This window comes from Hydra vulgaris, chromosome 13 (genome assembly GCF_038396675.1).
Source record: "Hydra vulgaris chromosome 13, alternate assembly HydraT2T_AEP".
In the NCBI taxonomy this organism is placed as follows: domain Eukaryota; kingdom Metazoa; phylum Cnidaria; class Hydrozoa; order Anthoathecata; family Hydridae; genus Hydra; species Hydra vulgaris.
The window spans coordinates 46,646,449-46,718,537 of NC_088932.1; the positions used below are offsets into that span (position 1 = coordinate 46,646,449).

General features: G+C 27.8%; 2 protein-coding genes across 3 annotated transcripts; one reads left to right on the forward strand and one right to left on the reverse strand.

Annotated features, from left to right (window-relative positions):
• Window positions 1-3,392: 3,392 nt before the first annotated feature.
• On the reverse strand, window positions 3,393-27,430 carry LOC100208367 (zinc finger RNA-binding protein). Of its 2 annotated transcripts, XM_065816291.1 has the most exons (16): window positions 26,920-27,430; window positions 26,013-26,194; window positions 24,620-24,868; window positions 23,718-23,885; window positions 23,157-23,403; window positions 18,772-18,911; window positions 18,468-18,697; window positions 15,712-15,814; window positions 15,472-15,613; window positions 7,618-7,824; window positions 6,767-6,825; window positions 6,498-6,678; window positions 5,849-5,937; window positions 4,736-4,943; window positions 4,308-4,405; window positions 3,393-3,937 (listed from the first exon to the last, which is right to left on the reverse strand). In XM_065816291.1, the coding sequence occupies exons 1-16, from the start codon at window positions 27,206-27,208 to the stop codon at window positions 3,797-3,799; spliced, it is 2,733 nt and encodes a 910-aa protein (XP_065672363.1). In that variant the 5' UTR covers window positions 27,209-27,430; the 3' UTR covers window positions 3,393-3,796. The 2 variants fall into 2 exon arrangements, 1 of the variants encoding a protein (XP_065672363.1); XR_010643217.1 differs by lacking the exon at window positions 5,849-5,937 and having other exon boundaries at window positions 26,920-27,256.
• A 100-nt stretch (window positions 27,431-27,530) lies between these two features.
• On the forward strand, window positions 27,531-59,551 carry LOC100201348 (ubiquitin carboxyl-terminal hydrolase 3). The gene is made up of 17 exons (XM_065816292.1): window positions 27,531-27,671; window positions 27,814-28,104; window positions 28,342-28,402; window positions 31,246-31,329; window positions 44,348-44,434; window positions 44,665-44,752; window positions 48,180-48,268; window positions 48,645-48,761; window positions 48,935-49,051; window positions 49,133-49,274; window positions 50,251-50,302; window positions 53,126-53,209; window positions 54,124-54,242; window positions 54,606-54,728; window positions 57,763-57,833; window positions 57,932-57,972; window positions 59,153-59,551. The coding sequence occupies exons 2-17, from the start codon at window positions 28,011-28,013 to the stop codon at window positions 59,293-59,295; spliced, it is 1,512 nt and encodes a 503-aa protein (XP_065672364.1). The 5' UTR covers window positions 27,531-27,671; window positions 27,814-28,010; the 3' UTR covers window positions 59,296-59,551.
• Window positions 59,552-72,089: the final 12,538 nt, after the last annotated feature.

Below are 72,089 nucleotides of genomic sequence, written 5' to 3' on the forward strand. Positions count from 1 at the left end.
AAATGTTTCCAATTAAAAAAAATAAAAAAATTTTGGTTTTAGAGGTTTTGGCTAGAAAATGTCACTTTTGACCTGAAAAACGAACCTACAACAAAATTCTGGATGATTTTGTGGACATTGTGGAAAAACATGCGAGTGAACAAGGAGTAGATAAATCAGAATACTTAAAAGAAATTGTCCAAAGATGTGAAAAAAGATGGGGGAAGGTGGATAGAGTAAAACAATATCGGTTCAGGAAGCAACTGCTTTAGTCTACAACTCGGATCTATCCATAAATAAATATCAGGTAAAGTATGCAATCAAATACTGTGGTAGTTAATTGTTTTTATAATTGTACGTTTAAATTTTATATATTTCCCTAGGAGCTGAGACTTGAGCTTCTCCCAAAACTAATGTTGCCAACAAGGAATGATGTAGATACCTTTAAACGTACTTTGCTACCAAAAAAATTAAGGAGTAACGACAAGCAAACTTCATCCCCTGTGAACAATGTTATCAAAGACACTGTTGAGTCTCAACTAGATATATCCGAGTTTTGTGCAGAAAATCATTTTATACATGTAGAGGGTAAATTTGGACTTGATGGGTCTGAAAATCACAGCTATCATCATCAGTTATCCGATCCTCAAAATGCAGACTTAAAGGGAACAAATTATATGTGTTTCTTTTGGTGTCCTCTTGAAATTAAAGATTCAAAAAACAAAGTAATTTGGACTAATCCAACCCCTAACTCCATTATTTTTGCCAGGCCTGTTATTCTAGTAAAAACTAAAGAAACTAGGGAGAGTGTAAAGTATTTTAAACCAACTCTGAGTCAACTGCCTAAAAATGAAACTCAGCCTATTCTTTAAAAAAAAGGTTTACAAATATTTGTAAAAACAGAGATTAGTATGGTTGATGGCAAAATGGTAGATTTATTGGTGGGTGGTTCTGGAGTTTTTTTTATCACTACTGCAAATGTTCCAGAGTACAGTACTTGGAGAAGACTAGAAAATGGCGAAATCTCGTACAAAGATACTGAAAGACATGGACAATGCCATGAACCTATAATTGAATCAGATGTAAAATTTTTTACCATTCTACATCAAAAGCTACGTGCACTTGACCACTGTCTGAAAATTTTATATCACATTGTGGGCCAACAAACCTATACATGGTCTGAGCAGGACATAATTGTAAAAACTGCTCTGAAAACAGCAAAAAAAAAAGTTATTAAAAATGTTCATGAAAAAACAGGAGTGCTTCTTGATTCTTCTACTTCTAGTGGTGGTAACACTAACAATGGACCAATAGCAGATCGTTTTTTTAATCCAAAAGAAACAAAGTCAATCTGTTCCATAATTCTTAAAACAGAAGACCAAGATAGCTTTTCAACTTTGTTATCTAAGTTCAATATACTCCTTAGCATTAATCAGCATGTTAATGTTAGCAAAAAAGTTGATCCTGATAAAGTTAAGGAAGTTGGTTATGGATTGATGATATTCCATAAACAGACATTTCCATGGGCTATGCTTAGCCCCAGCGTGCATCAAATGTGTGCACATGCCTGGGAACTCTTTATGATTGCAGGTGGATCACCCATTGCCAAGTACCCCGAGCAGTCAAGCGAAAGTTGGAATAAATACATTAAGGTTTATAAATCAGGAACATTTTGTAAAGCCAGACAGATGTCTTTGCAAATTGATACTCATGACATTTACTGCAGACTGATAATAAGGACACATCCAATTATTGTCAGTAAAAAAAGACTTTTACAATGTGGAGCATGTGGAAAATTTAAGAATGTTTTCTGTGACCATACAAAATCAATAAGACTAATATCTGTGTATATTTGTGTTTAATATTAAGTTATTATGAACTCAAAAACATTTCATTATGAATTTCTTGAAATTAATAAAAGTCAAACATATTTCATTATGAATTGCATATGATATCCTTTTCCAAGCAAACTAGCCAGCTATTAGCTATTAGCTTGCTGGTCACGGGGATTGAGGAGCTATTCGTTATATGGGGCTGGGGGGCGGTGGAAGACAATTTTTTTGAATTTGTTTTATTTTTTAATTTATATTTTATAGTTTATTCGAAAATTTAAAAAAAGTAAGAGCATTACCCTCGGCCCCCCTCCCCCACCGTTGCCCCATTCTCTGGGTCAGAGTGCACACACGTAACATTTAACCTCACAACCAGATTCTTCAGCCCAAAAAAGTGATATACTAAAGTTTCCACAAGATTTCATTAACAAATTACGGATTTATGATTTTTTTCTTCTAAAAAACCACATTTTGGCCACACTGTGCGTAGGGTTTTACATGTCACTAAAAGTTAACTTTTTGTGACGTAAAACACAAAAAATCATAACTAGTTCTTAGTATGATGCGGACAAACAAATCAAATGATGGCGGTGAAATGCAAGATTTTGACAAGTATTTCTCTTTCTGATAATAATATTTCCAGGTTGTAAACTGTTTAGATATCCAACGGAATGCAGTATGAAAACGGTGGCTGGAGTTTCATAATTGAAATAAAAAAGTAGAGCATTAAAAGAACTTGCGTTTCAAGTCTAGCAATCAATATAAATCTGTCTATCCTAAAGTGGACGGACTTTAGGATCGGAGATTTAGAAGACCTCTTCAGCAGAGGCTGAAATATAAGCAGGGTATTTAAGGGAGGGGTTTGGCATCCTCCAAAGAAGATGATTCTCAAGTTATAGTCGGTTTAATTAAGAAATATAGTTGGCTTGTCGGGTATTTGACATATTTACTTCGGGTGAATTTTAGCATTAAGGAACCAGTCATTTTAAAGGATTTCATATCCTCATTTTATTCGTAGAATCGCTGAAAACTGGAGTTAACGCAAAATTTTTATTATTGCGCAAATAGTGTACGATTAACTAGTTGGTAAGAGTAGAATTGCCTTTCCAAAAGTTTACCGACAGGTTTTGATCTTATAGTGACCAAATTTTACTCCAAAGTTCATACTCCTCATAACAGTGTGTGATCGTCTTGCCATTCATTCTTCGCTATTAGTTTACACTGTAACCTGAAATGCTTTGCGCTGTAACTCTGTAAAATCTATTAATGGACACGCAACACTTCGTATCCCGAAATTTTGGTTTCGGCGTATTTCCTGTTTCACGCGGCCTGTATTACCTATTGAGTTAACTTGACAACAACAAAAAATGAAATAACTCGAAATCCTTAAGATCCTTTGGTATGTCGAACTTGATATGATCTTAAACCTTAACAATACTGACATTAAAGACTCCCTTTAAAATGACCTTAACTGAGATAAGAGTAAAAACCATCATCGTATAGGCATTATACAAATACTATAACAATAAGACATGAGGTTAATTTAGGTTTGACACAAATTGGAATAAAAACAAAACAAAATAGGGCAATGAAAGATTGTTATAAACTAGTAAAAACACCGGTATTTGTTCAAACCGGTTTTATAATTTACAGATAAATCTACATCACTATTCGACTATATTACAAAAACAAATTTCGCCTGAGTCGTAGGATAAGATAACTCTCTAAAAAAAATAATTCAACAGTTAATTTTGTTTATAAATTCATTAAAATGAGAGTTCATAACATTTGACTTCATTAGCTTTGTATATAATTTTCGTGCACAATTATAACAAAAGCAAAATAATAACATTTGTTCGTCATCGAGAGTTATATATGATAGTTCTAGATGATATACAAAGAGAAATTTTGCACATTTTTACTATGAAAAACACACAAAACAAACGACATCGCGTACTGCAAAGACTGTTGCTTCAACAAAAGATTTATTCTTTTTTAGGAGTCTTGTTTTCTATAACATGATTTTCGGGTTCTGGAGCAGTTCTTTTCGTCCCACGTTTTGATTTTAAAGGTTCAACTCCCAAAACTTTATAAAGTTGACAAAAAGCGACAAGTCGAAGTGCATGCTAAAACAAACAAAAAATTGCAACTTCATCTTAGGTGAAAGTAAAAACCAACGTCTATGAATTGAAAAGAAATCACAACTTGATTGTGACTGTTTTACTTTTGTACCTCGACCGAGTTCATCAAACAGTAAATTTAACTAAGTAAAATAATTTTAGCTTTATAAAAGGTATACAAAAAACTTTCTGCATACTGAATTATATTTTAGATTATTAACATTGTTGTGAAATGTTACTCATCTAAAATATAAACACCTAGATCTTATTTCTTATAAAAACTACACTACATTATTTATATTCGATATAATACAAAATTAAAATTTTCTATATTATTAGCCCACTCAATTGCTTATAGAACAAAAGTAGTTCAAACCTGAGCAGCAGCTGTTATATCTTCTCTTTCTTGTGGCTCCATATTTTGTATAGCATCTACTTTTGCTTTTTCGCAAGGATCTAGTAAACCTGGACCACCTTAAATAAGAGAAAAGACTTATAACAATACAAAGAGTTCACTCTATATATTAATCTAATATATCAATATAGTATGTACACTAAAATCGAAACATTTAAAAAACAGTTTTCCTTTAATTAGATATTTATGCGCGCGCAACATATTTCTATATACATGTATACAAGTATTAAACAACCGAATTACCAATATAAAGCTTAACTAAAATCCAGTAAACATATGTTTTCAGAAAAAGGCTAGAAAGCTTTAGCTAGAAAAATATAATTTCTTGGGGAATGTTATATAGAAAAATATAAATTTATAGATTAAGTTTGTTAAATAAAAATACGTACCAGGTAAAAAGATACCACATGCTATGACTTCCAAAACTCTTCTAAGAGCTTCTCCAGGACCAACAGGTTGAAAGTAACTAGAAATGGCTTTCTCACACAACAATTCAACTGCCCAAGAACTCAACGGTTTGAATGCCGGAACACGAGAACACACATCTTTAAGTATACGAATGACAACAACGCACGAAGCCAATTGATTTGCACGCGCCTAAAATGTGTTTTTATTTACAACTAATAATTTACGACTACTCAGCACCACAATTAAGAAACATAAGACCATAAAAACAATTATCTTTGTTCTTTTGAAAAAATAAAATTTTATTTTGTAAACACAAACAATTATTTGTTGCATCAAGAAAAAAATCAACATAGATGACATTTAAAGCTTATAAAAATACTTAAATTTAAAATGCAATTTAGAGGAGAGAACTCAATTTTAACACTTAACAATTATATTGAACTTATATAATTTTTTTAAAAGAAAAGAAAAAAAATTTACTCTAACGCTTTAAAGCTTTTAAAATAATTTGTTTAAAATTTGATATATATTTGAAAACACCAACAAACCCCAAAAAACTTAATGCAATGTCATCTGTGCATAAAATGATAGTTGGAAAGTTATTCCTAATAAAACCTCAAATATTTTTAAGCTTAACAAGCCGGCCAAATCATAAACATTAAATTAAATAAGAAAACATATTTTAACTTCTACAATATACCTATTGTCACTAGTAAAATTAACCAATAAATTTATTGTGGATTATTTCACCTCATAGGTTTACAAAGGCTTTTCTCCACATTAACAGGTTTCATTCTGAAAGTAACTTAAACAAATTTACAAAGTTTTTCTTGGTTGAATAGAAAGGAGGAACGCCTTTGTTAGCAATTGTTTTCTTTGGGCAAAACTATATTTTTTAAATGTCTCTTTTATGAACAAATTTCTTAGATTGATTGAGATGCTTTATTTAAAAAACACACTACACAACAAAATATTATAAACATATAAAAATAGCAAACAAATAAAGTATAAAGCAAAACAATTAACATCTTTATAAAAAAGAACAAATTTAGTTTTGCCAAACAATATTTGAACGAAGGAGGTGAAAATCGAACCTGAAACCATTTAGCATGCCGAAGAGCGGCTAAAGCTTGTAGACATTTCTCTCTGTCCAAAACATCTTTGGGATCTTCAGGAACAGACTCTGTTAATCAAACAAGTAGTGAGAGGATTTAACAGCATATTAAAGCACATACGCTCGGGACATATAACAAAATAAAAAAAAATCTCATTTCAGCGCAAATAGAAAATTAAAAATTTCAAAAATTTTTAAAAACTCTTTGATAAGAATATTAAAACACTTCAAAATTAAAAAGAAATGATAAAAAAATAAATGCAGTCCCATTGAGCAAAGGTGCACTGTTAGAATTTCCTCACTAAACTACTCTCTTCAGTGCATATCTTGTTCTCCCATACGAATGTGATATTCACATGAAAAAGATTACATCATTAGTTATAATTTATTTAAAGTAAATAAATAAATAAAATTCACCCTTAATGGTTGATGAAAAAAATGGGTTTAATGACTATAGTAAAAAACTTTTCGTAGTAAATAATTTACTTACAAAAAATCTTACAATCAACAATAATAATTAATCTTAAATGTAAGATGATGAGATGACACTTAGAACAATATACTTAACTTTTATCACCATAATTTTCACAATCTTCTGTTTTGACCAAATTTCAGCAACAAAGACATACCTTTTTTTTCTGCAATAACAGTGCTTGGAACTTCTTTCTTAACTTCTTCTTCTTCCTCTCTTACCATTGGAGATGTAAGCACAATTTTTACAGATGCTATAGGTTCTGTTGTTGAAGTCACTATAACTGCACAATCAGCTACACTAATAACCATATTATACTTTTCATCGGGAGAAACTTCCTAAAAATACAAAATATTTTGAGTGCCTTCCATTTAACATACAAAATATAATTTAAAAACTTTAAAATCTAAGAATTAAAATCGAAACCTTAAGTTTGTCTGGAATCATTCTTCCCACACGCTTAAGCAGTGTGACAGTAGGTTTATCTGTTTTATGAAAATAATTTTATGTAAGTAAAAATATTGTGACAAACTAAGGTGCAGTAGTAAAAATAAAATAAACAAGGCGCAAATTAAGTGACTGCGAATTGAGATATCTGGAAATGCGCCTGGTTTTTAAATTCTTATTTTTTAAAAGTCCATAAACACTTTTATCATAAAATATAATAGTTGTTGTTCAAAAATGATGAATATCAAAATTATGATAAATATTGTCATTACAAAACCACATTATTGTTATTATTTAATGCATTTTACAAACCATTAGATATAACTAGAAGAATAAAGCATACACTACAATGTAATATCAAATAAGAAAAAAATAAATAAAAAAATTACTAGTCTAATGAGTTTAGCGGTAATCAAATACTTTTAATTAAAATCAGGACTACTTATTTAAACTTTCTTTTTACTTATAATAATTGTATTAACTGGCATTTACACGAACAATATATTAAATTATGTAGGTTTTGACTGTTATTTTTGCAGTCATGAATCTATTGTCTCAATTTTTCATAAATATTTACAATATGACGAAATGACCCTTTCATTAAAACATTGATTGTGACTTAATAAGAATGATAAAAGTAAGAATTTAAAGACTAGAAATATATTTAGACATTAAGATTTGCAATCACTTAATTTACCCCTGGATAAATACAAAAACTGCTTTTTTAAAGTAAATGTTACTTACACTGTGTGTATGTGTATATATATATATAAAGTAATAAAAGTAAATAAAGATATAAAAGTAATATGAAAATGAATATAAATACTTACTTAGACACAAAACAACAAGCTCTACATTAAGTTGATTTCGAAGTAATAATCCTTTTGCAAGAGCACCAACTCTCATAACACCTTTCAATTGACGAAATTGAGTACTTTCTGATTTCATCAGTGGTTTAGGATCAGTACCAGTTGTTTCTGTTACTTCTTGTTTAACCTCAGCAACAGGTTTAGCAGCACTTTCTTTTTGATCTTCTTCTATAAGGAAGAAATAATATAAAATATTATACAAGTATTTCTTTTTTTTTTTATTAAAAATATTTGGAATACGAAATACCCTTACACAGGGTTGCATGGTTTTAACCAAATGGTTTAAACCAATTAAAAAAATGTTGGTTTAAACCAAATTAATGTTTTTTTAAAAAATGATTTGAACTTACAACAGGAAACTAAAAGAGGGTTATGTTCACAAATAAAACTAATCTTCAATATAGATGATTTTTTTTGAATCCATGAGTTTTGTTTTTGTTTTTTCATAGAATAGAGTCCTCAGTGTTATTATAGAACAAAGCAGTAATAAATTAGTAATAACACTTATTTATCTGTTTTCTTCCACAGGCAGTTTCTCCTTCAATAGGTTCATCAAGAAGCATTGCTTCCTGATGAACTTATTTCATCAGGAAGTTTTCTTAACAAAATATATATATATATATATATATATATATATATATATATATATATATATATATATATATATATATATATATATATAGATTTAAAAGTATAAGTAGTTATAACATAATTTATTGATACCACAAAAATGTCTCAAAAAACTGGGCGCAAATGTGATATGATTTGGTTAAAATATACACGAGTGACTGTTCCAGAAAGAAAGGGGTGTAGAGCAGTTTGTAATGCGTGTAGAAAAGAAATGGAAGGTCAAATTCAAAGGATGCATGAACATATAAAAAAGTGCAAGCAATCACAACCCCATGAAATTATGGATTCAATTGAAGATCAACAACTTCTTGAAGGTAATTAAATGAGTGCATTGTTATTTTAAATTTTATACTTTCCCTAAATTGTAAACATATATATTTAGAATAATTCAATAAACTGCAATTTCATTTTAAAGGTAAAATTCTGTAAGACGTAAATTTGGATGCACAGTAAAAAGCTTTGTGACTGACAATGCAGCTAATATGAAATCAATGAGACAAGAACTGTCATCTGAAAAAGATATCATAACTTATGGGTGTGCTGCTCATATGCTGAATCTTTTAGCAAATGATCTTAACATTGAAAATGTGAGCAAGCATGTTACACAAATAATAAAATATATAAGAAATAATCATCAAGCTGGAGCAATTTATAAATTAAGCGGAGGAACAAAATTGCCACTTCCTACTGAAACTCGCTGGAATTCTGTATGCGATTCACTTGAAAAATATGTCAACAACTGGAGCATCATTTTCACAATGTTTGAAAAAAATAAAGAATTGGATCCTATGATTGGTAAAAAAGTAAGTGATATACAGATAAAGCGAAACGCAGAGGATTTATTAAAAATATTAAAACCAATTGCAGTAGCTCTAGATACGTTGCAAAGTGATCAAGCAAAAATAAGTGACAGTGTTGAAATTTTTATCAAACGAAAAAAAAAAAAAAAAAATTGAATCTAGATACCATCAGACTGTCAGTGATGCTCATTTACTGGCAAACACACTAGATCCTAGATATTTTGGATCTAATCTTTCTGAAAATGAAAATGAAGCTGCCATGAATTTCGCAGATAAAGAGTTCAAGAACTTGTTACCAATAATATTCAAATTAAAAGCCAAATCTGCTCCATTCGATAAAAGCTATTTGTATAGTGAATCTGTTTTAAAAAATGTATCACCAATAGAATGGTGGAAATCTCTTAAAATTGTGGATTGTAACATAGTGGATATTGAAGGTTTATTAAATGCACCAGCTTCTAGTGCTGGAATCGAAAGAATTTTTTCAACTTTTGGCCTTGTTCATTTTAAGTTAAGAAACCAATTGGGGGTAGAAAAAGCAGCAAAGCTTGTATTTATATATAGAACATTAAATAATGATGTATTGAATAATTTTGATGAAATATAACATTAATATTGATAAAGAATATAGTTTACTCACATAAAATGCGTTATGCTTTTTTTTAATTTAAAAGGGTAACTAAATACGGCATTTTTTAATAAAAAACCTAATTTAAACCAAAAAAACCATGGTTTTTTTGGTTTTTTAAAAAAACCTATGGTTTTTGGTCTTTTTCAAAAAAACCGGTTTTTTTGCAACCCTGCCCTTACATAAACATAACAAAAAACATGATTGCCTACTTGTAGTTTACTTGTGGTTTGTGAACATTTTCTTTTCAATTTTACAAAATAAATTTCTTATATAATTGCTTTATTTATTACTCAATGTGAGTTTAAGGGAAAATAATGTTTAAAATTTAATCAAATGGCGTTGGTTGCGCAACTGATTTATAAATTAATTCTTTAAGTTAAATGTCAGTGATGCTACACAAGTTTTAGTAATGGCATTTAATCTACAAATTGAATGCCAATTTTTACAAGTTAAATGTGGAAGAGATAAAGCAACTTTTTACAACCAGATGCTTTTCTGACATTAACCTGTTTTGCAGATTAATAAAGTAATTATACAGTGCATAAATAAAAAATTGAAGGTAGGTCAATTCGACTAACTTACACATAGATTTAACGGTCATTTGTTTTTATTGATCGGTCAATTAAATTTTTTTTTTAATAAAATGTACTAAATTTGTAAATTAAAAAAATACTTTATGCTATAAAAGCATTACTTTCAAAATATTTTGAATTAAATCATTGCTTTTGTTTAATGAAAACTTACAACAAAGTTTTATGTTGATTAACTAATGCCCAAATTAATAGGTTGAAATAACGTTATTAAAAAAATGTGTTTTGATTAAAAAGTGAGTTTAGACAACATCAAAGTAATTTTAGGTGTTTAACATTTTCCAACACTTAACTTTGTTACCTAAATATAAAAAATAAATAAAAAGATTTTGGTAATTTATTACTTATAATGCTTTACAACGCACAAAGACATTTTTAAATAGTACTAATAGTTTTCTTGGTAACTCAATAAAAAAAAGGGCTAATGACAACTCTAATTTTTTAAATTGCTAAACAGGATGTAAAATTAAATTATCCATTCATTCATTGCAATGACTTCTCAATAGGTAGCAAAGTTTTAGAAGAAAAATTTTAATATAAAAATGTTTAATGAAAAAATCAAATAACGACAATAAAAAAAAAAAATCAAAAATGTTTTGAAAAACTCAATTTGGGTGGTCAAAACAGCAATTTTGATCATTTTAAACGGTTGTTGACTTATTTTGTGCACTGATGATACTACAGATTAATTATAATGTTATAAATACCTTTGAAAAAGTAATACATAATGTTTATAAGCTTAACCAAACCTTATTTACAATGGGGACTATTTTCTCCCTAAAGACAATTGTCTTAATCATGACTAAGGCTCACCTGTTTATTTGGAAAACTTTATTTTAAGTTCACAACTTTTGTCTAGAATAACAATTATTATTTTACAAAGTTTTCAGCATTTTAAGTGAGTATTTTACAGATAACTGCAAGAATTATAACGGTTATATTTGCTTTTTTAATAAGTATTATAAAAGCAAGGCCAACCTTGCATTTATAACGGTTATATTGGTAGAACCTAAACTGCTTGATATCATATTTTGATGGATAACTTGATGTTATGACTACCTAAATGACTGTTATCAACAAACTTTAAAGACTATGTCACCAAAAATAAATAAATAAATGGTTCTGCAAGATAAAAAGGCAAAAAATCTTTAAATTTTTGTGAAATATGCAAAAAGCTTTCTTTTTGTAAGAATTGTTCTGGAACTGTTCACACTGTAAGTCTAAAATACTGTTATATTAGTTCTTTATTTTGGTTTTATAGTTAATTTTAATTAAGTTTTTCATTTTATTAAAGTATGGTTTAATTGGATTAATTTTATTACAAAATTATAAGAAAATTTGGTCCTGTTTTTCAAGTCCTACAATTATCAACAATTTACTGTTGATAACTTCTGGACTGGAAATATTTCTGAAACCTTAAAGGTTTTCAGGTGTTTGAGCACTCTACTTTTTTAATCTATTTTCCTTCCTACAGAATACATTTCTGATAGTCATAATAAGCTTTTATTAAAATTTCTCAGATTTTCTGATTTTTTTTTTATTAATGATATTTTTTTATTCTCCAGACAAATGATGTATATTTATATTTCAGAAAAATACATAGTTTTGTGATGTAAATACGATGACTTCTATCACTTTTATTTATCATTTTTAATATTATTTGTTGATTATTATAGCTTATAATTGTTAAATTGCAAAAGAGTTAAAGATGTTTGAGATGATAAAAACATTCACTTTTGCCAAAACATTAAATATCAACTAAATAACTGAAGAAGCACAAACTAGTCAATCTTCTGTAAAGAAAGCTCAAGCTAGTCAACTTAGCGAGGAAAAAACAAGTGTTTTGTGTTTATATAGATAGGTAACAGCAAGCTAGTATAAAAAGCAACAGCAAGCAGTATCAGGGTGGCCAGCCACTTTGTACAATCAAATTCCCTAAACCAGTTAAATTTTGAAGCATGAATTTTTACATTTTCTAACTTTTGCTTGTAAAATGCTTCACAATACATTTAAAAAAAAAAAACCCTAGACTTTTCCCAAATATACAGCTGGCTTGCCACCCTAAATGAATGACACCAACAGAACCGCTTAATTGTAAGATCGCTTCTCAAATAGAATTATTTAAAAATTTCCTAGGCTTTCTAGAATCAGTATGAACTCTGATAATTATTTTCAAAATAAACTTGATAAGTTCAAATGACCACCCAATGTAACTAAAGCATAGAACAAATAAACTCGAAAAAAAAAAAAAAAAAAAAAAAAAAACCCTGATAATTTAAAACAAATCCAATTGGTTGTTAGTGACAGACCAAAAAACTTTTCATTTATTTGTATTTAATTTATGCAAACAAAGAATTTGTAAATAATGGCAAAATATTATAAACAACTGAAGTGTCATATAACAGTTTTGCAGAAGGTATATCAATATAAATATAAAGATATCTTGAAGTGTTTACAATTTAATACATTTGTATTGGTATATTTTAAAAAAATTTGCCACTTTTAAAAGCAGTTGGAATGAATTATGTAATATGTATTTCATTTTGTGCTATGCTAACAACAAAAAATATTTATCTTAATACATAACTGAAGCCATAATAACAATCTGTATTGACTTGTGTTCAAATATATAACTGTTTTTATAACAATAAGTTAAAAGTAACTTATATTTCTTTTAAATTATTGTTATAAAAATAAAAGAAACCAAATGTCAATTAAAGTTTACTACTGAAATAAAAACAAAACGAGTTTGAAAATGAAACTAATGTTTATAAAGTTTACAGCATCTGTTTTTTAATTGTTTACACATTCCAAATGAAATAAACTATTTTTTCAATATGGCCGAAGAAGTCCCGAGTATTTCAAAAAATGATACTAAATACCGAAAACAGTTTTTTGAATGGGGCTAAAAGTTATTACTTATACAAAAACGCCTTTTTTTTTTAAAATTTAACACAACCGTAGGTTATCTGAATCTAACATGACATTATTGTTAAACATATTCATTTAGGTGTGTTATTGAAAATACTAACTTCAATTTCCATTAAAAAAAAAAAGGTTTTTCATGGATAAATTTTCTAAATAATGACTGATTAGAAATGTCAAGTTATATTCATTGAAAACAAACACCAATACATGCTTTTATGAAAATAAACCCAAATCCACAGACTAATCTAAAGCCAAGCCCCAAAGTAATTTACTTTAAAAATTGTATCTTTTCTAAATAAAACAAGCTTGACGATTTGTTATAGTCGCATTACTTTTATCAGATTATAATAGTAGTTAAAATAATCTTTCCATACATACCAAATATGTCATACTTTTTAATGAAAAAAACTTACATATATTGTAATTGAAAAAACTTATGTTTTTTTTCGGAAAAGCGTGTACCACACGCCTTAGTTGCATTGAGCAGTATAAGAATTTTAATCGTATAGTTTCGTATAGAGTTTGGATTAGATGTTGTCCATAAATTATGCCACTCAAATTAAAACCATTTATGACCAACCCTCCTCTATCACAACATAGAAACACTTTAGTAACAAGTCCACTGAGTTGTCACAAAACCACTAACCCTCCTTTCCCCCTAGAGTGTGATGTAATTTATGGACGACCCCTTATGTAAGAACTTTGATATTTTTTTAATTAAAAAACTTTACAAACGAGAAAAGTAACAATTGATCTTTATATATATATATGAAAAATGGAAGAAATGTAAAACAAAATGATATTTATAAAATGACTGATTGTTTTAGTACATAAAAAAAAAAAAAAAAGGATTTAAGTTTATATTAAAATAGAGTTGATAATTTTGTTCAAATAAAACATTATTTTAAACAATTATTCTAAAAAACGTGACGATGCTTCCAATAAATATCAGAAAAACGATCAATGCTAATGATTGTTTTTTTCTTGAAAAACAACCATTGCTAACAATTGTTTTAGTAGTAGTTTTAAAAAACTATAACTAAAACATAGTCATTTTTATTTTCTCCACGAGCTTCTTTATTTAAATTTCAAAAAAAGTTTGTGTAAATGCTGATTGCTTGCCCTATCAGCACATATCTCACATTGCTTGCCAAGTCTGTTTTAGATAGGTATTTTACCGCTCACACACTCATTTGCTCATGCAGGCCTGTGTATATATATAACCATAAATAAGTTTGTGATACCACACTGAAATAGCCTGCCACCAGGGGTTTCAACACATCAGCTGCAAACCAGTATTACTACATCGACCAGCAGTCTATTCATTATTTTACTTTGTTTTTTTCTTCTTACCGTGTTTAAAACCATTTAAACTAATTTAAAAAAAAACTATTGATGAAATCGGTATTAGAAAAAGATTATTTCCTTATATTTTATTTCTTAAAACAATCTTTTACTTAACATAATCTTTTATTGATCAAAATTTATATATTTCATTATTTTACATATTTAATGTAATATTTTAAATAAAGATTAACAATTTATAGGTAGATTTTACCAGTTATTAATAAGATATTATTCCTAAACATAATTTATGTTCAAAAATATTGTCAAAAAAACTTTACACAATATCGAATTATTTCAATATTGAGTTGAATTAGATCTTTAAACAAAAACACCTCTCCTTTTTTATAAGTTTTTTTTATTTTCTTTCGCATTTAATCTATGCTGGAGAGACAAGTTTTATGTAATATATTAGTTAGCAGATAATAAAAATTCTTTAATAAATATTGTTAAATTAGTTTTCACTTATTTTTTAATCATTTTGTTCTTTGATTATAATGTAATTAAAATCAAAGAACAAAATGTAGCTATTAAATAAGTCAGGCATTTCTAAACTAAAGGTCTTGGAAGTTGCGCATCACTAAATATTAAGTTATCTTTAACTGGCACTAAATTTCTAATATCTAATATTTATTACAAATAATTCATAAATAAAAAACAAAAAAAATAGTAATTAAATATATATTTTTATGTATTTTTAAAATAATTTGACAACAATAAGTTAATGGTTTCAAGCCTGTACAATAGCAATTAATTTTTTTCAAGCGTTCGTGTACGTACACAATTTAATTTTCTTTTTTTAAACTATCTTAAATTTTATACAAAAAAATGTTTTCTTAGACTAGTTTAATAAAGTTCAATAAGTTTTCATAAATCCTTAAATATTAAATACCTCCAACAGCATCAGATATTTTTTTTAAAGCTTTTTCTACAGTGGCTACAATTGTCTGAACTTGCTTAAGCTCAGCCTCACTTGGATATATTTCATTATGACGCACCATCACAAGCTGGTCATCAGGTGATTGAGAAGAATTCTAAAAATTTTAAATATTAAAACATGTAATAGTAAAACATAACAGCTTCAGCAAATTTCTGAAATAAAATAAACATTAAAATAAGCAAAAACACTAACTGAATGTCCAAACAATGGACGAGGTTCTGCATGTCTTTCTCGATTGTCCCATTCATAAAATTCTAACTCTTGCATTCGGTTGCGATCTGGGCGCGTCCAATACCTATTTTTAAAATTTTAAAATTCTTACATAACGCTTATAGTTTTTTTTGAAAGTTCAAGTTAAAACTCAGGCTGTTATTAACAGGGAAAAATTTAAAGAGACTTTCTTATTAATCTAAATTTTATACAAAACTATTCTTATAAAATATAACTGTTTCGCCAATATCTTGATGAGCATATCATTATAATATCTTTCGACTATTATATTTTATGTGACTGTTATGCAAGCTAGTGGTAAATTTTTTGGATTAAAATCAAGAGTTTTGAAGTTTAAATCAACTTCATAACTATAGAAGTATTGAGCTCAACGTATTTATGAGCACGATTTGTATTCTGAATTATAAGTTACAATTATTACGAGAGATTCCTTGAGTGCGGTGGCTCCTCCTGGAGCCTTGGAGAGGTAATTTGTAGAAGGGGCTGTAGGAGGTACCTACTTAATAACTAAAGTTTGTAAGTACTTCAAACAGCATCAGATAACTTGAGCTCCTAAAATTAAAAAAGCTTGAACTTTTTTTTACAAAAAAAGATGTTAAACCATCCTTATATAAAAAATGCATAAAGAGATAATAAAAATATAATAGTTTGGAACTAAAATTCTCTACCTTTCCCTAATTCTAAGTTATAAATAGATTTTGCCTTTAACAAAATGTAAGCTTATGACGACAAAGAAACATTGTTGAGAATTGGTGTCACAGGAAAATTTGTCGCCACAAAAAAAAAGTTGATGTCCTATAATAAAGCATAGATACCAAGTTATCATCAAAAAAGTTTTGATGGGAATATTAACTAACGAGAGGGAAAGGCTGAAAATTAGACCATTTTTTGCAACATTTTCCTTCGATTTTTAAAATGCTTTACAAAATTAAATAGAAAGTTGATATACTTAAGATTGACATTTACAAAAAAAAAAGAAAAAAAAAGAAAGAAGAGAATACTGTAAGTTTATCTCTCTTTCACTTTGATAAAAGCACTTTTTAAAATCATTTACTTATTAGAAGCGCCATTGATTGAATAAAATTAACTTTCTTCTTTCTTAACCCTAATTATTTAAAGCACTGAAATAAAAAAATAAAAAATTTATTGGTATTATAAATATTGTTACAATACCGCTGGCTAAGCTGTTGTTATACTTTTAATCACTCATAACATTGTTGGTTTAAGTCACTTGTGCTCTTATACCTGTATAAAACTACTTTTGGACAGTAAGAAAGCGCTCTGAAGGAAAGCTCTATAAATATTCTAGAAAATCCTTAGACCTTCTGGGAAACTCGGCAGTTCAGGAATGTTCTAGAAGAATGGTCATTTTCAATACAAATTGAGAAAATTCTCAACAATAATACAGGAACTTCAAAACTACACTGTCCTGGTAACAGAAGCAAAGTTTTTGTGAAACAACTTAAATTAACATATATATTTTTTACCTCATTAATCCTAACAATATTTACATAACCTTATATTTTTTTATAATTACATATCCAACCCTCAGAATTAGAAAAATTAAGGTCTTACCATAAAACATCGAAACGAGGTCAGCAATTTTTGCCGACCGCAAACAGTTTTAGGTCGGCATTGCTGAATGCTGACCATAATTCCAAGTGTCGCATATCATACTCTTTACTATTTTATACCAGTAATACCTCTCTGGGAGTCTTGCTAAAGTTTTATCTTGACCAGTGATCACCATTTCTTAACTATAGCTCTTAAACTTATTAGAAGATCCATGTTTCTAACTTTGTGATAATAAAAAAGCAAGCCACTCATAATATTGTTTGGATCTTTTTATCTTAACTAATCTTATTGATGCCTTTTTGTCTTGAAATTAGAAAAAGTCTAAATTTTATATTAGAATTATTTTATATTAAAACTAAAACCTTTCCTAAAAACATACAGAGATAACAATTTTATAGAAAAAAATTTCCTGAGGCAATAGGATTAAAAACTTGTTTCTATTTTAAACATGTTTTACACATAAAGGTATTTAGGCACCAGATTTTTCCCCCGAGACACTTTCAGGCTTAGATGTTGCTAATAAACTTGTAGATATTACAGAGATTTTTTTTTAGACAGTCCCTGAAAACTCAATGCGAAATTGTAAAAAGAGTGCAGCAAAGTAAAATAAAGCAAAAAAAAAGTAAACTAGTAGTAGCAAGTAAAAAACTTGGTTCTAATTACAGATTAATAACAACTAAAGAGACTCTAAATTCAATACCATAATATTTGCCTATTCCTATTATTTTTTTTCTTCTTTATTGGACAACATTTGAGATTACTTTCTATTTATTTCTATATAATGAAAAGCAAACTGCAACTAAATTAATTTTACTGATAGGTAACAATTGTTATAAATTTAAGAAAATCTGTGACGTAGATAAAAATTGTTCAACCTACTTTCATATGGATTTATCCACGACATAAAATTAAAACTCAATGCTTAGCATACCTAATACTTCTTTAAGTTAAATAAATAAAAAAGTAAAAGGTTTACAAAGGGTATAACAAAACAATATTTTTAATTCTATTCTAGAATAAGCCTAATGTTAAAGCACAACCCTCCAGAATATTTCAGACATAAACTCAGCTTTGAAAAGAAAACTTAATAAATTGATTAAATGTTTAACCCCCCTCCTAAAAAAACAATTAAAAGAATTTACCTGTCTTCATTAGCTCTTCGCATATATTCATCATGTTCCCATCTTCTTAACTCATCCTCTCTATGTCTAAGCTGCTGTTCCCACCTTATTTGTTCTTGTTGTCGCTGTTTCCAAACCATTTCTTGACTACCTGTTGCACGAGGTCGCTCATCGCTATTACGACCCCAACGACTATTAGATCCCCGAACATTGCCTTTGACATCAACTTTCAATGTTGGATCAACTTTTTTCTGAGAAAATTTTTTTTTTTAAATTAGTCAAAGTAAAAAGACAAAATAAACAAACTGTATTTTAAACAAAAAACCTTATAACTCAAGCGATGTCTTCGTCCTTTAGTATGTGCTGTCTTAGCAACAACATCATTAAACCGACAATCACATAGTGTGCATTTGAAACCAATAACTTTTCCTAGGTCACTCTTGACATCCTCAATGTATGCTTCACCTTATTAAATAAAAACAATTTGTTACTACTTTTAATAAAATATTTAAGAACTAGTTATGACATAAGATAAAAATGCTGAACTTATAAATATTTCAGAATATAGACAAACTAAGCAACTAAAAAGAAACTACAAACAATAATTTACATAGTCGCAACTATCGTGATATGAATGTTTAGATACGAAAGCAAAAGAATCTAATAAAATAAATGGATTAGATTCAGATGTTACAGAATACCAATCAAAGGATAAGCAATGAGATAACAAAACCTGACAAGCGATGAAAAAAATGAAAACAGACAAAGGCATTCCTTTTTGAATAATGAATACAAAAAGTCAAAGTAATTCTGAATTAGTATCCTAAGATCATTCAGTTCTATCCAATATAGTGGAACCTGATTTTGATTAAGCAGATATTTAGACCATGGACATTAAGATAAGTCTTGATATCCAATCAACAATAATGACAGTGTTAATACTGTTTCTAGTTGCATTTTTTTGGCAACTGGTCTAAAAGAATAGTAATAAAAAAACTGCACTGTAATCAAGCCTTCCCAGGAGACAAATGCAGTTTTTTGTCTTGTGTGTCCGTGCATAAGTATTTTAATTTAGTCATTGGCATTTGCAAGTTTTTTATATAAGGCGTTGCAGAAAAAACTAAGTTTAAAAAACAAAGAAAGCGATACTAACAAAATAGGAAATTAATATAAATTTAAATAGAAAAATAAAATAATAAATTAATCATTTGTATACTGCTTTTATTTTTGTTTCTTTAGAGGGTTTTTTTATTTTCAGCAACAAAAATGGATAAGGCAAAGCAAAGCAACAACAAAAAAAAGTTTTAAGTTAACAAAGATTTTCCTATATTTTATTTTTTTAAAAAGAAAGCTAAAATATAAACTGTTTGTAAAATTTATTTGTATAATTTTATTGTATATATTGTCCATATATGAAAACATCTATGTAATGCATGGGTATTCTTTTCAGGGTGTTTGCCAGCCTGATGGCACCGCGTATAACACGGTTTCCCACTTGGTTTAAAATTCCCAAAGGTTCTTAAGATCATGGTAAAAAAAAAAAAATTAAATCAGTTTCAGATTTAAAGTGTTGCGCTAGACGAGTAAAAAACGCAATTAGTACACACGACAAGGAAATGAATTAAGTTAATGAATTAAGAATTAAGATCAATTTTTTAATGTGAAAAAACGTGTCATCATTAACAAGCAAGATCATTCATTCAAAAGTTGAAAAAAAAAAAATATTTTTAATTTTTAATAGACGCCAGTTATTCTCCAGTTAAAATTGTTCAATACGTTTAATAAATTATTTCATTAATTTATTTTCGTTATTCAAAAAATCTTTATTTACATTCTTGCTGTTTATCTTAAGTTAGGAAAGTTACAAATAAAATTTGCATATTAATAAATATTATAATTTAAAATAAGTTAATAACGTTTTTATATTAAAAGATTTATTAATAATTTCGGTAAAATAAGTTAGCTGGTAAAGTAAACCGAAAATAACAACAAAAAAATCAAAAATCAAACATACAATGAAGCGTATTATATATTTTATATTTGCGTAAAACATAAACGAAGATAATTAAATAATATTTTAATATTATTAGTTATTAACAATATTTACAATGATAACAAAAAATTTTTTTTTAAAATTTACAAATACAAAATTTAAGTAGATATTTAATGTATATCTGTAAATTAAAAAAAAATAAAAAAAATTAGTTTTTGTATTTAAATATATTTTTTTACTTAAATACCTAATTTACTAGATGTTTAAATATGCCGAATAAATTTAGTTGATGCCCTCATTTTAAAATACTATAGCGTCTGTATGATATTTTGTTGACTACGACATATTTCCATTAAACGATCAGGTCTGTGAATCATGAAAAGACGAAAAAAATAAAATGATAAACTTTGCGTTATCATAAAATATAAATGTTTAAAGCGAAAAAACCCAGACCTTAGATTGTTTTTTTTTTAAAAATCTTTTTAAAATCCCTATCGCTTGTCCAGCGAAAAAATCGTGTTTATTTAAAATCTTATTCGAATAAGATTTTAAATAAACACTTTTTTTTTTAGGTAAAATGAACATCATAGAATAAAAATTTGATCTGTTTTGATCGTTTATTGGCGCTTGTTCTTGATTGCAAGTTTTTTTTTGGTCGGAATTCTTGTATTTTTTGTAAAAATTTATAGAAATATTGTATTTTGATAACTATATAAAGCTAATAGGTCAGAAACTATTAGAACTAGGATCTATAGAAAATACAATATTAAACAAAGGAGATAAGCGATTTAAAAATGAAAACTGACGAAGATTGCTCAAAATGAAACAAGTTGAATAATTATAATTAAATTTATAAAATATAAAAATATTCCTGAAATATAAAATAGAAAAATATTCCTATGAATAACCCAGCAAAAATAGAAAATTTTTATTGAAACTTAATTGTTTCTAAAAAATTGTATCTACTTTTTTAAATGTCAGAATGTAATGACCTTTTTCTTTTTGGCGGCACCTAAATTCTTAATTTCGCTAAAACGCTGTATGAATTTTTTTCCTGGCTAACACCCTGCTTTTATGTATATATTTTTATTTGTTCATAAGTATACGCACATTTAACTTATTTGGATAAGACATTTACTTTAATCATGGAATGCCTGTGGTTTAAATCCCACCTCTTTCTAACTTTTTTTATTTTTATACTCGCCCCCTCCCTTTTGGTCTACTATGTTATTGGTGAAATATATGCAATTACTATTAATGATTACATAACAAATAATAATAAAAATTATAATTAGTAATAGTTCACTAATAACATGGTAAACCAAAAAGGAGGGGGCAGGTAGAACTAAACGCACCGAGCCTTATGTTAAAAACAACAGGTATCCAAAATTACAATGCATTATAATTTTGGATACCTGTTGGAAGTTGATCATTCCATGTAAAATGAATAAAAATTGTTGCTTTTATTTATTTATTATAGAATGATCTAAAATAACCCAAAAACCAGGAAAAATTTTTGTTTTAAAAATGAAATACTGCTTTATACTGCAAGACCCCACAACACAATCATTAACTCAGAAAAAGCAAGGATAAACCTGAATTTGTTTATATACTGTGGGATATTTAAATCTATGAATTATAATAACATTTGCATCCTTCATATTATTAATAATATGAAGGATGCAAATGTTAACATAAATAATAGCCTAGATTGTGATAAGACATAAGTACATTGGAAGAGTTGAGAAAACTGACTAACAACTTCATGATCTACTAACTTAAAGAAAAATATACAAGTGTATTATCACAATCTAGTATTACTCTTGATTGTCCAAATGCTATTAGATGCAAACTACAGACTGAAAGTGTTAAGATGTTTTTAGATTTTGTCTATGATGCAACTTCCCTGAAATTTAAATTAAAAAAATTTTAATACCTAAAATCATCTTGCTAATCTAAAAAATTCCTTCATAAGTTACTACTACTACTACTACTACTACTACTACTACTACTACTACTACTACTACTACTACTACTACTACTACTACTACTACTACTACTACTACTAATAGCAGCTCACTAGTAAAGCATTACTTTGCAGTGAAAAAACTCACTCTTAGTTAAATATCAACACATCACTTATTTAGATATTTAAGGTATTACGGCTACTTAAAAACAGTTTAAAATAACTCATTGACACTACATAAAAGATTTTTAGTTGTAATTACACTTTTTTAAATGTGCAACTATTATTTTTTTTATTTTTGTTTTGATTTTTACCACTTTTATTTTTGTTTACTTAGTATGTTTTATCTTTGATTAATACCAAGATTTTGATCAATAACCATAAGTGAAGATTTTAAAATTAAAATTTCAACACAAAAATAACAGCATCAAAAGGTAAAACTTAGAAAGAAAAAAAAGTAGAACAGCTATTAGTATTATAATCAAGTAGGACTGAGTATTTTTTTCCTATAATTTTTGTAATTGTACAACAGAGTATTTAACATTTAGGAAAAAATTTAGCAGATTAAGAAATGGGAGATAGACACGAAAAAATTTAGATTTTGAAATATTTTAATTTGTTTTCTTTGCAAAACAAAAATTTGAGAATAAAAACCTCAAAAAAGAAAAAAAAAAAGAAAAATTATGAACCAGCCCAAAGATTATTGTTATTAATACAATAAACAACTATTTAACTTCAAAAGAAGTCTTACCCACTGGTTCCCCTTCAGGAGGAATTTCACTATCATTATCTTGAGATTCTGATGTTTCAATTTTTTCTTCCCCACCTGTAGAGTTTAACTTAGTGCCTCCAACAAAGCTAACCTTTGGTACAGAACTTTTGACAGATGAGTTTGTACCAGTAGAAACTCCTGTAGTAACTGTAGTTGTTGGCTTTTTTGGCTCAGGAACTTTTACATCAGGAATGGGTTTACCAAGCTTTTGGTGCAATTTCATTGTCTGAAATATATGTAACAAGTCTATATTTTAAAATCATTTAATGTTGTTTTTAATTTGATGTAAAAATATTTCTAAACTCATTAATTTACTACTTTTAATTGAACTAAAATTAATAATTAAATCAAAATTTATTTCTTACTTTAAACATAATAGCATTAAAAATGCATATTCAAAAATTAAAATAAGAAAATTAAAAAAAATAATTATTAATTTAATATAATATAATGCAAACTACCTAAAAAAGAAAATATTTTGCATTTTAATTAACTAAATAAATTAATATAATCATATAATACATTTACAAATCTAATTACTTTAGTGTGATTAGTTCCTTTAATATGAGCAGCAAAAGCATCTCGACCTGTGCAAATCACTTCACACAAGTCACATTTGTAAGTTCCAGGTGCCATAGTAGCAACATTTGTTGCAGCAGAGTTAGCTTTCTTCTTGTGCTTTTGACCCTCCAGATGCTCTTTATATGTCTAACAAAAGTAAACGGGCTAAAATGATACTAAGCCAAAACATTTTATAAAAGAAGTATTTTAAAAGGATTGATAACATTAACATTGAAGTTTTTACAAATAAAATAGCTTAAAAAACCTTTCAAATATAAATTATTAAAAAAGTACACAAGGATAGAATTAAACAATATCGAATTGCAAATTGTAGAGATCTTGGAAGTAGATTATTAGAAGCAATTGTGACTGCTAATTTTTATATTTCATGGTTTAAGTTTTCAAGATAATTTTTGACTGGTGTTGACACAAAACAACTTGATGATATGCAGAGGTATTGCAATAAAGTAGATGAAGTTAAGAGTAAGTCTATTAAAGGGTTGCAGAAAAATTGTTTAAAGGATGAGTTTTGTCTAAGGGCCACCAGTGTGTTACAACACCACTGACGTTATTTCAATAAAATAGTTTGTTTGGACAAATATTACCATTGGTTATTTATATGTCATGTTGGCATATAACAATAATCATTTTTATTGTGTATTTGTATTGTTTCAATTAACATCAGTTTCTAACATGTTTGACAATGTTTGAAGGTTAACTATTTTTTAATAAGTTTAGATTGTTTTTCATAATTATTAAACATGAAGCAATTAAAAGTGAGTTTTATTGAACTTGTTATTTGATTGTTACAAAACATTTTAGACAATATTTTTATTAATTACAATTATATTAAAGCATTATCTGAAAAAAATTTTTCTTACCAATTGACCAGCGCAACTTATCTTACATACTTCACAATAATGTAGTTGTTGAGGTTTCGGAGGGTTAGAATTTCTTGATGGCCAGGAACCTTTTTGGTTTAGTTTGAATGTTGGTTTTTCATTTTTTTGCCATGCTGGTCGTGCTGTTTGTGCTTGCTGAGTAAGAAAACTAGTCGCAGCATTATACACAACTTTTTCATATGCGTTTTGATGAGTTACAGGTTTGTTTACAGGAGCAGTGGAAGCAGGCTACAAAAATTACTTAAAACTGTAAAAAATTCAAATATTTGAAATCAATATTAGATAAACATTTAATGTTTAAACACATTGTGGGTTGTCCAGATAAACATTATATGTTTATCTGGATAATACACAATTACTTCTTTTTAAACTAAAATAAATGATGCAAAATCTACTAAATTGTCTTATTATATACTTTTAAAAAAGTAAGCGTCATAATCAACTGAAAAATAACAATCGTTCTTATAAGGGATGCAATGTCCCAAAAAAACTCTCAATCTGAAAGTCAAAAAATAATTATTTCCCCTTGTTTTTGGTATCCAGGAGCTTCAAAAATGTAGCTCCAAAAATGTTAAAAGGCCAGTAAACTATTATGGGAAAAAAAATCAAGACTCTTAGGTTTTTCAATCAATTTTTGAACCTTGAGTCCTTATGTAAAATGACAGGAAGGACTTCAGGCTAAAAAGCAATAGGTTCCACATTATAAAGCCTTATGAATTTTATTCTTATTAGAAATCATAAGTCACTCAACACTTCTAGAGCTCTTGGACACCAGGAACCAATAATAATAGAGGTTTTAAGCCAGAGTCTTTTTTAGACTCACCCCTGATTCAGTATCACTATTTTATTACTATTCAACAAAATTTTACATTATTTGAATTATAATTATTATTACTCAATCATTTTTTTAATAAGGGGTCAAATCGAGTTACTTTTTTTTAAAGATGTTTTTGTTAGGTGTTTTAAGATTTTATGTTTTTACTACCACCTTTAAAATAATAAAACATTATCTACAATCATTCATTCCTTATTTTAAACAATAATTGTATTAGTTTTAATCATAAACTATCAACTCAATAGAAAGCCATATTTCTTTTAGATAACCCTAACTCTCTAATGATAACTTAAGAAAAACTCAAGTGGTATATATAAATATAACAAAATAAAAACAAGAAACTTATACAAGTAACAGAAACCTATGCTTGACTGTAAACATAAACAACTTTAAAATATCTATTAACATTGTTAACAAATATTCACAATTAAATTGTTAACATATATACACAATTATAAAAATAAAAACAATAACTTATAACAGTAAAATGATTTTAGGGATTAAGAAATTATAAACATCCAATAAAAAAGCACTAACTTTTGGTTTGTTATAGGAGACACCTGAACTGTTATATGTAGGTGGATTAGAACTTGGACGTGGTTGTGCTGTGTAACCAGCAAATGTTGAATTAATTTGAGAAGAATAGCTTGGTGGCTTTTGATAAGCCATAGTATTTCCAGTATATTGAGTCGCAGGCTTTGCAGTTCCATAAGCAAACACTATAATAATATTTTAAAAACTATATTTAAATAAGGCGGCAGACATGTAAATAGCACACCTTCCTAAGTTTAAAACACGTTTTGTCAAAATGATATTTTACTGACCTATTAAAATTAATTAATTAATATTATAATAATTAATTAATAAGTGTAATTACATCAATTTACCATAAGTGATGGAGTTAAACTTACATGCTTTGAATCAACATTAGGGATTGACACAACGAAATATACATTCATTAATTGACAGTAAAGATTGGGATAGTAATAGTCATGATTTTTAGTATAGGGGTGCGTTGTTTACACATCCACCTATATGGCTACCACTATTTTAATAGAAATTTTATTTTTTTAAATTCGAATGGTTAATATTCATAAATTTATAATTATTATTACTAAAAACAATTAAAAAAAATTTCTAGCCATTTATATCATAAAATCCCAAAGATATGTTAACAAACAAAAAGTATCCTAACCAGGGATATAAAGTCCAAATATAACTCTAGGATTTAGAGCCAAAATTATTTCCATTTGAAGCTTTATAATTTTTTTATAATTTCGAACAACAATCCTTTACAAACTACACTAAGAAAATGATAACACAGTAATGATTTATTTATATAAGTATATATACACACACAAACTTGTATATAACATTATCAGAATTTTAAAATCAATTAACGCCACATAAAAATATGATCATCCGGGAACCAAAATTATCAAACCTTGTTGCGTCGGTGTTTTTTGAGTTTCTGCATAAGTAGGATTTTGTTCAGAAGCTCTTTGAAAGTAGCCATATCCTCCTGTAGTAGCAACTTGTACAGTGGCTTGTCCACCAGCGGAATATGCAGGACCATAAGCACTACTTGGTGCTTGATAATTAGACTGCTGAACTACACGACTGGGTTGAGCAGCATAACCGTAAGTTGCAGCGTTTTGCGATGGAAAAGATCCTCCATTATATTGCTGAGGCTGACTCGTAAAATTAGCATAACCATAACCATAGCCAGCCATTTTTTTTTTTCTATCTTCTCTTGCGAACTATTAATAAAACACGTTTTATTTCTAAAAAGTAACATTGCGGGAGGTATATTATCTTAATATGGTAGTAATCAGAACATATATGGAACTTCAATCTATTTTAACGCATTCTGATGTTGGCGTGGTCAAACAGATTAAAAATTTTATAACAGAGTTTCCTACCTCGATCACACAAAGTTTTTAGACGTTTTCAACACTATTATCGAGGCACGTCTTTGATGATTTTTTAATCGCAAAAATCAGAGTTGTGTAACTGTCGTGAAATGAAAAAAACTCAAGTTAAAATTATGTTGAATGTACGGGTCACTTCAATTTTCCGTTCTTTCTCACTTAAGTTCAATCTCACTAATGAATATTATTAATTAAGAAACACATTAAAGGAAAGGAACCGTCAAAATCGATAATACAATTTCTCTCTTGAATACCTTTAAAATAGGTGCGATTATGTGACATTTTTTTGTTCAAATTATTTATAAAATAATCAAATATCCTTAAATCATCTCTGTAGAACTTTTTACATTAAAGAATTGATTACAACAAATAGCTACTTTAATTAGGCTTCTTTCTCTTTATATCAGGCTGTGGCGTGACTCACAGCTCCGGATTGCGGATAAAAAGTAGTAAATATCCTTAAGTAAAAGATTACGGTGCTACAAATTCGGAATAATTGAATCTTAGTAAATAACTTTTAAATAGTTATCTGCGACTCAGTAGCAATTGCATAAAGTTAAATTTTAAAAAGTTGTAATTTATACTTTATTATTAAATACGAAGAATGGAATGTAATCATCTAGAATTGTCTGTGGAAATATCTCCTGCTTTTGTCAGCCGATTAATGAATGAAAATCGAAATCTATGGAGTTGCTCAGGTAAATGATGTTTTTATAAATTATAATGTCTTATATTATCTTATAGTATAAGATAAGAAATCTCTTTTTTTCTTGAAAAAGTAGTATAAGGGGAAAACAAGGTATCTTTTTTAATTTCAGAATTAAGTATTTTCTTTATTCTCAAGGTAAATTTTATAAAATAAAAATGTTTTTAAAGCATAATAAATGTGTTCTTAGAGTATAGTATTCAATATTTTAATACACTGACTACTTTAGTGTGCAAAACGAACAAAAGTCCATGGATGTGTTTGAAATGTGGTGAAGTTTTATGTGGAAGGTATTTTAGTTTTTATAAACATTATTTTTCTGTTCTAACTATTAAAAGAAATACTTCAGTTTAATAGTAATATTGCTTGGAGGTTGAAGTTTAACAAAAATTACAAATAATCCTAGATTAAAATACTAAATCATATTTTCAAATGATTGATTGGAGAAAAATTAAATCACAACTATGGAGTTGTCTTATCTTTTTAATGATAAACTTATGATTATCCAATTATATTGACACAAATATAGTATACACAATTTAGTATTTTAGTTTAACACGCATATACTGGTCAGAACCTTTTTGATAATGTTAGGGCTATTAAAAATATTTTTCAAAACTTTAAAAATTAATGTTTATGTACACTGATTCATTTCAGGGTTTGAAATACAATGTTCTAAGTGTTGATGCTTGGCACTTGTTTAAAGAAAATACACTGTATAGATATACAATGTATTTTCTTTAAGCAAGTTAATTTATTGAAAGAAGCTGTAGTCATTTATTTCAACCACTATTAAGTTAGGAGAGAAGAAAATAAGGAATAGTGCTAAAGAGCAAGAAAACGGTTAACAGAAGACTTAAAATGTTAAAGGTTGAATGAATCAGAAAGACATAAAGATAGGAGAGAGTTCCAAAGCATTAAAGTGCAGGGGCAGTCAAAGCAGGTCCAATTATGCTTACAATGTTTTTAGACCTTGTCTTAAGGAAAGAGAAAAAGCATAATTAGAAGAACTAGCCCAAATATGACAACAGTATTCCATACTGGGGCAAATAAGGGATTTAGCAAATTAATTTATTTAACGAATAAGAGACAGTATACATACAGGTAAAAATAAGAATTATAGAATGGAACCAGGAGTAAGATTATGAAAAGCACAAAAAATAAAAGCAACCTTAACATACTAACTTTGCAATGAATTGTATATATGGTTTCTATGAGAGGTCAGTATTGAACAATAATCCAAGAAGACATGAAGAGGAGTGTTCGGCAAGGTCCCAAGCTGTTACTAAAGAGAGATCAAATTTAAGATTGTTACTAAAGAGAGATCAAATTTAAGATTACTGCAAGTCCAAATCTGTTACTAAGTAGAGATCAAATTTAAGTTTGACTGCCTGTTCTAAGAGATTGAAAAGAGAAGACTTTTTATCAAGACAGGAGTATAAAGTATAATATTTTATTAAAATAAATATAATGCTTTAATACTGTGTTATTACCAAATACTTGAATACACTGCAGGTAATGTTAAGAAGGGTTACCCTTTTCCCGTTTAGGTATAAAATGGAAATTTTACATACATGTGAAGCCATTTTCACTATGCCAAAACTTTTTTCACTTGGAATATTTAAGCTAGAGATGTCACGAATACCAAATATTGAGTATTCGGCTAGACACTTGGCCGAAGCATCAAATATTTGGTGACACTTGGTTATTTTTTTATACTTACAGTTCTTGAAATTAGGCTCGGCATTCAGCAATGCTTACCTTACTGCCGACCTCAAATTGTTTAAAGGTCAGCAAAAAACAGTTTAAGTTAGGCAATTTATTGCAGATCTCAAACTGTTAGAAGTTGCTATAGAGAGATATAGCAACTTCTTAATATATAATAAAGAACTAAGATATATATAAAGAACTTCAAACTTATATGATATTTTCACTGCAATCTTAAAGCATGGTTTAACTTCAATGTTAATGTCAGTTATATTGTTGTCATTTTTACCAGAAAGCTGAACTTGCAGAAGTACAAAGCAGTTGCAAAAACTGGCATAAGTGTGCCAAAAGAATTTTGCAAACATTGATAATTTAAAAAATCTTTTAAAACTATTTTAAAAGACTTTTTAAATTATCTAATTAAAAATAGTTATGGCATAAGGTAAATCGCTCAACATGTGGGTGAAATCGCCATTTTGTATGTAAAATTCACACGGTGTTACACTTCTTAACAAGGCCTGCACTTAGATTCATCATAAAAACAAGTATATGATCTACAACTTTAATGATATCAAAGAGGACACATTGTTGATCTCAAATTTGCATTCAACTCTGAGTTATGTTTAAAATAAATTGAATTTTTTAATTATTTAGTTTTATCGAAGCCACTTTTCCAGTGAGCGTTTTGTTTTTGTATACTTTTATAACTTTTTCTACAGTTTTTTTTCTGCCTTGGGACCTTGAATCATGCTTTCGAAAACTGGACATAATGTTTTTACTCTAAGATGTGTGTTACTTATTTTTAAATAAAATAAAAAAGTATTATATTTGTTTCAAAATCAAAATGAATTTTTTGTATAGAATTTAATTCTCAAAAGCATTAAAGAGAAAAAGAATTAAATACAATTTCACAATATCAAATTAATTGGAATGAATGTATTGAGAAAGAATATTTGAAAAATGTTGGAATCATTTATTTTTTTTAGTAACCAAAAAGTTACTTAAAGAGAAAAATAAGAAAAAGTTGTTTAAAAAAATACTGTAGTCTATTTAAAATAGTATTTTTTTAATCATTTCATGCTCATTCTGATTAGTTAGTCAAGAGTCTTTTAGATTCTATTTTAAATTTTTCCAAGGAATAGTGCTCTTTATGATTATTTAATAAAAATTTTAATAAAATCTTTTATTGAGGGTTGCACGTACCCCTTTGTCCATGTGCTTAAGTAAAATGTACCCAGTGTCCCGTCTCCCCTCCTTCCCCCTCCCCCTTTCTCCCTGACTCTAGGCAACTCATGTGTGTGTGTGTGTGTGTGTGTGTGTGTGTGTGTGTGTGTGTGTGTGTGTGTGTGTGTGTGTGTGTGTGTGAAACTAAATAGTTAAATTGTAATTGACATTATTTAAATAAATATAAAAAATGTGTTTATAGATATGTGAATGGTCATGCAAAGATCCACAGTGAATCATGCACTTCGCATAATGTTTGCATTGATGCTTCTTTAATGGTCTTTTGGTAAGTACCACTTTAATGGTATTTTGGTATGTACCACTAAACTATATGTAAAATATAATAAGAAAAAAAAAAGAAAATACTCATTTTTTAAAATAAAATAAAATTAATTAATATCGTTGTTGTAATTTTATTATTAATATATTTACTATAATATACATATTATTTATTATTACTTGCAAATTAATACATAAAATGAAAAGTCTTAGGTATTAATTAGTATTTTCATTTGTTATACATGTTGTTTTTTTTTTTAATACGCTTTGTGTATATATTTTTAAGATAGAGCAGAAATTCACAAATTTATACTATATCTTAACTGCCTAATTGCACACAAGTTTTTCCTTTATTATATTATTTATAAATATTTTTCTGTTAAAGTGGATGATAACAAAGGCACCTTCGTATATAAAGACAGGACAATTCTAGGAAAATAATTTAGGCAGTACCCCCTGTGCCGGCACCTGCCATAAGGGTATTTGGTGTAAATTCTCAAAAAAAAATTTGTATTTGCTGTATTAAAAAAAAATGTCCTCTGTTTCTGAATTTGCAAAACTTGTTCAAATATAGTCCCTAGATATTAAATTTTACAATCCAGGCCCTCCCAAAATTATAAGATTTTGCAAGGTTTGATTTTGATGATGAAATTTATAATACATTATATATCATAAAGTTATGCATATATTTATTATTTATTAAATACTGGCACATAATATGGATATATATGGGTATAAACATATATTTTTAAATTATTAGCTTCAAACTATGAATTGAAATGCTTTTAAATTAGTTAACTATTAATTGAGATGCCTAATTAAAAAATATATTATTTTTATGCTTTTATTTTCTCCTGTTTATCCTTTATCTATTTTATCATTCATTAAGTTTGTTTCCCTTTTTAGTTTATGGTTTGTTTATTTTTAATTTTCTTATTAAATTATTTTGCTTTTTTAAAACATGCAAATAATTAACATATGCAAAAAACCGTGGCTAAGTCGTCAAAATAAAATACTGTATGAATATATTGTATGCAAGGTATTCAACTGCTTGCCTTTCCAGACAGCCCTTCTATATATTTATCCATGGTTTGCTTGAGTTGATTGCACTGTTATTAGAAATAGTTTCGGTTTTGTCAAGCCATTTTTTTCCAATCAAAACAACCACTTTTCTAAATTGGAATACTTTAATTCCTTAATCAAAAACTTGCTTCTTTTAAAAAAAATGTAATTAACAGAAATCAATTTAGAATTATTTTCTTCTTTACAGTGACAATATAAACAATAAATTGCATGAGCAAAATGAAGTTCTACAAATATTAAATTGTACAAAAGTTTCAACTGTTATGTTTTTTTATTAATAAAAAATCACTAAAATATAATTATCACTAAATAATTATTTTAAAGTTTATGATTGTAACTATTTTTAAATTGCGCTATTACTGATTAAGTACAAAAAAACTTTGGACTTTTTTGTTATATTACTGCAATATGCTTACAGCAATTTATAGAATAAGTTTGTGTTATTACTTGCATTTTAAGTCTCACTGCATTAAAAAGGAAAAACTGTACAACCCACAGTTATTTGTCAATATAGTGTGAACTTTAAGTTAAATCACCTTTAAAAAATGATGCAAAAAAAGTTTCAATTGATGGTGCACATGCATTTTTTGTGGGATAACTTTCAAAATCTCTCAAAACCTAGAAAATTAGGCATTTTATATTTTGCAAAGTACAGGCATGAAACATTTTATTTCTAAAGTAAAGGCAAGTTTTCAGTTGAAGCACTTTTCCAATTTTGGCAACTCTTCCCTATTTATATGTCCTGGTTAATTACCAAGAGAGAACATGATGATCAGATGGATGTGGGTGTAATTCTTTCAAAATACATGTTTAACAATAAATGCACTTTTAAAAACGCAACTATACAAGCTAGTATTATAATGAACTTTTTTTAATATTTGTGTCCAAAGAATACATAAATTTAAACACTATTATCTTCAGTCATCAGCATTGTCAGAAGTCAAAGAAAAATTTGGCAGTATGTCAATCTATAATAAAACATGGGTGATGAGCACAAAGGGAATACATAAGGCACGTAATCCAATTTACTCCCAGTTTAGACTCACCAAACAGCTTTTGCATATACAGCATATGCATGCTGTATCTGCTTTCCTATTCTTAGCTAATGCAGGCTTTTTATTCAAAAAAAAAATTTTTAATTTTTCCTTTTGATACCTTTATCTTCTGCAGCATTTTTTGGTGTATTTTTTGTATTTTCTTTTCTGGTACCTTCTTTATATTCTTTAAATCTTTTTTGCTATTTTATTTTTGGTGTTCTCGTTTTTTTTAATTTATTTTGGTGTATCTGTTAAGATAAAAGTCCTTCCCTTTTTTAAGCCAAATTTTTTTAACTTTGTGGTATCAAAATTTCTGATATTAGCCAAATGCTTTCAAGTTCTTCCAAAGTTTCTTGTGTTATTTTTGCTGCACTCGCTGCCAGTGATATGAGAAGTGTTCAGTATTTTCTGGTTTCGCAACTGATAAAAGGCAAAATAATCAAAATTTACATATAAAAAAATTACAATTATTATTATTACTATTAGCCAAAGCTAATTGACCTTTGCCAGATAACAACGCCATTATAACACGCATTGCATTTTGGGATCGCCTGGGAGCAAACAATTCTATTCAATATATAATTCTATGTGAAAACCCAGCAATTATTGCATTAGCTTAGATTATTATTCTTATTTATTTGTTTGAATATGGTTTTTACTTCAGATTTGTCAAAGTGGAAAGTAGATGACTTAAAAACGTATTTATTAACAAGAGGTGTCCCGCTTGGTTCAGGAAGTGCACGAAAAGCACTTTTAATAGAAAAAGTTATTATGGCAGAAGCTTTAAACCTACCATTGTTACCTACCACTGATAACCATATCAATGAAATAAATAACAGTCGAAGAAGGAAGTTAGTTGTTGAAGATATTCTACATCTTCCATTTCCTGAAGATTTAAAAAGTAACTGGCAAAGTGGAATTCAATATCTTCCTAATGCGACTTTAGAAGTCATTAAAGAATATGCTATTAATAAGAGTGCAATGACCGCATTTAGAGAAGGAAAAAACTTGCAATATTCTGGGCATGTTAAAGATGTCACCATTAATAACATTGTTGACAGTATTCGACATTGTTATGTTAGAGCTACTGTTGTTCCACAGACAAGAATAAATGAAAATCCATATTTAGTTTGGGTATGTTTTTATGGTTCAGAGTATGTTTTTACTGCTGAATGTTCGTGTGTTGCAGGTTATAGTTCATCCTGTAAGCATGTCTTTAGTTTATTGCATTATATTGAGAATGAAGTCAGGTTAGGCCATAATAAAACATGTACTGGCAAAAAACAACAATGGGATGTACGAGTTGAAAAGCGTCGAAAAATACACGAACCATGTGAGATAAGTTCAGTTAATTTTAGGCGACCACATCCTGAAAATGATGATGTTAAACCTGGTCCAAGTAGAAACTTTTATGAACCTCGTTCACGAACAGACATTGATGTCACATATTCACCTGAGGACTGGGAGAATATTGCTAAAGCTACCAATGGTAATGCAAGTGTTTTTCAGTTTAAAAAAACAAGTTTTTATAAAATATATATTGATTTTACAATTACTACAGAATATCCTAAAACAATTGATGAAATAGTTTGTATAACCGATATGAATTTGTTTCATTATAACTTAAAAACCTATCGAACAAGTTCTAATATTAAAAAAATTTGCAATATAACAACAGACCAGTCAAATTCTGTTAATTGGTTTAAATGTAGAAATGGTGTTATTACATCATCAGTATCCCATGAGGTAATTCAGAAAGTTAGTGATAGGCAAACAGTTACAAATCCAACATCCTCTTTTAACTTATGTGTAAAGATTTGTGAACAAATTAAAACTATTTCCAGTAGTGCCCTATCATGGGGACGAAGCAATAAAGAATTTGCTGTCAAACGTTATGTTAGAAAAAACAAAAGTTTACATAAAAATTTTAGTTGTAACATAGCAGGCTTGACAATATGCTCTGAATATCCATTTCTGAGTGCAAGTCCTGATAGAAATATCAATTGTACTTGTTGTGGATTTGGTTTGTTAGAATGCTAATGTCCTTTTTCAGCAAGAGATAAAACCATTTCAGAATACCTTTCAATGCCTTCTTGTTTTATAGTAAAAAGTAATGAAAGTTTTGCAATCAAACTTAATCACCCTTATTACACCCAAGTTCAACACCAACTATTTGTTACAGGTGCCAATTATTGTGACTTTGAAATTTATTTACCCAAAGAATCTTGCACATTTCGTATTTCTAAGGATCCAAAGTGCCTACCAAAATTAGTTACATATTTTAACAATGTTATGCTTCCATATTTATATGACATAGATTTTGTAAGAACCACTTTCACCTGCAGAAAAGTCATCCAAAGCCTTGTTTCACAAGTTTGTTGTTTCACAAGTTGAAAAGGTAGAAAAGCAAAATACAGCAGTATTAGAATTAAAATAATTAACAGATAATTACCAAATGTAAAACTGTAGAAAACTATATAAAGTCAATATATATATATACATAATCAAATAAGATAAAAAATCAAACATCAATATATGTATGTATACATATATATATATATATATATATATATATATATATATATATATATATATATTATATATATATATATATATATATATATATATATATATATTTAAAAAAATTTATAAATGAGTAAATAAAAAGAATAGAATTAAAAATAAAATAAAAACATAAAATAGAAAATAATATATATATATATATATATATATATATATATATATATATATATATATATATATATATATATATAAATTATGTTAGTCTATTTTACAAATAGAGTGCTCAATGTTCTTAAAAAACAGCAATAATAAATTTGAAAAAAACACATCTAATTTTTTTTTTCAACAAATTTTTTCTCAGTCAGTACGTTCATCAGGAAGTGTGTGTATGTATATATATATATATATATATATATATATATATATATATATATATATATATATATATATATATATATATATATATATATATATATATATATGTATATATATATATGTATATATATTTATGTTTATATTTATATATATATATATTTATGTTTATATTTATATATATATTTATGTTTATATTTATATATATATTTATGTTTATATTTATATATATATTTATGTTTATATTTCATACAATAGTTTCTTCAACAAATTGTTTCTCACTCAGTAGGTTCATCAGGAAGTGTGTGTATGTATATATATATATATATATATATATATATATATATATATATTTTATACAATAGACGGAATAGAATTAAAGTAAATGAAAAAAATAGAAATAAATATATATATGAAAAATAAAATAATTGAAAAAAGTAAAATAAAATTTAAACTAAATAACCAACTAAATATAAACAAAAGTTATACATTTTCATGTTTGATTTTTTTAAATCTAATTTACTGCCAACAATGATGTAAGCAACCACTATTTCAGTTAAGAGTTACAGAAAAATGAGAGTAAAGTTAAAAGCAAGAAAGCCGTAGAATGAAGACTGCGAGGGAAAAAATTAGACAAACAAAAGTTTTTAGAGCATGAAGGAATAGATACAGTAAAATTATGTTTATTGATACGGATACTGATGCTGCAATAACACTATTTTTATATTTAAACCAAGTGACTTTGCTGAATTACAAGTCACGCATAATTAAAAAAAGATTTGGTTCATGGAACAATTTTAAAAAAGAGATAGAGGTGTAATATTATGACCATGGGACACATGGTCAAGCTTAGAAGCTAAAACTGGTCCAACTATATTTATAATAAGTTTTGTGATTTATGAAGAGAAAGGGCATCATTTGAAGAACTAGCCCAAATGTGACAACAGTAATCCATACAGGGACAATTAAGAAATTTGTAGGAATCAGATGTAAGAAAATGGTGAGCAAATGAATGACAACCTTAGCTGATGCTAACTTTGGAATTGTTTGTTTATAAGGTTTATACGAGAAGTGGTTACAAAATAGTAATCCAAGAAGACTTAAAGTAAATGTCTCAGTAGGAGTGTTACCATTTATCAATATAGGAATATCAACAGCATAGTGATAGTTATTTTCAGTACACTACTATGTATAGTTCTTTATTTCTTTTTAATATCATTTTATATATATGCGGTAGTGGTGTAGTGGTAAGAGCGCTCGCTTTGTAAGCGAGAGGTTCGGAGTTCGACTCCCACCACGTCCCTGGAAGTACCGCGCTCAACTTAGTTTCTCCGCGCAGCGGCCTTGCTCGGCAAGGTTCGTGTTTCAGAGTTTAAGAGTTGAGAGAGGGTTGCACTACGAATAACAACTTAAAAAAAAAAACACAAAAAAATGAGTAGCCTCCTCGACTGTAGTGGCCCCTATCGGGCCTTGGGTAGGTGAATAATCTGAAAAAAAAAAATAAAAAAAATATCTGTGATTATTTACTAAATTAGAATTTCTTTACTTGGCACAATATCTTTATTTTGTATTTTTTTTTTTTTTAATACAAACTTTGACATTGTTAAACTTTTATATATCCAGGCACTTTGTGACAATTTATTGTAATAATATATAAAATAATAATATCACATGCAAGGGATAAGGGAAACGTCAGGGAATTCAAAGAATGTCTGCAAGCAAAAAAAAAGAACTATCAGGGAAATAGGGTTGAATTTTGGAAAAATCAGGGTAATCTAAGGGTAAATAGCTGCAAGCTGGTTAGACATCTATCAGTCATATATTTTATACATAATGTGGGCAGATTGCTTTATGACCTATATATATTTTTTGCAATGTAAGGTGTTTTTCTAAAAAAAATCAAGTGCTTTTTTTCTAAAGTTGAATTTTTGTAAGTATAAATTAAATCAGGGAAACAGGTAAAGTTCAGGGAAATCAGACTCTCTGACATCGTATGCACCCTCAGCACTATGCAGGTGCAATCACACTGTGACCTGAACTTTTAAGGGTCCCTAAGTATAAAAAAAATACTAGTATTAGAAGCTACAAGAGGTTTTAGTGTTAGCAAGATTTTTAGTTATTAGGAAAATATTATCGGATCCATAGTATACACGGTTCAAGGCCAACGACACTGGTTTTGAAGGTGGGGGATCACGATCATCAATTTGTAAAAAAAGTCCTCGATATCTTGATTTTTAAAAAAGAAAAAAAAAGAGGAGGTTAGGTGCCCCCCCCCCCTTTCCCCTGTCGTTATGGTTCTGACATAAGCCCTTAAGTAACTAAGATAACGGTGCCTCTTTTTATGAAAATTTAATTTTTGTGATCAACATAACCATTCACCAAAACTTCCTGCATCCGTCACTAGGAATAAATATAAGTATTTGATACTAACTTTGTTGTTAACATCTACATTAATTAGATAATTGATAATAATAGATCAGATATTAATTTAATCGCTCTAATAGAGCGATATTACGCAAAATTAGATTTTATTTCTTTTACAATAATTTTTATTTCTAGAATTATTTCCCGTTATGTTAAAAGAACGTAAATGTATGTATGTTTATTCGTTTCTTGCAATGATTATGCTTTTTTTTTTTTTTTAAATAAGTTTTTATAAAAAATTTAAAATTAGGCTATTTCACGAAGACAGTGTAACCAGATTTAAGCCTCCCAGTGGCTATTGATATAATAGTAGCACTATCATCACACCAAAGGATTTCGCTTTTTTATTATTTTTCAATAATCTCTACTAATTTTTTAAAATTAGGTAACCGAAACGAAATAATAAATTTCTATTAAATTATGTAGAATACACTTAAATTATGTAGAATACACAGAATTATGTAGAATATGAAGGACTGGATATATTCGCAAAAGTTTTGAGAAAGAACGTCAATGCTATTCGACAACAAATGTTTCAAATGGTTATTTTTTTTAAATTCATAATAAATTACGCTTTTTTTAATACCAAATTTGGCTTATTTAAAAAAAAAAATTACGGGATAACAAAAAAGAGAACGCCCCTGGACATTTGACACCTTATTATGTTTGCATGCCTATAATGACTATAGTAGATGCATAAATATATCAGTGTGACAATATATCCTGAAGATTAAAGCTTACTTGTCTATAAAACTGCAGTTTTTCAAAATAAATGATATTTAACTGTGCAAGCAAAGATATTAAAATGCGAATATAAAAAAAAAATTAATCAAACTCATAACATAGTACAATAATAACCAAAAATTAAAAAGCAAAATCCAGGTCAGAACTCGGCACCTCTGGACCGTTTTCGAGACTCGCCCAAGGGGGGGGGGGCAACCAATCACTGTTCCTTTTTTAGAAAAAAAGAACATTGGTTGGTTGCCTCTCTCGGAAAGGGTCTGGGGGTGCCGAGTTATGACCAGGATTTTGCATGCTGCATAGATATTAAAATGCAAATTTAAATAAAAAATTAACCAAATTTCATAAAATAGCACAATAATAAACAAAAATTAAAGAGCAAACACAACAGCCTGCGAAATTCAGATCAGAACTTAACACACCCAAACCGTTTTTGGGACCTGCCAGAGGGGAGCAACTAACCACTGTTCCTTTTTGAGAAAAAATGAACAGTGGTTGGTTGCCTCTCTCAAAAGAGTCTTGAAAAGAATCTAGGGAGTGATGACTAGAATTTTGCAGGCTGCAGAAATATTAAAATACAAATATAACAAAAAATAAACCAAATTTTATACAATAGCACAATAATAACCAAAAATTAAAAAGCAAACACAACAGCATGCAAAACCCAGGTCAAATTCAACACCCCTGGACCATTTTTGGGACCCGTCCGAGGGTGTCAACTGACCACTGTTCTTTTTTTCAGAAAAAATGAACAGTGGTTAGGTGCCACTCTCGAACAGGTCTTGGAAAGGGTCCAGCAAGCGCCAAGTAACAACCCAGATTTTGCAGGCTGAGCACAGTACAACTAGTTCAAAAAACAGATTTCAAAAGTAACATCAAAGAACAACAATTTATACTGCTGTTGCTTTTACTAGAGGTGGTTGCAGGTTAAAAATGGCAGCAGCAATTATCCATATATCATCTATTAAAGGGACTAATGTAATAGGTAGAGTGTTCTTTAGAAGTGGAAATTCTTTCAGCCTTCCAATGACACGGTCAATGTGTATTCTTGCACATGCTATGCACTTGCAATGATACACTTCAGAGGGTGTAAACTGTCACTTACTACGTAAAAATGGTGGAATTACAGCTTTTACCTGCCTTGATAGAAATAAATTTTGAACATTGCAACCTTTATCAAAAAGTGCAATAAAACCGGGAGTGAATCTTCTTGCAACATTGCAATCTTGAGTGATAAAACGATTTGAGGAAGATCCAGAGTAACCTTTAGAAACAAAAGAGATAGAACCGCCTTTAGTACAAAATATAAGTTTTTTTAATGTTTCTACTTTTATAAGAACTATATGTTGATATTGAGCTTTAGCATTGGCAGATTTTTGAATAGTTTGTTCAGTACAGTCACCAATTCCTTTAACATAAACAAAATCTCCAATAAAATGAGGATGTGTGAAATTTAATATTTCTTCTGGAGTAGGCCAATACATTAATGGTTCAAGTTCTCGGGCTAATAATGTAATAAATGTAGTTAAAATCCTAGATGCGTGACTTACTGAAATTTTAAAGCGAAATGCTAAATCTTGTAATGGTGAGTCAATTTGAATACGCATTAAAGTAAGTAACACTTCATCTTCAACAAAAAGCTGTCGTGATGGACCAGGTTTCTTTTTACTTAAAGGTTTACTAGCAAGACTAAATTGATATTGCTTTGGTTCAAATGAACATTTATGATCCATGAAGTATGAAATTTTTTTTTATGTTTAGCTTGAACACGGCTAACAATATATAAAAAAACATTTTCAGTTGGACACCCAGTATACAATTTTATGACTTTGGGTAAAGAACGCACTGCCTCCCATGTTAATCTTTTATGACTACTTTGTTTATAAAGTGTTGTTGGTGTTAGATAAGTTGCTGGTGTGTTAAATATTAAGTTGAATTGTTGTGGAGAAAGTTGCTTATCAGATGCTGTTGATGATAGACATGGAGGAGATATTGACATATAAGACTGTTGGAGAATGTTGTTGTTATTGTTACTGCTACTAGTAGTGGTACAGGTACTTGAAAAATGTGTATTTTTTTGTTTTTTAGAAACTTTATTAGGTGTATATCGAGGCATTGGTAATTTTCTTTTATTTTGAGGAGGAGATATTTCATATCCTTTCAAATATAACCTTGGATGAGGGGATAGCTCAGTTGGCTTCCCATATTCAAAATGATTTGCACATACTTTTGTATTCTTATTTACAGTATATAGCTTTCTTTTTTTTGTTAAAGGGTCGACTATTTCTCTGTTAATAATTTTACTCCATGTGGAAAAATATTTCTCTTTACAAGTAAAAAATTTTAATTCGCTGAAACTAAATGTCTTCCAAATATGATCTTTCAAAACATACTTTTCTTTGTATCGGCGATCGTTGTTACAACCAAAAACTGCACAATGATCACTCTTACCCATTAAAAAAAAGCGAATAAAAAAAAAAATAGTTGTAAACCATATAGATAATAATGATCAACTTTTATAAAACTAATTAGAAAACAGCAGGATATTTACAAATTTTAACTTTTATTTGCTCCCAGGCATCCCAAAATGCAATGCGTAGTTATAATGATGTCATTATCTGGCAAAAAGTTTCAAATCAAACATTCCATCATGCCCAATTTCCATCAGTAATCAAACATTCCATCATGCCCAATCAACTTAACTAGTACACTCTTACCTAACTTTGCTTTACGACGGCATGCAGCTTAAATCTTTTAGTGGCGGCATGTAAAAATAAATATATGTGAAAAATGTGTAATATTCGTTCATTATAAGTTCATAATTTATTTACTGTAGTTACTTTTTTCAAGTTTAACAAGTTTTATTTTAAAAAAAATCATTCTTTTTTTTTTCAATTCATTTTTTTTTTGTTAACTATTTTTATGTTAATAGTTATAAAGCAAAGCTTTTATAATCAAATAATCATAACCCTTTTCATAACAGAAAGCAAAAAATCCAAATAAATTTTGTGCAGGCCTTATGTCTGCTTAGTACGGCACTCTTGTGCCAACCTGAATTCCTTCGAATTTCGCAGGCTGATGTTCCATCATCCTATTGGCCAATGTACCTGTTATAGAAACCGGCAGAGTCAACTTTTATCTTATGATTAATAAATTTTACCTTATATGTTTACCTGATCTTTTTTACTGTGACAGCTTTGAACAGACTTGTAGTGTTTCAAACAAAAACAAAAATGATTAATTTTCTGTTTTATGAAAACAATGATGATTATCTGTTTTAAAAAAGGTGATAAATGGACTATTATGATGATGTATTGTTTGTTAAGGTTTTTTTTTAATTAAAACTAAACTTTGGTAAGTTCTTGTAATTTAAATGAAAAAATCTCTTTGTTTTTTTGCATTTTGTCATTCAAGACTATTTCTAACTTCAAATTACTAACTTCTAACCAATTATGTTTAACATGCAATGAGCTTCAAAACGACTTATTGTTTTTACTCTCAGACCATAACTTATAGTTATAGTAAATACACATTAGGGATTTACTGGAGGTTCATTGGAGTCGGAAATTTAGATTAAGGTTTTCAATTGACAAGTTGTAAAAAAAAATTTTAAAATGTTTAGTTTATTTTTTTAATAATAAAACAAAATTGTTATGAATGTGACTCTCAAGTTCGATAGAATGCGCTGTGTCCTAAATTTAGATCTTTATTAAACTTCTTTTTTAAAATTATTTAGGCAGAGAAAATCAATCAAAACTTCCGACCTTTGGAACTTGATTCAAATCTTGGTCATTGCATTATTGGTTATTACATCTTTAATATTTTTTATAGTACTATGCTATAATATGAATTGATTTCAATAAAGTAATTTTTAAATCACCATTACACCTTAGATACACTTATGTTACATCCCTAATACATATCAACATTGTCATTTTGTCATGTTTGCTTTTTAATCTTTTGTCTGTTAAAGTTATGTTCAATGTTCTAAATATTTGCATGATTAGTGAATTCAATATCTTAAAACACTACCACAACAATGCAAAACAGGTTTAGGAACTTTGTTTTATTAAACTTCAAAATAATTATAAAATAAAAAACTGTAATGTGTACGTGTAAAGGTACTTGAGTATTAATGTGTTCTACCACATTTCTTGTAATTACAAGATTGAAAAAATAAATTTTATAAATAAAAAAGATTTTAAGTTCAAGTTGAAAATAGTAATGGCTTTGCTGCGTTTTATATTGTGTAATAAGTTGTAAGGTCTTTTGTAAAGTTGCATGAATTGCATTGCTTCTTTTATTTTGGACAATTTTTATAGAAACATCTTTGACTGGCACATATCCATCACTCAATTCATAGGTTAAGTCGCAATTTCCTAATATCATTTTTGCGCTCTAAATGTAAACGCATTCTATTGTGAGTCAGGCTATTTATCAGTCAATGTATGTACTGAAGTCCTTGCAACTTCCTGTTTTTTTTTGATGTCATCCGCATGCATCTATTGCTACATTTATATATATATATATATATATATATATATATATATATATATATATATATATATATATATATATATATATATATATATATATTTTTATATAGTTATTATTTTTATTAAACTGTTTGTGATAGTGTCACAAGTTATTTGTTTGTTGATTGCAGAGATATTATTAATTAATTGTCATTAAAATTACCTCTGGATTTTTCTTAAATTATTGTCATCAATAGTTTGAATTTTGTCTAATTTTGCTCAATTAGAGAAATTATAATATATCCGGAGAATTTAAAGTATATAAGCTTGTTTCTAGTTTATAAGTTTGTATAATAAATCTCTATTTTAGCTACAAATGTGATGATTTCGTTATTAACGATACAAGCACTGGAGATATAAATCTAATTCGCACTGCACTACAAAATGAAATTCCAAGGTTAGTGGCTAAATTGCTGATAAAATCTGATGTTTACAAGCGAGCGAGTTTGATGAGTGAGTTAACAGCCAAGTTATATATTGATGGACAGTTTTAGGACCAGAAAGCCAAGTTCTAAGTTTCTAATCTTCAGAAATAGAAAGGTTTGAAAAAAGTTCAAGATTATCTGAATATTTCTTTGAAAATGAAACAAATAATTTATTTTATTTAACCTTTTTGAATGAGTTTAGAATCCAGAAGCGAAAAAGGAGACAATCTATTGATCAACAAATTTCAAAAGAATCGCCTATGAAAAAACTTAATCGATCTCCCTCAAAAGTAAAAAAAAAGTTTTTGTAAAAGTTTTTTTTGTATTTTAGTAATAGCGGTTTCATTACATCGTTGTTTTATTTTATCATTACACGACATTTAGATTATTATACATTCTCCGATTTTTGTAACCTCTTATGCCACTGTTTTATAAGTTGTTTAACCTCATATGCCACTGTTTTATACAATTGGAAAAACAACTATTTTACTGAAAATTATTTTATTAATTTTTATTGTATCTAATTTATTACATTGTGATGAAAATTGTTGTTTATCTAATACAATGCAAATAAAATAGTATATAGATATCCATTCTCAAAATTTGGCATTTCAATTATTCTTAAAGTATTTAATGTCATTGATTTTTATTTGTTCCTGGTAGTGTACAAACCATTTTAATTGTTGTTTTTAGATTTTTTAAATTATGTTAGGGTTATATTTTTCTGGATTTACAGAGCCCTGAATATGAACTTGGTTTATAATGAAATTTTAAATATATTAACTTAAATTTGATTAGTCTGATTCATTTTGATTAAATTGTTTAAATTTTAAACCTAATAAAATACAGAGATGCATAAACTGTTAATGTCAGATTTAAAAAAATGACACTAATATCTATTATATTAATGTAAAACCCTTAAAATTGCCCCATAGTATTTTTAGAAGAGCTTGACATGGGTGTAGCATATTAAAAAGAAAATTAAGTTAAAGGATTGCTTAAAGAACTATATTTAATATATATTAAGTTCTGGTTGTCGACCAAGTTTTGCATATTAGCATAAGAGTTAGCAAGATGCACTTAGGCAGAACATGCATATGTTCCATGCATATTTTTTTCTCCATATTTATTATCTTTAAATAATTAAAAATTAAATAATTTCATTTATATTGATCTAACCAATATTTTGTCAACAAAAGTTACTGTAAAAGTTAAATGTTAATATGAATTGGTTTACTTATAGGGTACAACAATAGAAATTGACATTTTCTTGATCTATTATTAGAACCAAGAGTCTATTATTAGATCTAATATTTAAATAGATTATATATTTAAGTATATTAAATTTGGACATGGAATAAACAAAAAAAATTTATTTTTCGAACTTAGCACTTTGAAAATTCACTCCTCGCATATATATATATATATATATATATATATATATATATATATTATATATATATATATATATATATATATATATATATATATATATATATATATATATAAAAGAAAACATCAAACAATATGAATTCTCATAATACAAATAATAATTTATTTTGAGAAATTTTCACTGGGTTATGGACACCAGCATCATCAGCTCGTAAAATAATAATATAATAATTAATATAATAATAAATATTAATATAATTTTCCAAGATAAAAAACTGAACTTTATGAATACAAAAAAAACTTAATGCTTGAAAATTAACTAATTCATATTCTTTTTCATAACATTAATTTTAAATAAAATCAGGAAATTTAATGTTGAATTTTTTTTTTAAACTTCAGAACAATTTTTATAAAATGTTAAAAAAATATAAACTGAATAGTTAATACTATGAAATGCTACTATAACAGTTACTTATGTAATATATTACGAGCTGATGATGCTGGTGTCCATAACCCAGTGAAAATTTCTCAAAATAAATTATTATTTGTATTAAGAGAATTCGTATTGGTTGATGTTTTCTTATTATTATAACATACACTCTTATACACGATGTCTACACTCAAATCATATATATATATATATATATATATATATATATATATATATATATATATATATATATATATATATATATATATATATATATATATATATATATATATATATATATATATATATATATATATGAACCCATGAGATGAATAGTGGTATAAGACACATTTTTTCAATATTTTGAGTTATTGCCACCAAGGGTTAGCATTTTGTTTATTCTATTACATGGCAAAGTGGTATAAGTCTAATGAAATCGATAATGATGCTGGAACTGTTTTTTGTTATGCTCTTCACTAAACAGCTGTTTTTGTTCACAGCCATAGTGATATTAGTCAGACTTATACCAAACTAGATATGAGTGACTTATACCACTATGCATCTCAGGGGCTCATATATATATATATATATATATATATATATATATATATATATATATATATATATATATATATATATATATATATATATACACACACATACACACACACAGGTCTTGGCCAAAAGTAAATGAGCTCAAGAGCTGAAAAATGTCTGTTGCGAGATATCAAATTTTGTGCAAGCTACATATATATTCACAATCTTTTGTTTCAACCCAATGTTTTTTCTAGCACATTTTTTTGTGACACAAGATGTTGTTAGGTAGATTAAAAAATTTATTTCTTATAAGGTTTATTAAAAAAATTAATTTCTTGTAAGAGGATAAGAGTATAAAAAAAGTTTTCAAGTTTTTGAAATCAAGTTTCTGTTTTATTTACCAACTTAAAACAATAACATGAGGCCAGCTTTTGCTGGTCACACATTTACAATTTCTTTTATTTTTATTTACTAAAAGTGATTTCTCTTTATTTATTTCATTAATGTTAAAAATGATAATGTTGACATTTTGTACTTCAACAGTATTCTAAAAATGTCAAATCATTTGAGTTTCTTAACTGAGATTATAAACCTTTAAGAGTTAGTAAGATTATAAACTTTTTAAGAGTAAAGTTTCTTTATCAATACCTCATCTCTCTTTTATAGTTTTTACTGCCTTAAATGTATTGAAGGTACTAATACTAAAAGTATGACAAGATTATAATTTTTTTTAAAGCAAACTATTAAACAAAATCTGCTCGTCTTGATTCAATTAATTAAGAGTTGGTGATGCCAATTACTAATCTATATCGTACAAAAAATCTGCCATGAATCTGGCATTGTGTTCATTTAGTTGCTAAGTTAGCATCTTTTAAGGTTACCTCTTTTTATCATGTTTTCCATTCCCTAACACTCAATTATTTTCTCTACCACTACAAATCTATTATTTGTATCTATATGAAATACTGTTGTTTTATTTGGACTGGTTCTTCTAATAATCCCTTTCTCTAGACATGGTTGTCTAGAGGAGAAAAGGGAAATATTTTTGTAGAGAAAGAGATGCAACCTTACAACAATAAAGCATTGTAAATGTCTTATTGTTGTAAGTTTGCATATCTTTCTCTACAAATATATTACGGGGGATGCTCAAATGAGCTATCATCTCTTGTTCCTTCAACCAAAACTCAATTCAACTAAAACTTGCGTGACTTTCGAGTTTTAGTTGTTATATTAAATTTGTTTGATGTATAAATTTTTATTTGATTTTTTAATATATATTTTCATTTTATAATACATTTAACTTTTCTCTGAAAATTTTTTATTTTAAATATGATTAACAAAAGTATGTGTACATTTAGGAAAATAAAGGAGGAAATAATGTTCGCACTGTTGGATTGCGCAATCTTGGAAATACATGTTTCATGAACGCAATATTACAATCTCTAAGGTTATTGTTTTAATATTTTAAATTGTTATTATAATCAGTTACCATGACAGCATCATCTTTAATATTTTTAACTCAGGCCATATAGAACACAGAACAAGAACTCAGGCAGTTGTGTAAAACACTGTACCTATAAGCCACATTTAGAACAAATATTTACATGGAGTTATATAGTAGTTTGCAAATATGGCATCAGTATAATGTACTATATCATCAGTATAGTATACTAAAGTTAATAGAATCATTTTTTATGTTGTTTAAGAAATAATAATAATCAATAACTGTTTTGGGTTTTTGGGTTTATAATCATTGGTTTATTGATTATTTCTTTATTTGGTTAATTATGTCTTGAATCTATCATAATTGTTTTTTGTTTTAGCAATTTGAAATACTTCAGTGGTTATTTCAAAGAGTTACCTGCAATAGAATTGAATGTGAAAAATATGGATGAACAAACAAAAAAATATTATACACGAAGTTATCAGTCTGATGACATGTAGGTGAAAATAACAATATTATACACAAAGTTATCAGTCTGATGACATGTAGGTGAAAATAATAATATTATACACGAAGTTATCAGTCTGATGACATGTAGGTGAAAATAATAATATGTTGAATATACTAAATTGTAAATCAATGAATTTCAAATCTTTATCCTTGGTTTAGCTCATTAGTTGAAGAACTGCGTAAAGTTCTTTGTGCACTATGGCAACAAGGTTCGAATACAGCTATTTCGCCTGAATCTCTTTTTACTGTAGTTTGGAAGGTTGTACCAAGATTTAGGTTGTTGTATTTAATGTTGAATTTTTAATGATCTTACTGCATGCTTTTATCACTGTTTTAAATTGTTGATTTTTCAAATAGAGGTTATCAACAACATGATGCTCACGAGTTCATGCACTGTTTGTTAGATCGTGTACATAATGAACTTTTAACATCAAAAAGATTTACAAATGGCTGCGATACAATTATATCAGGAATATTTGGAGGACAACTACAAAGTGATGTAATTAGTTTTTTTTCGTTTTTTTTTTTAACGCAAATTTTCATTTAAAACTATTTAGCAAAAAGATTAAAACAAATGTACTCTAATGAAAAATGCTATTTATCATTACATTTGTACACAATAAATAATGAAGAGTTTTTGAAAGCATGTCATCAGCTTAACTTCAGTTTCTATGAAATTCATTTATATAAAAGTTTCTATAGAATTTATCTATACAAAAGTTCTATAAAGTTCATCTTTATAAAAATTCTATGAAAAGTTACAAACATCCTCAGTTTTGCCCCTTCAGTCCTGTTTTGCCCTCTATAATGTTATTAAGGTAATGATGTTATTCATTAATATATATTGATGAAAAGGGGTTACATCAGCACCTTCTGCGATTCTATTAATTTGCAGAACAGCAAACTTCATGAATCTCTTTTCTTCCCTGCATCGTCCTGTAAAGTTGTAGATACGAATTATCATATGAATTTAAAAGCAGTTAGTTTTACACATTAAACAATAATGGGTATGATATTACCACAAAACACTTTTTTATGTAGCAAATTGATATATGTGAAACTCTGTTAATTGCAATTCCTCAAACTGTACAAGATCAAAAAATTCTACAACGCAAACCTCCATTAACTTGTACATTTATTCTTGTGTAATTACTACTTAACAGTCTGAAAATATTTTAATTTCTAGAAATTTCTTAAAATTTCTATTAGTTCAAGAATTTTCTAGAATTAAAAGTTTTTAGACAAATATTGAAGTATTATCTTTACTATTGAAGCAATTATTAAATAATTTTGAATATTGTAAAAAAATATTTTTTTATTTTTTTTAGTCATAACAAGTTAGAATAACACATTTTGTACCCAATAATAAAAAAATTTTTTTATCTATATAGTAATTTTTTTAAAGACACTAAGTTTTTATTTTTGATATATGAATAAATTTTTATTAAAAACTCTCTGGTCGTTATTTTTAATAGGTAACTTGTCTCACATGTGGCACTATCTCTAAGAAACAAGAAGCTTATCGAGGTAAGTTAACTACACACATAAAGAAATAGTAAGAGGCTTTGCTGGGAGTAGCCGGATTTCATCCCCATCTCCCTCCAGACCCATGTAAGTCTGTTTATGTGGGCAAAAAAAAAAAAAAAATTTAAATAAAGCCTATATGTAAATGTTTTTTATAGTTATTCTTTTTTAAGTTTATTGCAAATGTCAGTTAAAATTTAAATAGCATAATATATATCAATATATATATATATCATAACCAACCATACCTAACTTTTTCTGTTGTAGTGTTAGAGTACAATCTAAAAATGATTCCCAATTTTAATAAGTATATTAGGGCCTTTACAAAAGCAGGGTCCATGGCACTCAGCAAAAACCTGGAAAACCAGGTTTTTGCTGAGTGCCATGGACCCTGCTTTTCAAAAGTTTAGAAAATCAGAGAATACCTAGAAAAGTCAGAGAATTTTTTTTGAAAATCTTCAAAATCAGGGAATATTTTTCGGTTTTATATTAAGTTTGAAGTTATTTTGCAATATAAATATTTTGAGTCTTTATTATTATTGAAGGTTACTCACTACAGTGGCTTTATAAGTATTATAATATATAACAACTATAAATTATAAATCTTATAATATCTTTCTCTTAAAAGCAAGATCTTTGAGTTTTTGATCAACAAATATTAACAACCCACCTTGAGTCAAATAACTTACTGTCAAACAATCAATACAGTTTTCGATTTTCTCTTTCTACAGCTGACTTGCTAACTGCTTTTTTTTCAGTAACTTCTGGGGTACCCTAAAGTTCTATCCTTGATCGTGTTTTGTTTCTTATCTTCATAAATAATCTTACTGACAACCTTACATATAAAGTGTCTTAATTTGATGACAATTCAACTTTATACTCCTGTCTTGACAAAAAATATCATCCTTTAAATTGCCTTTTTGATTGGGCTGGTTCTTCTAATGGTGCTCTTTCTCTTCTAGACAAGGTCTAAAAAGACATTGTAAACATACTTGGACCTGCTCTATCTGCTAACTTTGAGCCTCTCTCCCATCATAATAAAGTTGCGTCTCTTTTAGTACTAATAGTAAGTTGGTTCTGCTTAAAAGAGCTATCATCTTGAGTTTCATCAGCTAAAACTCATTCTTGCTTGACTCGTCATTCAGCAAAGTCTTATTCTTTTACTGTATCTGTCCCTGCATCCTCTTAAATCTTTTATTTGTCTAGTTTTTTCCCCCACACCTCAACCCTTTGGAACTCTTTCCCATCTTTATGTTTTCCTGACTCATACAACCTACAGCTTTTCAAGATTTCTGTCAACCGTTTTCTTGCTCTTTAACTCTATTCTTTGTTTTAATATTGTAATAATTAACTCTTAATTTAATAGTGGTTGCTTGCTTTATTGCTGGGATTGAATTGTAATATTAAAAAATATATATATTTTTAGATAAATGTTTAATTAAATATAATAATTTAATAAGACTTCAGAAAAGACCTATTTTCAAAAAGAAAAGTTACAACATATTTATAAAGAATGGTTAGAAAGAACTGGAAAAAATTTAAATGTAAAATCAATAACTGCAAGACTATTAGTCAAAGATCATATGCTATCAAATAATCTTCAGCCGCATAATTTCAAAATTATAAACAAAATGATCATCAATGTAAAATCTGCCCATAAAAGATATAGAAGTTACCTGAGTTCAATCACAGACAATAATAAAAAAGATCAATTGGCAAAGAAAGTTGCAAACAACAAACAAGACAAGATCAACTGAAGAAAACTAGTGAAATACTATAAAATGAAAAGCAAATAAAAAAAAAAAAAAGAAATTAAGAAATTAGAGCTTTTCTGAACTCAAGGAAAAACTACTTGAAAACAGGTGAAAATCGGGTATTACTCAGGGAAATTGGATTTCTAAAACTGCCATAAACCCTGCTCTGAAGGCAAACCCTAATTTTCTGTTCGAAACAAAATTGTTGTTTTCTTATACAGAGAAATAGTTATATTGATTATATTTATATTTAACTAAGCTAAAACATAGAAACATAGAAATTGAATAAAGTCAGAATCAAAAACAGCTATAACTACTTGTGTCTTTTTAGTAATAAGGTAATAAGTAATAAGGTAGATGGAAATGTTGGACAGGAACTGGGATAATGAAATAAAGATTTATTTATAAATTTTGTTTTTTGTTTAATTGTCCAATAGTTTTTTTTTGCTGAAATTAAGATATTTCTAACTATGATTTTCAATGCCCTGCAACAATCGTTCTCTTTTTTGGTTATGATGGTAGTAAATTCTGAAATCAGTTTTATTCCTCTTAATGTAGTCTCATTTAGCACCTTTACCATATGAACAAACTTCTCAGCTTTTTTGTATCTTGATTGCTCCATTACTGTCTCATCGGTTTAGAAAGCCAATCTTTATTTATGCTTAAAACTTTAAACCATGTGTGAGACTTAAGTCTTATTAAATTGACAAACCAGTTTGACAAGTGATTTTGCAAAAAACTGGCTTACCTAAACTCTCAGTTACTTATGCCATATCTTGTTTCACAGTGAAACTAAAATGTTTGCTGAACAGAGCAAATGGAACTGTCTGTCAAACACTATTAGTTTACCTAGGGCTCTAGAATACTTATTAAATCCTGAAAAAATTATTCTTGCATTTTTTTGAATATATATATATATATATTTTTGAATATATATATATATATATATATCATAAAAATTTCTTACAATCTTAAAAACTGTTAAAAAATATTGGTTTTCATCATAACTATGTTGTGTTTTTACATATTGAAATAAATGACATTTTTACAACTAAAAATTTTTTTTCTCCAGATTTATCACTTGATATTCCCTTCAAACCTAAATTAAAAGTGTCACCTGGTAAAAAGAAAACACCCAGTGCTTGTCAACTTATTGGTAAGTATATTACAACAGCTTACTAACACAAAAGTGCTAACTGAGCTATTAATGTGATAGAATTTCATATCTTGTTATATCATACTTTACAGTTGTTATAGAATTTTTTAGTATTTTAAAAAGACATGAATTGGTTCTAGTTTATTAGTTTAATAACATAGCAATTACAATAAGAGTTAAAATAGCAGAACAATATCGGTGTAAAAGGTGTTAAACATGACAAATGACATAACAATTTAAAAAGTTTAAGTAATTGAACTACGATGCCACAAATTTGGGTTTAATAAGTTTAACTGTTTAAGAGGTTATATTTAATTTGGGTCAAAAAGACCAATAATAAATATACCTTTTTAACATTATTTGTGTGAGGCAATTTTGTTTTAACATCTCCTGTTTGTTCTGTGTTGTTTTTCGGTTCAAGGATGGTTTCTTCTGTCTGATTTCTAATAGATCCTTGAATAACACTGCTATAAATGAATTAAGAAGTTGATCTGAAAATGACTTTATGTTAACAATTTGACTTAAGTGCTTTTTAATTTATTTAATATAAATTAAGTTTATCCAGCAATAAGTCATTTTCAATTTAATAAGCACCTAAATATACAACATAAAATGTTATGTCACAAAGACATTTAATACCATGTATTTAATCAAATACGCATATAATTTTATTCCTTACTTGTGGCGCTTACATATAGCACTTATTCTCAATTTACTGATGAAACACTAAGCTATGAAACACTAAGCTATGAAACACTAATTCATGCCAATGCATCATTGACTTATCAATCGAAAGGTTACGATATGGAATTTTATGAAGCAAAAGTTATTTAACCTTTTGATGTTTCACTTTTCAATTTCTTAGTGCGTTTTTAAAGTAAAGTAGTATGTAATTCATTATTTATTTTGTTTAGACTGTTTACAGAGTTTTGTTGAGATGGAAACATTAGATGAATCTGAATGGTACATGTGTGAAAAATGCAATAAAAAGCAACCATCCACTAAGAAATTTTGGATACTCCGTTTACCAAATGTAATAATTTTGTTTCTTGATGTTATTTATTTACATAGTAATAAAAATTATAAAAAAATATACATACAAAAAAACTCACAGCTGTTTAATCACAGATTTTTATTCTTGATCTAAAGTTTTTAATTTTTGTTTATTTTTTATAATAATTATAAATAAGAAATTACAAATTTACAAAATTAAGATTGATCATAAAAATCACAGCTGTGACAGATCAAAAGAGTTTTTTTTTTTTTGTATTGAGTGTGTATTTCTTTATAATTTTTAATAAAATTATTTTATGTTATTAATTATTTTTAGTACTGCAATTATGTTTATTATTTAGCATATATATAGTATATGTTTTAAGTGGTTTCCTATTGTTAGGTACTTTGCTTACATTTAAAAAGATTTCGCTATTCACCACTTGCTCGTACCAAAGTTGACACATTTGTTCGATTTCCTATTAAAGAACTTAATATGGATCCTTTTATATTAAAAACTAACCAGGTAATAGACATGACAATAAAAGGTTTGATTTTGTTTTCATGCATAAATTTATTCAATATAACTTTTATATCTAATTGAAGACCTTAGTGCTAAAAGTATTTAAGTAACAAAATACTCATTCTGAGATAAAGCAGTTAAAATACTCAAACTAACCTTGAAATCAGGCAAGACATGCTAATAGATTTCTAATAACTGCTATATCTTTACGTTATTATAATGAATAAACCTGCTCATTTTAAAATCCTAAACCCTCATCTTTTAGAAGATATGTGAATTTATTTTTAGGACTTAAGTACTTTTTATCCTATTACTAGACTTAGGTACTTTTTGCCCCGAAAAGAAATACTGAACTAATGTAATTTTTAAACATATTGTTACTATAAAGAAATAAGTCTATTTTATGTCTTCAATATCACTTGTGTTTCCATCTATATCTATGCTATGAATATTACTATAAAAAGTAACTTCTTCTGGAGATTCAAATGTGTTAAAATTTCACAAATATCATAAAATTTGGCCATGACCTGGAAGGGGATACTTTACATAAGCTTGTGTTATAGAGATATTCTTATTTATCAATCTCTGATGGCAAAGATGTAACAGTTTTTATTCTGTGAAAAACAGTTATCCATGAAAATTATAATTTTTATAGTTGTAGCTAGAGGACCAGAAATGAAATGACTTCATTTGGGCGCTTACCTGCAAAATGTTCAGCATATTGATACATGTGAGCAGATTCATTTACATTGTCATGAATGCACAAATTGTGAATCCAAAGTCGACGCTTATAATACTCTTGTCCAATGCCAGTTAAAAGAAGGGGTAAATTTTTTTCAAAGTTTAAACAGGTCACTGCAGTGTCTTTGCTTAGTTTTGCATCTACTTGCTTTATTGATTTGCACATTAAACACATATAATTTCTTTATGTGAAGCTGATGTTAAAATTTCAGTTTATTTACCAGAATCACATCATTAATTGATTCGGCTGCTTGAATTTGTGCCTGAAATTTTTGTTACTTATCACATATGTCACTTTTTGGAAATCCAAGTTTAATATTAAATTCAGCGTTAAATATGACATGGTAAAGCCAGTATTGACAATCATTAGGCATAACATTTGGATTTGCCTTTAAAAATAGGCAATGCATTTCTACCACAGTCAGAGATGAATCCAGATATTTTTTTTGTTTGTTTTTTGATCTGCTGTAGTGGCCAAACGCTATCTCTATTTTTATTTATCAATTTTTTTCGATTTTTGTGTTTGCCCCGGCCATCTCTAATGGGAACAGTAAAGTTAAGAACTTCTTTTTTAAGTCTAGATTCTGTTACCCCATGAATAGCAAGAAATGCTGCTTTGCAATTTGCAAAAAGGTCTAGAAAAGAAAATGGCAAAGAACAAAGCAGCTTCTTCTATTCAGTCACTGCAATGGACCAAACTGTTTCTGTTTGCAAATTGCAAACAGAAACAGTTTTATCGGCTTTTTGTATCTGCCACAACATGTTTATAACTTGGACATTTGCTCAGGAGTACGGGCTGGAATGGTCTGTTTTTTTGGTAAATAATATTTGTGTGTTGCTGAATCGTATACACAACATGAGATTGGCTGCACTTGAGCTTTCAAGCAATTTGTTGGGTGGAAATGCCAGAATGACAATCAATCATGCTTTTCACCTTGGTAATATTGGTTTTAGTCATTATTTTAACTTTTCGAACAGAACCAAAAACACAGTTTTGATTTGCCTTTTTCCCACATTGATATGTATTTGTAAATACTTGCTCTTGGGTGATTTTCTTTCAAAAGATGATCCACGACAACTTTTCTACCTTCCTTGAAATGCGAATCACAATACCTGTACACACGATCAATCAAACTTTCATGCTTCATTTTGATGTAGATTACAAAATAGTAAGAACATTTTCAGAAAACTTTGCCAGCAGCAGCTACAGAGTGTGGGCTCTAAAATAGAAACAATAAATGAATCAGTGCACAAAAAAAAATTCAAAAATAAAAACCCTTAAGAAAACCTCAAACTTTACTGTTCACCTGCTATATATGTATAAATGTTTTTAAAGTTATAAACTTATTCTAAAAGCCGTTTGGTGGGAAAGTTAAGATAAGTACTTTTAGCACCGAAATTGAGGACTTAAATACTACTTGTTTAAAAAATTGTATCATTCTTATTTTTGGCTTGTTTTAAAGGGGGGCATAGGAACATATTTAAATGTTGCAATTTATCCAGTACACAGGATTTAACCATATTAGCAAAAATTGCCAATTAGCTTGGTTTTATCAAAATGTGACTTTAGTACTTTAAACACTAAGGTCTTCAATTGTTATATAAACTATATGTATATATGTGTATATATATATATATATATATATATATTTGTGTGTGTATGTTTGTATGTATGTATATGCATATTACACATATTGAATTAATATGGTATTAGATGTTACGTGATCATTGCATATCAGGTATGCAGAGTTCCAAAAAGGACTCCAGATTCGAAAGTCACAAAAAGATTTCTTTCTAGTTTTTGGTATCCAGGAACTCTAAAATATAAAAAAGCTTATGGACTACTAATGGGACAAAAATTAGAGCTTTTAAGTAAAAGAAACAATCATTTTTTGACCCCAGAGTCCTTTGGTATAATGTCAGCAAGGACTTCAGGCTTAAAAACAATAAGTTCCATGTCATTAAATTTCATGAATTTTTTTCTTATAGCAGATCATAAGTCAACCAACATGTTTAGATTTTCTGGACACTACAGGCCTGGAAAAAGTAGAGATACAAAGCTGGAGTCCTTTTGGGTACTCTGCATCCCTGTTGCATATTCATATTATTATGCGTAAAATCTTTTATTATTAAAATATTTAACAAAAATAAATATATTTAATATTTAGTGATAAGTATCCAAATCAAAGTTTATGAATAACAAATGAATTAGTAAATTCAACTATAATTATTAAATAATGGACAATTTTTTTTTAATCTGATGACATCATACAGTTGCCTCTGAATAATTTTTTAGAAAACAAATCGCATGTCCATCAAAGCTCATCTTTATGACTTGGCAGCATGTGTTGTACATCACGGAAGTGGGTAGGTTAAAAATTAAATGTGTAAGCAGTCTTTTTTTTTTTACTAAAGTTTTTCCTTAAATCATAATGTTCAATTTAATGCGTAATTTATTTTTACAGTGCTGGATCTGGCCATTATACAACTTATGCAAGACATGAAGGTAAGTCTTTATTTTTATGACACAGTGAACACAAATCTATCAAAGGTGTAAAAATATATATATAAGACAATAAAACATTCTAGTAATGTTTTATAACAAAATATATTTTTTGAGTCACAGATTTAATTTTGTCCTGAATTAAAATTTTATCATTTCAAGTGACCTGCTATTGAGTAGCTCTTTTTAGGGTTTAAGTTACTGTGGGTTTTAGGGTCAATTTGGATTATCTAAGCGTGTTGGATATCAAAATATGTACCTTAAAAGTAAGGGAATATATATCTAACTTTGAATTTAATCAATTAAATATCTACTACTAACTGTCTATAAGAACAAACATCTTGCGCGGTTTTTGAATAGAAAAAATAAAATTTAAAGCAATGTTAGTTTTATTTTTTTTTAAATTCAATAATAATAAAATAAAATCAGAAACCTGAGGTACTCGGCTTACTTAGTCTTATCTTTACGAAAAATTGCTAGAACAATATTTCTTGAATAACTGAAGTATATTATATAATATAATAACTTAAGTATAATATTAACTTAGGCGTCGTTGAAATGCAGGAAATAACGTTCTTAGGTTCTTAGGATTTACAACTAGTAACCAATTTCGTTGATAGTCACAAGTCGGCATAAAAATATGTTACTACTGGTCAGACAAATTATTGTAACAGAGACAGCCGAAATAAGATGAATTAAAAAACTCCCTTAATTTCAGCACATTATAAAAATATTAGAATATATCTTTTAATGTGAATTGAATAAAAATATTGGAAACAGTAAAACAAAACAAAAAAAAGCTAAAAGACTTTAATGATATTAGTAATTGCGTGTAATCGAATATTTAGATATAAAATTAAAAAAAAACGAGATTAAGTCTTTTTCTTGCTTACAATTATATATGCTTCTTATTGAAGATATCAAACTGTGGCAAGTTTTCCAATAAAATATTGGGTGTGTCCGAGAAATGATTTTAATTGGCTTCACATTAATTACTTTGAACCAAAGTTCTTAAATATTTATCTAGTTAAGTAAATACTTTATTGAGTTTTTATCATTTTGACTTAGCATTACTAGTAAGTATGCGTAGCCCTAATGTAATATTACTAATTGAGTAATCAGATTTTTTTTAAAGAATTTTACTTAGCACGAATAATTATGTAGTTTAATCATTTATTTTTAGGCTCGTGGTATAATTTTAACGATAGTAGCGTGTCACTAACTAATGAAGAATCTATTCAACACTGTAAAGCGTATATCTTATTTTATACAAGGCAATACCCTGATGTTAGTATTATCGAGCGTATTAAAAATAATTATGTGTAATACCCGATTTTGTGGGTTTCCAGTTTTATAAAATAATGGTTTGTAGTGGTTTGCTTGATCCTTCTAATTTTCATTTTTAAGTTTAATTTTTTTTTTTTTTTTTTTTTTTGTTGCGAACTACTCTCATTGAACTAGACTTTGCTAATATCTAATTTAAACAAGCACTTTAGTATTTTTAAATTATAGGAAAATAATGAAAATTGTTGTAGATGATCGGAAAATTTCTATTTTATATTAAAAATGATATTTCTTCAAATACTCTTGTTTTTTCTCAATAGTTTTCTTCAAGAAATATTGCTATTTAAAAGTAATAATTACAATTGAAAATGTAAATCACTGGTGAAGATTTATCACATGTTTAATGCCAATAAACCTCTTTGAAATCCGCAGTCCCTGTGTTGTGAACCGTTTTTATTTCAGACAACATTTTGTTATCCAACTGAGAAAAAAAAATTTAATTTTTTTTTCAATTTGCTATACTTGATATTACAATATTTTGCAACATTTTCTCACCGTATCTAGCTGAAAGATATGCGCAACGCTCTCGTTTATCTAGGCTATCTGCTATCTAATGCTATCTGTAGCAAAATATTGCGTTGTTTCTGGTTTTTTTTTTCAAGTTACATAACCTAGATACGTGACGAAGGAGGCAAGGGAAATTTTACAAAAGGACTCAGTGAAAGGATGTATAAAAAATGGTCTTTTAAAATATGCTACGTTTTTAAAGTTTACGGTAATTTGTTCGACTTGAACTAATTGAGTTTGAGTTAACTTGAATTAATAATAAACCTAACTAAATGTTAAGATTTTACTAAAATTTAATTGGTGTTTTTATAGTGATAAAAGATTTTAAGGAATATCTTTTTAAAAGTTAGTAAAATATATTTTATTTTCTGACTTTATATGGTTACATAAAACTTTTTGTGATGATTTTTGTGATATGGTTACATAAAACTTTTTGTCTTCAGAAGTTACTATTTTGTAAAAATAAATTTACATTATTTTCAGGTCATACACGTAGAAAATTAATTTGAATTTTTTTATTTACTCTTCTATTTTCCATTTTTTCGAAAATGGTGTTCTTCATGTTCATATGATTTCTGGGCCCCAACTATATTATTACAAGCAATAAAACGAGAGGATCAAAATATTAGATGTAAGAGAGTAGGCTGTTATAATCAAGATATGATATAAGAAGTTTGTTAATTAATGATACACATGCAGTAAACAGTAGTGATAGATGATTCGACTCACAATTAGGAGGTTTGAGGTTCAATATCATTTTACACATTTGAAAGTGTATTGTTCAAGGTGTTTCACCGCGCATCAGCCTTGCTTAACAAGGTTCATGTTTCGGACTTTAGGGTTAAGTAAGAGTTTCAAATAAAGTTGAGATAAAAAGAGCCTTAACATTAGTAACCCCTTTGGAACCTAGGGAGGTAAACTTAACAACAATAATAAAAAGAATTAAAATACAAAGACTTGCTCAAAATAGCAAAAAGACTAATTAGACAATAATGAATACAATCTTCAGTAACTTTTATACATTTTCTTTCTAACATTTTTTAAAAAACTGAAAGTACAGAGAGAAAACACTATTTTTTTAATTTTATTTAGTAGGATCTATTGTCTTAAATATAGGAATTACGTTTGCTATTTACAAAGAGCCTGGAAAAGGTTTCATGACGTCATAAAAGTTAATTAAAGCGTTTTTATTTATATTGTCCTATTGATTTATTTCAAATTCATCAAGCGTTACATTTGCAAAGTAAAGAATTTGATGTTTCAAAAAACATCTGTTTTCTCATTAATTCTTTCCCTATTGTTGAAAAAACTTGATAAATTCAAGTTGCAGTTTCAAATCTAACAAGTACTTTAACGTCATTTGCGTAAATAAAAACTTGGAGTTCTTAAAACTCTAATCTTCTATTCCCAGGTTCAAAAGAACTTTTTTCATAAAACAAAACATACGGGAAGAGTACTTTTTAATTAATAAAACAAACATTTTTTATCAATTTAGACGCAATAATAGTGTTTCCGAGAGTTTCCAAGTGCTTCCAACTTGATCAAGAGATCTTATCATTTGAATTGATAAATAATAATTTTAAAAACATTGTCAGTTTTTGCTATAGGTCTCCTAATGGAAAAAAAAAAAAGACTATTGGAAAAAAAAATGGCTTCATGGAGAATTTACTAAAAAAAAATGCACCTTTTACTATTTAACAAATAGAGCGATAAAAAATTAGAAATTCTTATCACAAGATGCAATTGATTCTGAAAAACAAAAACACTTTTAAAAATAGAATAGGCAAAATTCTGAACTTTTGATACCAAACTGTATTTGTAAACTATTTTTATTAACAAAATCATACATTTAAAGGCTGTTATAGTCAACACTATGTAGTTTTGACTCATCAAACTTAAATAGTTTGTACAGCATTTTTATATTATATTATTATGTTAGTAAAATAAAAACTCGTAAAGTAAAAGACTTATCATCTTCTTGAATAATTACATGACAAAATACATTTTTAAAACTAAAGCAAAAGCTGTAAAAACAAAATTACAAAAATGACAAAAATCTGTTAATATCAAAAATCTGGCTAATAATAAAAGAAATAATAGAAAAGTAAAAAACAACTTCAATCACCTTATCACTTGCAATAGAAGTTTAAAATAAAATAATAAATAATACAATTGAATAAAAAAAAAAAAAAAAATAAAGAACCAAAGAAAACGTTAGAGTCTACTTTATTTTAGGATGATCTATTAATCAAATAATGTTGAACTAAATAGTGTTAGTAGTGCCCACTCGTGCGTTTTTACACGAGCTCAAAGTTACCGTTAAACCCGAGGTAATTGAAATATATGTAATATAAGGAGATGAGGAAACATAAGAAATTTATATACAGATATGTAAGTTATATGTAATAACAAAATTTCATTTAAAATTACGCAAATGTAGTGATTTCATTTTTATAGCGTTACTTACAAACGTCTTTAATTGAATACGTCTTTAGCATAGTTTGAGTGTAATGGTGGTATATGAAACGATCGTGTATAAATAAATATAATACAAAAAAAACTTTTAAAATGTCTCTTTTGTATAAGCTGTTATGGTTTGTATTTAAAATAGCGGCATGTGGACCACTGATTTATCGACGATATAAGAGAGGCTTTTTTTGCTACAATTATACATTTATACATTTGGTATAAATTTCTTATACAAATTGCACACAAAAAAATTATAAACTTTATATTTTATTCAAATTTTTAATAACTCCGGAAAAAAAATTTTAAATCAATAACCGCAATTACAAAAATAACATTTTATAAATAAATTTGATATTTTTATATATTTGATATCATATAAATATATAGTATATGTTTATATAATTTTATAATACCTTTTGTTTTTCAAAAATAAAAATAAAAATTGAAAGTTCAAAAAATACTTTTAGAAATTGAAACGTTTGTCTAAAAATCTGGACCGCTGATAAATAGCGGTTCGCGCAACAGGTACCGAAGCGCTTAAATTCTGTTGAAGTTAAATTTATTATAAAACTTTTTTTTTTCATAGCTTTAAAAAAAAAAATATATACACTTTTATTTTATATATATATACGACATTCATTTTTTGGTCATTGTTTGACAATAATTAGAAAAATATTTGAAATTTATATAAAATATAAATTTTCTACTGAGGTATTACCATGCCCCATCTCACCCCATGTTCTATTTCACCCCGCTCTCCCCTATAGTCTAGTTTTCACCCATTTTTAAATTTTTTTGTTGAGTTGTTATACGAAAAGCCATCTTGTCCCATTCGCCATCATAGCCCGTTTTCATTTAAATAAGAAATAAATATAAATGGTGGTTGTTAAATAGACTCACCTAGACGCGTATATTACGGGTCCTGCCTGCTAGTCTATATTAATGATTTACTTCATAAACTTAAGCAGCTTTTACTTTAGTCTTGACAAAAAGTCTTCATTTTTTGATTGGTTAAAGCAAGCAGCCAACCTTGAATGCGACCTCTATTTGGTAAAGCTTGACTCTTGCGATTTTATTCTCTCCCGTTTCCTAAAAAAAATAAATAGTCACAATATTGTTGAAATTCCTAAATTGATTAATGGCAACACTTTTGCTGAGTCTATTCTTTTACTGGCCTTTTATTATTTTACTGGCCTCTTGCTCACGTTCGAAAACGTTTTGTCAATATATTCAGACCTGCTCCAGCTGCAAAGCTTAAGCCACTGACAACTGTAAAATTGTATCTCTTTCATTCTTCTACAAATAATAAAAGTGTCAACCTATAACCACTTGTTTCATTGACCGAAACTCGTTCTCTCACGTAACTCGTCATTTAGCAAACTTGTTTTAGCAAAATGCTAAAGAATGAATGTGCCTAATATTTAATACGTAACGAATGTGCCTAATATTTAATACGTAACGAATGTGCCTAATATTTATCAAATTAACATTTACCAAAATATATTGTTAATACTAAAATTTAAGTTAGGTCAAACACCATATCATTTTATAAATAACTTTTTTGTTAGTAACGTTAATAAATATAACACAAGAGAAACTAGAAACTTTGTTATACCATTCAAAAAAGCAACGCTTTCTCGAACCTCAATTTCACATTGTGATCCCTATTTATACAACTAGTAATTAAAAATAAATCATTTTGCAATCCAGATAATCAGAATTCTTTGAAAACAAAGCTGAAAAATCTGATACTGAATTAAAACAAATACTCTGAATTTTTCTAACAAACTATAAATTAAATTACATATGTATCAGCTACAAAGTAAACTGACTCGTTTATGTGTATTATCTAAATGTTTTTCACCTTTTTCAAACAATACATTCAAGAAGTTATTTTTTCAAAAAAAAAAAAAAATACATTCTTTTTTTTTGTTAAAAATTTTAATTATTATACTGCATCTTGTTATGCTTAGTTTTTATTTTATCTTGAGTTTATTTTAATTTAAAGAACATTAAAGTATAGTTGTACTTAATATATATTTATATTTCACATAGTCATAATATATAATAATCACATTGTAAGGTCTTTGTGATAAGATGTAATTACGATCTTCTTGATGTCTATTTAGTTATAAATTCCATTATATATTTTGACTCACAAATAAGGTGTATCAAAAAATTGTTTATTTCGAAGATCAAAATATGAAAATGTTCAATCGTTATCATTTTCTATTAGTAACTTATAGTGAAAATTTCAGCCTTCCAAACTTACTCTAAAGTAAAGAATGTGGTTTTAAACAATTTCTATATAATAGAATTTTTCCCGAATATTATTACTTAAAGTTCCAAACATTGGTAGTTCTAAATTTAAAACATTCACAAAACACTGGTTTTATGAGTGTTGTCTGGTCACTGGTCATCAAATAGAATAAGGAAGATGCAGATTTTATGTGACAATTTTATTTCAGATAACTGTTCTAGATTGAGTTGGGAAGCAACAAAAACGTGATAACAGTAGTAATACTTATTAGATATTCTGCAGATACTTCTTTGTTACTTTCTTGAATACTTGCTGTCTGTTTTTATGGGCAACCTAGAAAATAATAAATAAACTTGAAAAAGCAAAGTTTTTTTGAAAAATAAAACTAAATAATGCAAGCTCTAAAATTCCAAGTATTTGAAATTAATCATTTAAATTGTTAAATAAAATGATATGGAAATACTTTAAACATTTTTACGGACATTATTGTATAGCATGCGCTTACATTGGGTGTACGTGCATGCTATACAATAATTATAAAATATTGGGAAGGGGTTCTTAGGTGCAATTGACTTCCTTATTTGTTATTAAAAATGAGCATGATATATGTTTGCTATTCTAAATTATCTAATTTTTCAAAAAACGACCCCCACCCCCTAACAATTTACACGCTACAGTTTTGTATAATAAAGTTTAGTAAATGCCTGAAGAGTATCCTGAAGTCTATTTGTCCCTATGTGTCCTTACAATAAAGTCTTGGATTAGCTTTATGTGACGTTCTGCCCGATTATTTACCACTGGAAGCTGATTAGCACAAGCAGAGAACTTGATAAATAACTTAGAGGCTTTTCCACTTTTGCAAGCAGCTTTCTCCCTCCACAGCACATGCTCTTTCTTTCTAGGAAAAAAAAAAGAAGATAACTTTGATTCCTAGGAGAAAAAAGAAAAGATTACTTTGCTCATTGACAAAATCATCAAGAGATGACATTAGAACAGCGACTGGCTGAATTCCAGGTTTCTCAAGCACTGTATATTCTTTTTCTGGAACGGCAAATCACAACAACTTTTTAAGGATGTTGTTCTTGATCTAAATCCCTGTCAGCAAGAGACAAAACCACAAACTGGGAAGCTAGATATCAAGTGTGCTGTATAAGGTTTTTGTTCAGAACTTTCCCAATCTCTGCGTAGACTTTGTAATCATCTAACATTTGGAGCTGGTAATCTATCTTAAAAGCTCGTAGGTCATTTGAAGGAGCTTGAGTTGCCATAGGACTCTTTAGAAAGAACAGACCATGGAAAAACACAATGAAACTTGTAGCAATGTTTATGTTTTTAGGAGTAGCAAGCACTAGTGTTTTTAAATCATTTGAATGATAGTTTTGTGTCATCTACAGCCACAATGACGTTGAAATAACGTTGAAAAAACGTCGCAAACCTACAAAATGCAATGTTGAAACAACGTTGAAATTTGGTGGAATTGGAAACAAAATCCGACGTTGAAAACCACGACGTTGAAACAAAGTCGACGAAAACGTTGTTTCAACGTTGTTCTAACGTCTTATCGACTACATATCATACATATTTCAACTTCGATAAAATGAAAATTAAAAGTTCAACGTTGAAATTACGTTGTTTTAACGTCTTATCGACAATATATCAACCATAGATGGTTGATATATTGTCGATAAGACGTTAGAACAACGTTCAAACAACCTAATTTCAACGTTAAATTTTGGTCATTTGATAAAAATTATACAGCCTATTAGATATAACTTATATCCAATAGGCTGCAGCCATGTTAAATTGTCATCATTAACATGTTAAATTGTCTCGACTTGGATTGCGATAAAATAAGACAATAAAAAAGCAATATTTTGCGCTAAAAGTAGTGTATTTCATGTTCAAAAATTATTTTAAGGGAGTTTATATAAGAAATAGGTAGAATTTTAACATTTTATCTATACATTTTATATTAACATAATCGAATCGTCATTTACGCACCTACCACCACCACTGGATCTGTCGGGTGCATATTTCAACAAACTCATGATATCTGTTCTGACTTCAGCAACCGTAGCAGTCGCTTTACTAAGCACGACGCTCTCTATAAAAAAAGGTATTGCCTTAGTAATTTGCAACAAATACAGCAAGAACTTGAAATTAAAGCAGCACCAAAGCATCAAATTGTGTTTTTCAATAACAGTTAACACAAATTTCTCTTTACCCTTGCCGCCAGCTATGTTGAACTTTGATTGTAAACCATTGGTCATCAACCTACAACAAAAAGTTATTATTTTTATAAATACATTAAACTTTGATACAATATCAGGTTAGGTAGCCCAATGGTAGAAATAGGTCAATTTCAATAAAAATTACACATATATATAATAGATCATCCAGGTCAAATTTGAAAAATCCGAAAAATTGTTTGCGGAAAAAGTCCGGAATATACCCCCCCCCCCCTTATTTTTCCCTCTTAATTTGCTTTCATCTGAGTTGCTTTTTATTTTTAAGTTTTAAATTTTTTGGAAATTTATTTTAATTTTTGTTTAAGTGATGGCTAAAAAAGCCTAAAAATCAAATATATTATATATATTTATAAACTTGTACGTATGGAAAACATTTCATATATATATATATATATATATATATATATATATAAAGATCTGCATGTATAGGTAAGCAAAACGTGATGAATTTGCTTACCTTTCTTTAAGTTACTTTTAGTAGAAAAAGAAGAAGGAAAAGGAATAATAATGAAAATAAATTAATCCCTGACCCAACCCAAACTCTTCGATGTGTTTTCAACTCCCTTGCGAGTTCTCACTAAATCAGTCGATGTATGTACTGAAGTCCTCAACTATCCCTAAATTAGTGTGACGCCATAGTGCTTATTATATATATATATATATATATATATATATATATATATATATATATATATATATATATATATATATACATATATATATATATATATATATATATATATATATATATATATATATATATATATATATATATATATATATATATATATATATATATATATATATATATATATATATATATACATAAATTTGAACTTCCTAAGGTTAAATTAAACCCATATACTTAAAATAACTTCCTTAGCAACTAACCTTTTCATCACATTTTTTGTATTTTTTTAAATAGTTTCACCTCCAATTTTAGAAAGTTTGTTAACCTAGAGGTTTAAGAAAATAATTCACATTTATTTCATCATTACATTTATAAAGTACACTTATAAAAAGTTACAAGTAGATTAACGAAATGTTAAAAAATAAAATAAAACTAATTCCTAAAATATAACCAAAAAGAAAAATAATGGTTTAAAGAAAACTACCACTTCAGATTTCACCTGGGAATCGCCAAAACTAGAGTCATAATCACTAAACGACTTTTTAAACGACGAATTACAAATTAATCGTTTTTTAAAAAAGCCACAAAAACGCAAATTTAATTGACCAGAATCTTTTTAAAAATATTCTGAATGTTTTTAACAATATAAACAATGTTTTTATTTTTATTTTTTTTAATAAAATGTTTTTATTTTTTATTTTTTTAGTAAAATGTTTTTATTTTTATTTTTTTTACTGTAAATCATGCGCGGAGTGTTGCTACATCGACTATCTTATAGCCTGACTCGCTAGGGAGTGCTGCTATATCGACTGACAAATAGCCTGACTCGCAACGGAGTGCTGCTACATCTTCTATCTTTTAGCCTGACCTGCAAGAGAATGTTGCTACATCGACTGAGGGTTTAGTTGGGGCAGGCAGTCTATCAATTAATAAAAAAAAAAAAATTCCGGTCTTGCATTTTAAATTTTACTTTTTGTCAACAAAATATATGGAAAAAACTTTCTGACAACATATAAGAGTTCTATATATATATATATATATATATATATATATATATATATATATATATATATATATATATATATATATATATATATATATATATATATATATATATATATATATATATATATATATATATATATATATATATATATATATATATATATATATATATACAGTATGCGACAAAAGTGTTTACATGTTTTTGAAAAATATTCTTTTTTAAAATAAATGATTGAAAGACATGTTTATATATCAATATATATATACCAAAATATAAAGGTAATTCATTGTAGTTTCATGTTTTGAGTCTGAATTTAAATGAATGAGAAGTGTTTATAGCAAATTATTTATTGAAACAAAATGTCAGATGTAAACAGTTTTGTCGCGATTTATGCTATTATTAATTTTAATGCGAAATTATTACTTTGTGGCTATATTTTTAATTTGTTTAAATAAAACATATCTCAATTAGTAATAAACGGTTTATTAAACTTAAAATTCGTAATGTAAACAACAGAAAAATTATAATTGAAAGAATGAAGAAAGTGTCGAAAGAAATTAAAAATTTAGCTGTTCAGAAGCTTAAATCAGGATTGTCTCTTCGTGAGATAGGACGAGAACTTAATATATCTTATTGTTTAGTCTACAAAATTAAGAAGCGAAACGATATAGAGGAGAAATGCAACAAAAATGGACGCAAGAAAATTTTCACTACTCGAGATCAGAGAACAATTTCTAGATTAATCATGACAAATAAAGCAAAATCAGCTCACGATGTAAAGAAACAATTAAATAATGCTCAAGGTACAGTGGTAAGTACTCGAACAGTGCAGAGAGAACTCAAGAGAATTGGATTCAAGGCAAAAAAGAAGATCAAGAAACCACTACTAACACCGAAACATCGTAAACAACGATTGGAATTTGGAAAGAAGTATGAAAACTGGACTTTTGCTGAGTGGAGTAAGGTGATTTGGACAGACGAAAGCAAGATTAACTTGATTGGCTCTGATGGCATTCTATATGAATGGAAAAAAGCTGGAGAAGGAATTTATGATCGTGACTTTATTCCAACAGTAAAATATGGCGGCGGAAAGTTGTTGTTTTGGGGATGTTTCTCTTCGTCTGGTGTTGGTAAAATCGTGAAAATTGATGGAATAATGGACGCGAAACATTATATTGATATTTTAAACAATGGCTATTTGCCTAGTTTACGAGGATGGCGAAAGCAAATTCGTTCGACACTTTTTATGCAAGACAATGATCCAAATCACAAGGCAAAAATCACATTAGAATTCCTAAATCCGAAGAAATTTAAGATTCTAGAGTGGCCTGCGCAAAGTCCCGATCTTAACCCGATCGAGAATCTTTGGTCTATTGTGAAGAATCGAGTTAATAATTATGAAACAAGAAGCCAGTCGACAAGAATTATGGGAACGAGTTGAGTATGTTTGGAGTTCGATAACTGTTGAAGAATGCAAGAAGTTGATTGGTATCATGCCTGCGAGAATTGCAGCAGTCATTAGAAGTCTACACAAAGTATTAATTTCCATTAAAATTAATAATAGCATAAATCGCGACAAAACTGTTTACATCTGACATTTTGTTTCAATAAATAATTTGCTATAAACACTTCTCATTCATTTAAATTCAGGCTCAAAACATGAAACTACAATGAATTACCTTTATTTTGGTATATATATATTGATATATAAACATGTATTTCAATCATTTATTTTAAAAAAGAATATTTTTCAAAAACATGTAAACACTTTTGTCGCATACTGTATATATATATATATATATATATATATATATATATATATATATATATATATATATATATATATATATATATATATATATATATATATATATATATATATATATATATATATGTATGTATATATATACTATTATTTATACTATTATTATATCTTTATATTATTAATTCACACAACCAAAAAATTTTGCGCAACAAACTCACCACTAATGATATAAATTGCAAATGCATTAAGAAAGCTGCATGCCCGTTAAATAACGAATGTCTATCAAAAAACGTTGTATATAAAGCCACTTTATCATCACCTAATCCCAGTCTTACGGAAAAATATTACATCGGTATCAGTGAAAACGCTTTCAAGCTCAGATTTGCAAACCACCTTAAATAATTTAATGCAACCAGATATAGAAATGATACAGAACTTTCCAAAGAGATCTGGAAACACAAAGACGCAAGTAACATGCCTATAATTAAGTGGAACATAATTAAAAGATGCCAATCTTATAATCCATCTACAAAAAGGTGTAACCTTTGCATCAGTGAAAAACATTTTATTATGAATTTTGATAGTGTTTTACTACTTAATAAAAAAAGTGAACTTGTTTCTGCTTGTAGACATAGGAAAAATTTTTACTTTCTAACTTTGATACCGGCGATTAGCAAATATCGGATTACGTACACTTGACGTCAGATGCCGTTGCAACGCTAAATTTGTATTTTTTATAAAGGTTTTTATTTTATATTTGAATAATATGGCTGATGATTGCCGAATGGCATGAAACTTCAAGTTCCATTATAAAGTTGTATTTTCTCATTTAAATTATTTTAATATTATTATATATATATTTATATATATATATATATATACATATATATGTATATATATATATATATAACATTGGTAATATATATTTTATATTTATATATATAATATAAAATTTATATATATATAGTATAAAATTAGTCAAATATACTAAATACATAGTAAAACAATTTAATCAAACTCTAAAAAACTACTTACTTAAACAAACTCTAAAACAAATTCAAGCAAATTCTTTATGCCATACACACTAATGAAATAAAAAAAAAAGATCTATTTAATATTTATCACTAATGCATCGCAAATTAAGTAATGTGGTATCGTTAAATTGACAAACTCAAAACCTTATGAAATGGCAATAGATGGGCTTATTAATGACTCGCAAAGTCACGCATGCGTATTTGAGTTCTCAAAATGCAAAACGAACGGTGGAACTCATAATATAGACGTTGAATTAACGTTGATTCAACGTCGCGTTAAGTTGATCGTTTTCAACGAATTTTCAACGTTGATAAAATGTTGATTTTTGGTTATATGACGTCGCGATTAAAAATCAACCGTAAATCAACGTTGAAATAACGTCGTGTGTCCACTGGGAGGACAAGAAGGTAAAGACAGTCACTCATAAACCTGGGCTCATGGTGAGCTCCCGGCTGCTTAAAGAAGAAATTAGCTACATCTGCACCCAGGAAGTAAGCCAGTAGTTGGAAAAGATACTTGTAGTCTCCTCTCTGGAAAGTGTTTTTCTGAAGTGCTGTGTTGCAAAATTTTTTAGTTTGAACTACAAGTTGGTGCAAAAGAGTACCTGGTCTAAATGCATCCTGAAACTATTCAAATTTGACAATTCTTTCAAGTTTATTAACTTCTCTGTGTATTTGCGGTCATAGCTTCTAAAGTAAAACATAGAGGTGTTTGCTTGGACTTTTTTCTGTACCAAAAACAAGTTCTATAACATGAGACACATGTCTCTCATATATGTGATGTCTGCACATTATCCAGAGAACAGGCCTTCCCAAAGCACAAACAATAACATTCCTTATAGTTCTTTTGTTCTT

Bases quoted from the DNA above. Each gene is read 5' to 3' on its own strand.
- LOC100201348 (XM_065816292.1), top strand. From the start codon at position 28,011: ATGGAATGTAATCATCTAGAATTGTCTGTGGAAATATCTCCTGCTTTT. The intron at 28,105-28,341 runs GTAAATGATGTT...TGACTACTTTAG, and splicing joins AAATCTATGGAGTTGCTCAG to TGTGCAAAACGAACAAAAGT. The intron at 50,303-53,125 runs GTAAGTTAACTA...TTTTTTCTCCAG, and splicing joins GAAACAAGAAGCTTATCGAG to ATTTATCACTTGATATTCCC.
- LOC100208367 (XM_065816291.1), bottom strand. From the start codon at position 27,208: ATGGCTGGCTATGGTTATGGTTATGCTAATTTTACGAGTCAGCCTCAG. The intron at 7,825-15,471 runs GTATTTAATATT...TCTTCCTTATAG, and splicing joins AATATCTGATGCTGTTGGAG to AAGAAGATCAAAAAGAAAGT. The intron at 4,944-5,848 runs GTTCGATTTTCA...AACACATTTTAG, and splicing joins GGCATGCTAAATGGTTTCAG to GCGCGTGCAAATCAATTGGC.